General features: G+C 47.4%; 6 protein-coding genes, 1 long non-coding RNA gene and 1 pseudogene across 14 annotated transcripts; 7 read left to right on the top strand and 1 right to left on the bottom strand.

Moving 5' to 3' along the window:
• Positions 1 to 2711: 2711 nt before the first annotated feature.
• On the top strand, positions 2712 to 3377 carry LOC120643070. The gene has a single exon (XM_039919603.1). It carries the CDS (start codon positions 2712 to 2714, stop codon positions 3375 to 3377), a length of 666 nt encoding a protein of 221 aa, XP_039775537.1.
• A 7508-nt stretch (positions 3378 to 10885) lies between these two features.
• On the bottom strand, positions 10886 to 12561 carry LOC120642844. The gene is made up of 2 exons (XR_005662751.1): positions 12073 to 12561; positions 10886 to 11282 (listed from the first exon to the last, which is right to left on the bottom strand). It is a non-coding gene; the product is annotated as an uncharacterized LOC120642844 (long non-coding RNA).
• A 5373-nt stretch (positions 12562 to 17934) lies between these two features.
• On the top strand, positions 17935 to 25727 carry LOC120639560 (zinc finger CCCH domain-containing protein 24-like). Its single transcript, XM_039915414.1, has 14 exons — positions 17935 to 18424; positions 19038 to 19130; positions 19213 to 19491; positions 19589 to 19661; positions 20854 to 20986; positions 21060 to 21213; positions 21326 to 21409; positions 21512 to 21634; positions 22363 to 22524; positions 22601 to 22735; positions 22895 to 22990; positions 23120 to 23623; positions 25085 to 25128; positions 25223 to 25727. The coding sequence occupies exons 1-14, from the start codon at positions 17990 to 17992 to the stop codon at positions 25464 to 25466; spliced, it is 2559 nt and encodes an 852-aa protein (XP_039771348.1). The 5' UTR covers positions 17935 to 17989; the 3' UTR covers positions 25467 to 25727.
• A 5892-nt stretch (positions 25728 to 31619) lies between these two features.
• LOC120643071 lies at positions 31620 to 32472 on the top strand (annotated as a pseudogene).
• Positions 32473 to 33957: 1485 nt separating this feature from the next.
• Positions 33958 to 37607, top strand: LOC120639561. Of its 8 annotated transcripts, none has more exons than XM_039915415.1 (8): positions 33958 to 34579; positions 34704 to 35156; positions 35251 to 35431; positions 35515 to 35839; positions 36388 to 36460; positions 36592 to 36682; positions 36771 to 36850; positions 36980 to 37607. In XM_039915415.1, the coding sequence occupies exons 1-8, from the start codon at positions 34532 to 34534 to the stop codon at positions 37259 to 37261; spliced, it is 1533 nt and encodes a 510-aa protein (XP_039771349.1). In that variant the 5' UTR covers positions 33958 to 34531; the 3' UTR covers positions 37262 to 37607. The 8 variants fall into 8 exon arrangements, with proteins under 8 accessions (XP_039771349.1, XP_039771350.1, XP_039771351.1 ...); XM_039915416.1 differs by having other exon boundaries at positions 33960 to 34579; positions 35518 to 35839; XM_039915417.1 differs by having other exon boundaries at positions 33967 to 34579; positions 35254 to 35431.
• Positions 37608 to 41413: 3806 nt separating this feature from the next.
• LOC120639562 lies at positions 41414 to 42280 on the top strand. The gene has a single exon (XM_039915424.1). The coding sequence runs from the start codon at positions 41535 to 41537 to the stop codon at positions 41949 to 41951; it is 417 nt and encodes a 138-aa protein (XP_039771358.1). The 5' UTR covers positions 41414 to 41534; the 3' UTR covers positions 41952 to 42280.
• A 10910-nt stretch (positions 42281 to 53190) lies between these two features.
• LOC120639563 (uncharacterized protein C594.04c-like) lies at positions 53191 to 54795 on the top strand. The gene is made up of 3 exons (XM_039915425.1): positions 53191 to 53570; positions 53727 to 53990; positions 54107 to 54795. Exons 1-3 carry the CDS (start codon positions 53346 to 53348, stop codon positions 54584 to 54586), a joined length of 969 nt encoding a protein of 322 aa, XP_039771359.1. The 5' UTR covers positions 53191 to 53345; the 3' UTR covers positions 54587 to 54795.
• A 3614-nt stretch (positions 54796 to 58409) lies between these two features.
• LOC120642845 (peroxidase 44-like) lies at positions 58410 to 59243 on the top strand. The gene has a single exon (XM_039919456.1). It carries the CDS (start codon positions 58410 to 58412, stop codon positions 59241 to 59243), a length of 834 nt encoding a protein of 277 aa, XP_039775390.1.
• The last annotated feature ends 11271 nt before the right edge of the window (positions 59244 to 70514 follow it).

The following is a 70514-nucleotide window of genomic DNA, read 5'->3' on the forward strand; positions in this document are numbered from 1 at the left end:
TCGCCGCCACAAGGACCGCCGCGAGCCTGCCGATCATCCTCGCCAAGGGGATGACAACTTGGCTCGCCCAAGTGGGGATCGTCCACCACGTCACGGCAAGAACCGCGACTGCACCGAGTCATCCAAGGCCCGTGATCGCAAGCACGGCCCCGACAATATCGTTGCCGTCGCCGACCGGCCTCGGCAACGTACCTCCCATGACCAGGAGGAGGTCGACAGGCTCCTCGACTCCAAGTTCCCCTGGCACAAAGACGCCAACCACACCGCGCGAGAATGTCGCGCCCTCTCTAACAGCGTTGCTCCAGAGGAACCCAAGCGGCCCAGGCTCGATGACCGTGAAAGGCCGGGTAGCTCCAGAAGCTCCCGCAGTCGTGGCCGCCGGAACCGCTCGCCCTGGAGAGACGAGGAGGACCAGCAGGGCAATAGGTCACCCGGCACCTTCCAGGAGGAGCAACGAGTGGTTAATATTATCTTCGGAGGCTCCAGCGCCCCGTCCTGCAAGCGCAGCATTAAGCTACACAATCGCAACGTCAACTCGGTGTTCAGGCACCCGGTTGAACCTCTTCACTGGTCGGAAATCCCCATTACCTTCGACCAACACGACCACTGGGTTCACCTGCCCAGGCCAGGTGCTTACCCGCTCGTGGTCAACCCGGTGATACGCCAGATCCGTCTGGCCAGGGTGCTCGTCGACGGGGGCAGCGCCCTCAATATCATCTTTGCCAAGACTCTGGAGGACCTGGGCTTCGACATGACCAAGCTGGTTCCTTCAGACTAGGCCTTCTACGGCATCATCCCGGGTGCGGGCTAAATTCCGGTTGGCAAGGTCACCCTCCCCGTCACCTTCAGCACCCGGGACAACTACCTCACGGAGTCTATCATCTTCGAGGTGGCCCTGTTCGAGACTTCCTACCACGCTATACTGGGGAGACCAGCTCTTGCCAAGTTCATGGCGATCCCCAACCACACATATCTTCTCTTGAAGATGCCGGCTCCAAAACGGAGTCCTTTCCATCTACGGCGACATCCAGACGCCTCACTCCTGCGAGACGGAGAACATCAACACCGCCGAGGCCTTGGAGAGAAGCAACAACCAGGCCATGGTCGCTCAGGCGGCAAAGGCCCTCACAATGGACCAGCTCCAGAAGCCGTCCAACAACTCAGCGCCAGAGTCCCAGCTGCACCCCGACAGTCAGAGAAAGGCGATCATCCTCAGCGACAACCACCCCGACAAGACAGCCTTGATCGGGGCCGACCTCGACTACGCATAGGAACTCGCGCTCACTTCTTTCCTCCGTGCCAACTGGGACATCTTCGCATGGAATCCCTCTGACATACCAGGTGTACCGAGGGAGGAGGCTGAGCACTCCTTGGATCTCAACGAGAAGGCGCGACCCATCAAGCAGCGGCTGCGTCGCTTCGCTCAAGATCAAAAGGAGGCCATTAGGGTAGAGGTAACCTGGCTCTTAGCTGCTGGTTTTATCCGAGAAGTCACACATCCAGAATGGCTGGCAAACCCAGTCCTTGTAAAAAAGAAAAATGGCAAATGGAGAATGTGTGTTGATTATACGGATCTCAACAAGCACTGCCCTAAAGACCCTTTTCCTCTCCCGCGCATCGACCAGGTTGTTGACTCGACAGCCGGGTGCGCGCTTCTCTCTTTTCTTGATTGCTACTCCGGCTACCATCAGATTGCCTTGAAGAAGTCGGATCAAGAGAAGACATCATTCATCACGCCCTTTGGGGCGTACTGCTACAACACCATGACATTTGGCCTCAAGAATGCAGGTGCCACCTATCAGAAGGCCATCCAGAAATGCCTCCAGGGGCAGATCGGGCGCAACACCAAGGCTTATGTGGATGACATCGTCATCAAGACTAGGTCCAGTGATCAGTTCATTGCCGACCTACAAGAAACATTTGAAAATCTCAGGAGATTCAAATGGAAGCTCAACCCCACCAAATGCATCTTCGGTGTCCCGGCAGGCAAACTACTCGGCTTCATCGTAAGCAACCGGGGAATCGAAGTCAACCCAACAAAGATCAACGCTATCAGATTCGTGAAGCCACCTAGGTGTAAGAAGGATCTGATGAAGCTTACAGGGTGCATGGCCGCCTTGAGACGATTCATCAGTCGACTCAGCGACAGAGGCCTGCCCTTCTTCAAACTTCTCAGAAGTCGGACAAATTTTGAGTGGAATGAGGAAGTCGCCGCAGCCTTCTAGCAGCTAAAGGATTTCCTCACAACTCCACCAGTCTTAACAGCTCCAGAAGACGGAGAAACGCTACTCCTATATATCACGGCAACTACGCACGTGGTCAGCACTGCCCTGGTCGTCGAATGAAATGAGCCGGGCCATGTCTATAAAGTACAATGATCCGTCTATTTCATCAGTGAAGTACTCGGCGAGTCCAAGCTGCGCTATCCTCAGGTGCAGAAACTCCTCTACGTGATCCTCATCACGTGTAGGAAGCTGCGCCACTACTTCCAGGCGCACAACGTCAAGGTGGTTTCCTCCTTCCACCTCGGCGACATACTTCACAACAGGGATGCCAATGGCCGAGTCGTCAAGTGGTCGGTGGAGCTAGGAGCCCTCTCCATCGAATTCCTCCCCCGTTCCACCATCAAGTCACAAGCCCTGGCAGACTTTATCGCCGAGTGGACTGAGATTTAGGATCCACCACCTGATGAGCCACCCGAGCACTGGGTCATGTACTTCGACGGCACCCTCAACCTCGATGGCGCTGGGGCAGGCATCCTCTTCATCTCTCCGAGAGGTGAGCAACTAAAATACGTCTTGCAGCTACTCTTCAAGGCCACCAACAATGTGGCCGAGTACGAGGCCCTCATCCACAGTCTCAGGATTGCGGCCTCACTCGGCATCAAGAGGCTATTTGCGTATGGCAACTCCAAAGTCGTCATCCAGCAAGTCAACAAGGATTGGGACTGCACCCAGGAGAAAATGGACGCCTACTGCAAAGAGATCCGCAAGCTCGAGGCCCACTTCTACGGCCTGGAATTTCATCACGTCCTCCGAGACTACAACGTGGCAGCCGATGTACTCTCCAAGCTGGGCTCCAAGCGGGCACTCGTCCCGGCTGGCATCTTCGTGCAGGCTCTCAACTCCCCCACTGTCAAGATCGAGGAGGAACCTCCTACCAAACCCGACCTAGAGCCAGCCCTAGGCCAGGAGGTACTGGTCGCCGATCCAGATTGGCGAGCCTCGATACTCGACTTCATCATCAACAATAAGTCCTACCCAAAGGACAAGGAGCACGAGCGACTCGCCCGCCGAGCCGCAAGCTATGTTGTCATCGGAACCGAGTTGTTAAGGCACTCGGCCTCTTCAGGAACCCTCTCCAAGTGCATCTCCTAGTCAGATGGAGTCCAACTCCTCAGCGAGATCCACTCGGGAATTTGCGGAAACCACGCAGGAGCTTCCACCCTGGTGGGCAAAGCTTTCAGGTCAGGCTTCTGTTGGCCGACGGCCCTGGCCGATGCTCAAGCCATCATTAGATGGTGCCCAGGATGTCAGTTTTTCCCAAAGCAACAACACATTCCGGCTCAGGCTCTGCGAACGATCCCTCCATCCTGGCCATTTGCCTGCTGGGGACTCGATTCGGTGGGACCCTGAAAACAGCGCAAGGCGGCTACACCTTCATATTCGTCGCCATCGACAAGTTGACTAAGTGGATCGAGGTGAAGCCAGTCTCCGCCACGACAGCAGCCAAGGCAGTCGAGTTCATCTAGGAGATAACGCACAGGTTCGGAGTTCCCAATCGGATCATCACAGACCTGGGCACCTCCATCACCAGATCCGAATTCTGGGACTTCTGCCAGGAAAGCTGCATCGGCGTATACTACGCCTCTGTGGCCCACCCCAGGTGCAATGGCCAGGTGGAACGCGTAATGGCTTGATCCTTCAGGGGCTCAAAGCCAGGATCTTCGACCCGATCGAAAAATATAGCTCCAAGTGGATCCAAGAACTACCCAGAGTAGTATGGGGGCTGCGCACACAGAGAAGCCGGGCCACCGGCTACTCCCCCTTCTTCATGGTCTACGGTTCTGAGGCTATCCTCCCAACAGATATTGCCTTCGGTGCTCCGCACACCCAGAACTACGACGAAGGCGAGACCGAAACAACTCGGCAAACAGACCTCGACATGGCCGAGGAGCACCGTCTGACGGCAGCCCTCCAGCACGCCTGGTACGAGCAGCAGTTACGCCGTTATCATGGCAAAAATGTCCAGCAGCACGACTTCAACGTTGGCGACCTGGTACTCCGACGGGTCCAGACCCCCGGAGGCAAGCAAACTCCCCCATGGGAAGGGCCCTTCATCGTGAGCAGCGTAGTCCTCCCAGGAACCTACAGACTGCAGCACGAAGACGGAACGGACATGGGCAATCCGTGGAACATCGAACACCTTCGTCGCTTTTATCCGTAAAAAAAGAGAGAGATATGTACCCTACTCATTAGTTATTAATAAAGTCCAAAGTCTTTATTTATTCGTATCTATTCCTCCCCCCCCCCCCCCCCCGCGGACCCGTTCAGTACGCTCAGGGGCTGTGTGTCGGTCAGCCCGACTCGTCTCTTCCACTCGGGGGCTGGGCTCGGCCATTCCGTCTCGTCCAAGTCTGCCCAGCGCAGGCACCCCCAACGTAACCAGTCGTTGTAGGCACAACCTTGTTAGTCATGGAACCACCCTGCGTCACCTTCTACCGCCCGCGCGCTTGATGATCAGCTCTCAGCCCGGCGAGTAAAGGCACATCGTAGGGTCGTCTGTTCCTAACTACTCGACCAACTTAGCAGCAACTCGGTTTACAGAACCCAACACAAACACATGCAAATTTATTTACATAAAAAATATTGTTTCTTTTGGCCACCCGCTGACCATTTTTCTTCAGTTCCTACAATTACAGGTTCAGGTCGGCCGCCACGCGCTCCGCGATTGGCCGGGCGTCGGCGAGGTAGTAGGCCCAGGCGAGGTCCAAGGTCTCTGGCGCCATCCCGTCACCCACCGGCTCAAAGTCGGCCTCCGAGAAGTGGGACTTTTTGAGTCCCAGGGTGAACTGGGCCACATCCTCGGCGACCCCCCCTGGCGAAGACACCGAGCCGCCCGCGCGCCGCCTCCAGCCGAGCGTCTAGCTCCTCTGCCGTGGCCGTGCCCTCCAGCTCAAAGGCGACAAGAATGGCGCTCACCTTGTTGGTAAGCTGCTCCAGGGCGCGACCGCTGCCGCAAGCCGAGCCTCCGCACCTGTCCGAACAGTTCTAATTAACTCCCCGCGAGTTGGATCCGAAAGGAAACAGGGTGATTCCAGAATCATACCTTCGCGCGCCTGGTGCTCCAGGCGGAGCTTGCCCTCTGTGGCATCCTCCCTGGCCTCCGCGACCTCCCGAGCCTTCTGCAGCTCGGTGTTGGCCTTCTCACAAGACGCCAGGTCGCGCTTCCGGGAGCGGACCTCCTTCTCCAGCCCTGAGAGGGTATCGATTAGCTTGAACACAAACGAGTCGGCACAAAGCATGGTACGCCTCTTACCCCACTTCTCGTTCGCGAGGGCCTTCTTTGTCTCCGCCCGCTGCTTCTCCAGCAGGTGGTTTTGCGCCTCCAACTCGGCCAGCCGGGACTCGAGCTGCTCGAGTCGGCCGTCCGTGGCCGGCGCCCACCGCACCCTCTCGGCGGCCCACTGGCTCAGGCCGGCCAGTGCCTAACAAAGACCGGGCAATCAGATCAAAATTCAGTACAACACGAACAACTACATAGGCAAGGGATGTCAGCTTACCTCGGTCGATTCCGCCGCACGGCGCGCGGCGGCCCGGAGCTCCTCCGCCAACCTGGCTGACTTGTCACCCTTGGCCTCCAGCCCCTCCGCCACCAGGATCCCGGGCAGAACAGGGCCCTGACAAGCGGAGAACAACTCCCGGCTCGGAGTCTCCCGCGGCAGAGGCAGCAGCGGCGCAGGATGCACCTCTGCCACCCCTATCGGTGTGGCCTTTCGAGCCTCGGATCGCCCGGTGTCCTCCGCCTCCACCTCACCCAGCGTCACCTCCCGGCGAGTGCTTGACCGCGGCGGGCTCCCCACCAACGGATCGGAGCTACCCGCCTTGGCCTGGCGGGCCTCATCAGCGGACTCCTCCACCTTCCTCTTCCTGTGCAGCCAAAAATCACGCATCATCAAGACAAATCGCGACCCAAAATGACAAGGGATTGTGCGCGCAAAATCCACTTACCCTGCACTCCGGCGAGCGGTGAAAGACAGCCTCAGCAGCGCAGCGGGTGGCTGCGGTCGGGGCACGAGCGGAGGAGATCCGATCCCTCCAAGGTGCGCCAGTCCGGCCACTGCCTCCCCTTCACCACGCCCGGCGTCAGCACCGGCGCCTTCACCTGGCAATTCGGGGGCGTCCTCTGCCCCCAGCTCCTCGCTCCCTGACCTCGAGGTGGCGGCGGAGCCTCCCTTGGGCAGGGCACTCCTCAAGCTAACCTTAGAGGCCGAGATCTTCCTGATGGCACGCTTCCTCACCTCGGCGCGGCCAGAGGGGCGTTGGCACCTACAACTTCAACATCCGACCCGTCCCCAATGGACGAGTCGGACGACACCTCCAGATCTGCTGCCTCCGGCTTCTTCAGATCGGCCGGGGCGGCGGCGTCCTTCTTCGCATCCCCCTCTGGCAGGGGCACGGGAGACTAGAACTCTAGAACTTTTTTCTGCATTCACAAAGGCATTCTGAGTTGGTTACAACCCAACGGGTGCCCTGCATATGAAGAAGCAGGGTAGAAACGACTCCAAGGCAAAAACAGAACAACTTGGAACAAAAAATAGAACAACACGGAAAAGACAAGAAGACTTACGGCTCTGGTTGGCCACTTCAAGCAGTGCGTCTTCGGGCACCCGCGGTTGCGGATCGGCCCTTGCATCATGCGGGCGACCCGGTTTGCGGCTTCTTCCCGGGGAACCTTTCGGTTCTGCCCCCGAGTCGGGTCCTGACGACCCCAGTACTCAAAGCCGGGGTGCATCCTGTCCCGAATCGGCTGCACCAGCCGCTTACTGAAGGACAGGGCCACCACGGCGCCCGTTAGTCCCTGGGCTGACAGGCCAGTGATTTCTTTGAGAAGGAGATCCACCTGGACCATCTCCTCCTTGGTTGGCTGTTCTTCCCAGCACGCGCGAGGCTCTGGTGCTCGGCCAATGCGGGCGGGCAAACATGGGGCCAGGTTCGACACCACAAACCACTCCATGTGCCATCCCTTGTTGTTGTCGCGCAACTCCAAGGCCGGGTACGATCGGCCCTGGCGCAGCGAGAAGGCGGCCCCGCCAACCACGTCTCGGCGAGCGGCAAGCGGGTACCCCCTCAGATGGTACAAAGCCCACCACAGATTGAAGTGCGGAGCAATTCCCAGGAACACCTCGCACAAATGGATAAAAATTGTGATCTGCGCGATGGAGTTCGGCTTGAGATGCATTACCTCAAGGCCGTAGAAGAAAAGGAGCCTACGGAAGAAGGCCCCCGCAGGCAACGCGAAGCCCTTCTCGTAGAAGGACTGGAAGATGACCGTCTCCGTACGGTCCTCCGTCGGGAACTCCTCCCCGAAGCAGCATTTCCACCCCGAGATTTCCTTCTCGGGGAGGAGCCCGTGCTCCACTAGATCTTGGATATCCTCCTCCCGGAGGTTGCTCGGCGCCCACACCTCTGAGGGCGGCGGCACGTCAGCGGCGCCTCCAGACGTGGAGGAGGAAGACTTCGGCGACTCGGCGGCCAATCCGGGTGGCGGCGGGCGGATCGGATCTGTACGAACGTGGGGAGGATGACTGGTGGTGAGAAGGCGAAGAGGTAACAACAAGAAGGCAATAGCGAAGAGGCCACGGAACGGGTGGCCCTCCGTGGGCCGGGCCCTTCCCCTTTTAAAGAGGATCAGTTGCGCTTGCAACGGCAACCCTGAAGATCGCGCTGAATTTGAATGGACTTTCCAGAAGCAGCCTGAGTCGTACTCAGCAAGGAGCGGGCCCCCAATGGTAACTTTCTGCCCATCGCAGTAAAGACCAAACGGTAAAAATACAAACTACCCGGGCGCCGCTACCACTAGGCGTGTCTCCGCGACTCCGCCAGCGACCCTGCTCGGGGGCTAGGCGCCGCTACCACTCGGCGTGTCTCCGCGACTCCGCCAGCGACCCTGCTTAGGGGCTGGGTGCCACGACTTCAGAGTTGGGTGGATTCGGTCAAACAAATGATCAGGGAATGACAAGATAGCATGACATACTCGGTGTTCAGGCTACCTAGGAATTCAAGCGAGTAAGACTTCTCTATGGACCCTCAAAAAGCTTCTTCGAAACCTTCTGAGGCTCGGGGCTACACCCAACGGGTGCGCACAGGGGCGCATTCCGTTGAAGGCAGAAGGGAGTCAGACATCATTATGAGTCCCGAAGAACTTCGCACAAGTCAAACATCAAGATTCAAGATCAAGATCTTCAGCACTCGGGGGCTTGACGGAGGTACATCCGGTACCTCCCAGCCGAGTAGTTATCTCCCGACTGGGTACCTACTCGGCCAGGATCGCTCTGCACGACTACCCGGCGGACAGGCACTTGGCTGGACGTCGGAAGGTTCCTCTGAGGATCAGAATCAAGGCGCGGATATGTATTCCGGATATCTAGGGATCTAAACCGACCTAATTCCATGTAACAACCCGAGTAGATGTCTTTCCTTACTTGTAACCCATGGCACCTGGCCTATAAAGGCGCCGTGAGGGGACCCATAGAACGCATCTAGCATCAATCATCTCATCATCAAGCTCAATACAAACCACACAGGACGTAGGGTATTACGTTTCCGAGCGGCCCGAACCTGTCTAAACCCTAGCGTCAACTCGCAACCATCTAGTTCTTGGCTCCGGAATCCCCTCTTCACCTACAAATCTACCGCCAGACATACCCCTGGTGGACTTGCCGGATAAGCAATCCGACAGAGGCCCTGCACCAGATCGACAGGCACAATCCGACTCCTTCCGGCTTGCGCAACAGCCGCACCCCTGTAAGGCAATAAGGAGATCAAGAAGATAACCAAGCACCACGTCCACCCCACCACCAACGTCCAAGATATCAAGATGAGAGTTACCACGTAGGCCCATCGAGGAACCGAGACCAAGATCGCGGTAACTTCCGTGATGCACGGGAAATCATCAATGCTCGATGCCACGGTCGTCCGGTGGATGAAAAAGATCGCTTCCCTGCCTTCAGCCAAAGTATCAACTACGCCGAGTACCTAATCGGCTTCAACCCTGCCAACATGCAGAACTTGAAAAAATATGACGGTAAGCAAGACCCTCGTCAATGGCTTCATATTTACTCGACTGCTGTTGAAGTTGCAGGAGGAACAAATTCTATGAAAGTAGTCTACTTCCCGATGGCCTTGGAATCTGCACCCCTCACGTGGCTCGAAAGCTCAAAACACGACTCGATCCACTCATGGGAGGACTTGAAGCAGCTCTTCTTCGACAACTTCCAAGGCTCCATCCACCAACCCGCCACTCGCCACGACCTGCACATGTGCAAACAAGAGCGTGGCGAGACCCTGAGGTCGTACATCAAGCGGTTCTTCGACACACGCTCCACCATCGCCAACATCGCCGCCAACGACATCATCGACTGCTTCCACAACGGCCTCGCCACTCAACAACTATATCGCGACTTCGGAAGAAACCGACCCCGCTCGGTCATGGCCCTCCGCGACATGATGTTGGAGTGGGCCGACCAAGAAGAACAAGAATGTGACCGCTTCCCTCATCATGATGTGTTGACACCATTTTTTGACACGTGTCAAGGAAGGTGATGTTGTGAATGAAAAGTTGCCGATTTGAAAAAAACCAAAACATGCACAGTGTCAGGATCAACCGGTGGAGTTGCAGCCGATGGGCCAAGAGAATATTCCAAAAAGATGCTAGTCTGCGCAATTTGGTAATCGGCCGATGGAAGAGTTGCCGACGAGTCAGAAAAGGAGAAAGTCCAGATTTTATGAGAATTATGATGATTCGATTGTAAATTAGAAATAGTTTATTTTAGGAAGCCTTTACTTTTTAGTCAAGTAAGGTGTTTGCCTTAATCGGCTAGGACTTATTAGCGTTAGGCTATATATATATCAGTTGTACAGGACTGGAAAAAGTTGATACATATCCAATACAACAACACTTTACAATTTCTTTGCACTTTACTTTTTCTGTCGGCGACTTTGCTATTTTCTTTTTCCGCGAGTTCTTTCAAGCTAATCAAGGACGTCTCACATTCGAGCGACTTGATTTGCTGGTAAGTTTTCATTTTACCGAATATATCTGAGCTTTAGTTTTCGGGCGCATCACTGTAGCTTCGTTCAGATCAAAACAAAAATTATCGAATTTGTCTAGGCTTTGATCTCTGGTGCATCGCTGTTTTCTCGTCTAGATTTATTCACAATTTATCGATATCGGCTAGATTTATAGGTTTTTTCCTGTGTTTTTGGCAGTTATCAGATCCATCTACCTAGAATACGTGAAACCGGCTACAAATCTTGTGATATTCTTGTAATATTGTGAAAACCGGTTTAGAACTGTTTTAGGTAATATCGATCAACATTATTCAAGCTATACGTTCGTAGCTTTTATAGTGTTTAGCACGTGCAATCAGCTATCGTGAGCCGGTTTTGTCTTTTTCCGCATCGCCTGATCATCCGACACACTTGTTTATCCCGCACCCGTATTAAATATTCTTTTGTTCTTTTCCCTATCGGCAGAGCATGCCAATACACCTGTTCGAGAGATATTCAGAATTCCAGCCGATAAACTCTCAGATTTAACTTTTGTTTATCCCTTGTCAATCGCAGGTCAAATTGACTGGCACACTTAGTTGACTTTTCGAAGCTTGGTGAACACTTGCCCTTAGATTCCAGTGTGTTGATTTTTGCGTCAATATAATGATAACAATGAAAGGCGCAACGACGATTCGCGCACCGACAAGAACCAGTGCAATGGGGACAAGAGGCGCAGGCTAGGTGACACCGTTGCAACGGTTGATCGAGGCCAGTGCAGTAAAAAGGGAAGCCAGCAGGACAACTTCCAGAAGCTCCTCGCAAAACCTTGCCCTTTGCATCCAAAAGCAAGGCACACAATTCTTGAGTGCATAAATCTACGGAAATCCCTCCAAGAGCATCCACTCGAAGAAGACAAGAAGAAGAAGGGCAAGCAGGATGAAGTGAAGTAGCACAGGAGGCCCGGGACCTCGCGGGTCCAAGTGGCGCAGGAGGGGTGGCCCTTGCTAGCTGCAAGCCACATATGAAACATATCACAAAAATCAGCAAAGGAGTTCATAGCAGTAGCTGTTGAAAATATCTATCATACTTGAATGGGAAAGAAAAATTCAGCATTGTGAAGCTGTTGAATACTTGAATGGGAAAGAATGTTTTAAATCTGGATGATACTTTTCAAAACAGTGAATTACAGCCACTTTTCCAAGCTAAAAACAAAATCAAATCATCATGACATTCCTGCAGTTGTCATGCAACAAATCATATTGTCCTATATATTATTCTGAATCAGACAGTCAAGAAATTGAACCACAAACCAATATTAGACTTTAAGCCTATGATGGTACTTTATACACATGTAATTTGAGTAATGGCAACTGAATCAGTCAAAGACAGAGCAGGCAAATGTTAAGGCAATACAACATCACAAGGCAAGATTGATCTTGGATACACAATACATTAATTGAAAATCCATTGACATTAGCGCATTTTTGAATTACTAGCAACAACCTGGTAGTCAGCATAAAGTATTCTAAGAGAGCAACATGCATGACACATTAGCATCAGAATCAATGACCGGCTGCAGTATCAGGAGCATGTAGACCCTACGAACTCTGAATGTTCTGTGATGTTGACAATATGATTCTGAAACCCACAGTTCAGAAGAGAAGGGGTACATGGTCAGGGCTACTAATACACTCGGACGGAACCTACGAACTACTATGCTCTGTCACAAAACATCAATTGACTCTCAAGTGAAGAGCAAGAAGGCAACAAATGAAAAAATATGTCAAAAAAATATTACCTTGTAGGATTTGGCTATTGGCGTTGGTCCTTCTGTAGTGCTATCGATGGTGGCTTGCCTATCTGGCGTCATGCTTGCAAGGACGTACGCGGTGGAGGGGCAATCGCCGGCATCGACGAGGTGGCGCTGTGAGGTCGAAGCTGGGTCGTCGATGCCGGTGGCGCCGGAGGCCTGAATCCTGATGGATCCAAGTGGTGCGGGACAGGCGGCCCTCTTCCTCATTGGCGGCCAGCACGGCGAGGTCGGGTCGCCGGCGCAGCGAGGTTGGGTCAGCGGCATTCGGTGCAAGAGCTAGGGTTTCGACGAGGAAGGACTAGGCGCTGGATGGGAGCTGCGAAAGGAACGGAGGGGAAGTGGAGGGCGAGCGAAGGGGGAGGGCGAGCGGAGGACCGTTGCCGGTGAGGGAGAAGAAGCAGCACTCCCTCTCGCGCTGTCGAGCAGAACGACGGAAGGGAGGAGGGGAAGCGAACGAAAAAAACGGGGAGTAGGGGCCTCTGATGATTATGCATATAACCGAATATGGTGAATGGCGTCCAGACAAAGTCGAGTAAAAGACCCAAAGCTTATTGGGTTCGAGTTCCCAAGGTGGAGGTTCAAAACAACTCAAGTTCGAGTCCACCTCGAAATCCAAGAGCAGCCCACACCAAAAACCAAGAGCAGCCCACACCAAGTCGCATACGGAGTTCGTTTCGGACGTTTTTATATCGATGGAAAGATAATTTCAAGGAGCTTCCAATGGCACTAGTTTCAGGCCCAAATTCATTAGGAGTCAATAGAAATTGTCGAAATAATGTAACGTCTAGAATCTGCCAGGGCGTTGCACCACCGTCTTTTGGGCTATTGTCCAATGTCGCGTGTCGGGCCAAGTGGCCCAAGTGGTGGACGCCCTCTTGGCCACAACCAGCAACCTAGGACATCCCTTAGGGTATAAACTCAGTAAATGCCGCCTAGAATGAGAGGGCTTTGTTTAGTTCAAGTTTTCGGCATCGAAACTTTGATTGATTCATTGTAACTCTGGTGACAAGTCCTTTTACTGTGATCCAAGGCCCTCGTTCTTTATCCCCTCCACTGTGTCAATTAGTCCTTTGGAATTGAGTTCTTGAACCCCTCTTGTGATTCCCTTCATCCATATTTGCAATATCAGATTGCGTGTTTACATCTTCTTGCTTGTGTTCTTCGATTCGCTTGCAGGAAAAGCCTTCTTGGCGAGATCAATCAAGTTGTGCTTGGTTGATAACCAACAGAGCAGTGGTGTAACGGTTGCAGGGTTCGAATCTTGCTGATTTGAAGCTGGATCATCAACGTCGAGTCCTCCACCAATCGAATTTATCCCTACCTCTCGGAAGATCGGGCCTACTCCTCATCAAGTGGTATTAAGATTCCAGGTTGCCCGTGAGGTATTATCATGTTTTCCCCTTTAGATTCATTCGTGTTCATCACCTATAGTCCACAAAGAGCCCTAAAAATTGTTTCCACTGTCCTATAGCCCTTTTGTGCCCCACAACTTTTCTTTTTAGATTGCTTTTCTGAATTTTAGTCCCTCGTTGTGTCGTTGTGTTCGCCGTGTCTAGATTTTGTTCGTGGTCTAGTGTCAACTCTTGCTTTCGATTTGCACACAGCATAAGTTATAAAGTGAGAGAGAAAAGAATTTTTTTCTACCACCAGATTTAGTTGTTACATTTCTTGGAGAGAAGGATAGTCTGAATCGCTTGTATTTGGTTTTCATTGTTTACTCATAGACAAAAGGGAAAAGAAAAAGGCAAAGGTGCAAAAAAAAGAAGAAGAAAAAACCGCACCAAAAGAAAAAAAAAGAGAACAAAGAAAAGAAAGAAAGAAATTCAGAAGTGCTTGCATCCTTTTGTGCCCTTGTGCAGTGCTATATTGTTGCTTGCTTGAACTAGGTCCGAGACGAGTTTAGGCCGGCGACATAGACTAGCTTGGGACTACTTTTCAATCTCGCAATTCTGAATTGAAATAATTGCTATTCCTTGCTACCATATTGTGCTTGCTCAAAGTTTCACATATATACTTCTGTCAGCACAGTTTCACCTTGCAACTGTTACACCCAAGCTTGACAACTGATCGTGCCGCCTATTGGCTTTGGTAAGAACACTTCAAGACGGTGGTAAGCCGCTTGAGATATTGCATTCCACTTTCACCACCACCCAGTAGTTGCTAGTTGATAGAGATAATACTTTTGTGTTGTCTTTTGCTGTCTTCTAACAATGACAAGTTGTTCATATCCACCGACCTATGAAGGTATAGGTGCAGATGAGTACATGGAGTGGGAGATTTCCATAGATAACATATTTACTACTCGCTTTATGTCTCCAAGGAGGAAGGTAAAATATGCATCCAGTGTTTTGAGATATTTTGCTTTATCTTGGTGGGAGTCTTTAGGTCCATTAGATAAACCACAAACTTGGAATGACATGAAAATTGTTATGAGAGAAAATTTTGTTAATCCATCTCTTATTATTAATTCAAATGATTAGGTGCATCAATTAGATAATTCTCTTGTTATTCCTCCTACTATGCTTAACCTTTTGCAGGATCATTTACAAAAAGAGCGAGGATGACGTGACAGAACCTAAGGTGCTCACAATCTCGTGTGCAAATTTAGAACCATCACCTAAAATAGCCGCTACACAAGAGAGCAACGGCGATGCTACACTCATGAAAGGTGAGAGTTCTCTAGATGTGCTGAAATTTTCCACAACTATTAGTGGAACCATCACTTGATTTACATTTGTCACAAGATGATTTGCTTGATATTCCCTATGATAAAGATGACTTACATGATCCTGAACATGAACAGAACCACCCATTTGTGCTAAATTAAAACATGTTAATCATATTGATAGTGGCATGAATGAGCTAAAACTAATATCTTCTTTAAAAACTTTGGGTTACATTGAATTTGATGTTTTGTGTAATCTTAGTGATTTGGAGGAGCAACATTTTGAACATGCTGAGTTACCATGGTGCTCTAGACATACATATCATGCTATTGGCAAATATGACAATAATGAAAAACATTTGATACATCGGGTTTATATTTGTGCAAATCTGAATTTTCATTTTGTTGTGCAAGATTGTAATCAACTAAATGGATCCAATACTATTGATATTCATATGACATCTATTCCTATGATAGCTTTTGTTAGTACTAATCTTTTGCAAGATAGGGTTGAAAAGGATTTTCTTGTCCAAGGTCATGTGCATTCCAATCAAAGAACCTGCAGAATCAGTTTCGAGTACAATTGGCACCGAGGGCGGCTTTTCTTTCAAGACTGGAAGGATGATAAAGACATGACAAGTATGAATATGGCCAAATATGGTGAATGGCGTAAAGATAAAGGAGACCTACAAGGTTTTCCAAGTCGAGTAGAAGTCCCAAAGTTTATCCGGTTTGAGTCCCCAAGGTGGAGGCCCAAAACAACTCAAGTTCGAGTCCACCTCAGAGTCTAGAAGCAGCCCGCAACAAAAAGGGAAAATTCGATTCATGCCACCACAACTCCGTGAAATTGGGTTTCATGTTCAAAATCATGCCACTCAATGGCATGGATTTCAACATGAAATCCAATTTCAAGAAGTTGTAGTGGCATGGATCCAACTGACCCCGACGCCCAGGTCACATACGGAGTCTGTTTCGGACGTTCTTTATATGGATGGAAATATAATTTCAAGGATCTTCCAATGGCACTAGTTTCAGTCCCAAACTAATTAGGAGTCATTGGAAATCATTGAAACAATGTGACATCCAGAATCAGCTAGAGGGCGTTGCGCCGTCGTCTTTTGGGCTGTTGTCCAATGTAGCGTGTCGGGCCAAGTGGCCCAAGTGCTGGACACCCCCTTGGCCACCACCAGCAACCCTAGGACATCCCTTAGGGTATAAACTCAGTAGCCGCCGCCTAGAATGAGAGGGTTTTGTTTAGTTCAAGTTTTCGGCATCGAAACTTTGATTGATTCATTGTAACTATGACGACATGTCCTTTTACTGTGATCCAAGGCCCCCGTTCTTAATCTTCTCCACTGTGTCGATTAGTCCTTTGGAATTGAGTTCTTGAACCCCTCTTGTGATTCCCTTCATCCATATTTGCAACATCAGATTGCATGTTTACGTCTTCTTGCTTGTGTTCTTCGATTCGCTTGTAGGAAAAGCCTTCTTGGCGAGGTCAATCAAACTGTGCTTGGTTGATAACCAATGGATTAGTGGTGTAGCGGTTGCAGGGTTCAAATATTGCTAATTTGAAGCCGGATCGTCAACGTCGAGTTCTCCACCAATCCAATTTATCCCTACCTCTCGGAAGATTGGGCCTACTCCTCATCAGCCTCCCCGGCCGTCCGCGGGAGAAGGGGCTGGGAGGCTGAATTCAGGGGCCTCCTACTGTAGGGGCTCTAGTAGAAATCCTGTTGGAGTGACTTTTTTAACTCTCGGTCCCTATTTTGTAAATAAGGGTTGGAATAGGGACTCTGCTGGAGGCTCGATGGACAGATTCTTTTCTTTCTCTTTCTCTTTCTATTCCATTTTTCTTTTAGACAAACTTTCTTCAAATACTTCCACACACTCTGTTCGGCTAGCTATGGCTGGTGGCTGTTGCTGATTTGTTGTAAGAGAAAAATACTATAGGCTGGCTGGTGCTGGTTTGGTGTGAAAAAACACTGTTGGCTAGTAGATATGTCCTTTCAACAATTTGAATTGGTTAATCAACATTTTTCTAATCTAATTCAACATTTAGTACAAACTAATTCACCATTTTATACGAAAATGTTGAAACAATGTACTAAAATGTTGAACTAGTTGATCCAAAATGTTGACTTTTAAAATATAATAAAAGGTTATATTCATATTGGATCTCAATATGTTGAATTAATTCTTAAGAATACAGAAGTTTAAACGGATTCAAAATTGAGTGCACCGTTTATGAGAAAAATGTATTTGAAGTTCCAAATTCGAAAGCCACCTACGCCTACCAGAATGCAACTAGTGTCTAGCAACTTCCTCAACCGCACCAACTATGGACCCTGCTGCGCTCTCTCTGGCTGGTGTTGAAACATGTGCTTAAAATCGGACGACTGAAAAGATTTGCACCCATCTCAAACATTGAAAGATATGTAATCAATTTTCTTGTGGAAGATGGATAGGATTCTAGTGTCCCTATAGACCTTCCGGAAGATGGATACTCTATATATCTATAAAGCCCATTAGACCCCAATTAGATTCAATATTTTTTGAAAAAATATTCAACATTTTGCCATAATAAATTCAACATCTTCTACAAACTATTTCAACATTTAGACATAATAGATTCAATATTTATCAACTTGATTCAACAAAAATCGCCGCCCGCCCTCTTCCTCTCCAGCGCCGGCGGCGACGCGGGCACGGCAGCGGAGCTGGCGGCGCCAACGGCGGCGCAGGAGACGCGCGGCGGCGGTGGAGCAGGCACAGGGCGCTCGGAGCAGACGGGGGCGGCGCTCGGAGCTGGGGGCGGCGGCACGTAGCCGGCGGTGGCAGCGCTCGGAGCAGGCGGCGCGCAGCAGGCGAGCATGCGCGCGGAGCAGGCCACGGCGGCGGTCGGGGCGAGCAGAGCAGTTGGGAGAGAAGCTAGTGTTAGAATGGATTTAAAGGTTGTGATTGCTTTGCACGAATCTCAAACAATGGAAGGTGGAGAAAAAAAATCTTCCGAAAGATATACAGGTTTCCCGGCCCTAGAGGAACCCAAGAACTGATGGCCCAAGAATATAGCATTTTTTTTTCCAAGAACATAACAAGCAGGCCGTTCTATGCAGACCCAAAATTGAAGAAGCGACGCTGCGACGGCCCACTTGCTTTTCCAACCAAAAGGCCCAAGGCAAGTCCTTGGTTGCATCTCTGCAACCCTCCGCGCCCACATCCGCCGCCATCGCCGCCATGGAGGACGCCACGACACCGCCGTCGCAGCCCGAGCTCGTCGGAGAGAAGCGCAAGAGGGAGGAAGGATCGCCGGATGCGGCTGCCGAAGACGCGCCAGCCGCATCCGGCGAGGACGCGGCCGGCGGCGGCCGCCACCCGATGTGGAAGACGAGCCTGTGCTCCTTTTTCCGCCGCCGCGGCGCCGGCGCCGAAGGGTGCAGCCACGGGGAGTCCTGCCGCTACGCGCACACCGAGGAGGAGCTCCGCCCGAGGCCCGACGGCACCTGGGACCCCACCTCCGACCGCGCCAAGAAGCTCCGCAAGGTCGCCGCGGAGGCCCAGGAGGAGGCCGAGGAGGAGGTAACGGTGGATGAGCAGTCGCTCGACAAGTGCCTTGTTGGCCTTCCCAGGGGCTGGACGGCTGATAGGATCAAGACCTTCCTCCAAGACCAGGTAAGTCGTACTTTTATTCAGTGTTAATTCCTTCTTGGTTTCTCTACTCTGCTTTGCCGGCATTAAGAAATAGCACTATATTGAACTACTGTTGGGACTGGAATGATTGGCTTAATACATTGAAGTGCAAAGCAAAGTTGATTCTGTCTAGCAGTGGCATCTGAGTGTTAATTGTCTATAAGTATTTTAGGAACCTTGGGGGTGATGGAATTCGATCATGTTTGGTTGACACACTATGGAAAAAACCAGGCATGAACTAATGTCTTTTGAACAAAAATTATTTCTAGCTTGTTAATTAAGTTCTAGCAAATTTGATACTTCAGTACCTTGGCAGGTTTTCATTTGCAAATATGCTATGGAAGCTTCAAGTATGTGGCATTTGTTGCGGCGCAATGTTTATCTAAGGGAAAAATAGGATTTGTTACGTCCGCGAGCTAGAGGGCGGTTTTACAGTGTTCCATAGAAATCCCACACATATGGAGTGTCATGTAGCCAATTTCCTTTTTCTTTTTCCTTCCAAGAGATTAGGATATGACTTTGCATTTGTCAAGCCTGCTTTTTATGTGGATGTCACCAATGTAAATGCTACAATTCAAAAACGATGGTGATGCAGGGAATCTTGTATGCGACAGCAAAGAAGAAGAAGGGAATGACAGTTGGTTTTGTGACTTTTGAAAGTGTCGAGCAATTAACACATGCTGTTCAGGTAATTATCTGTCTCTTCGTACTAGCAACCTGTTGAGGTGTCTTTGAAATTAAGATTGACGTTTTCCTCTCAACTTGATTAGGTCCTCAAGGAGAATCCTTCTGGTGGAAAGGAAATAAAGATATCTGATGCTAATCGTAGGTCTCACCAGAAAGTCCGTGCTGAAGGGCATGTTGCTAATGGAACTGCAACAGAAAATGGTAGTAATCCTGCTACTACTGCTGGGGAAACATCTGCACCTGAAGTGGTTGCCTCAAGTAAAAAAAGTGCCCGTGATGCTGTTACTCCCCTTGCCCATATGCCTTACAATGATCAGCTAGAACATAAAAAACATTCAATGGCACAAATACTGAAGAGACTTGTATGAACAATTTCCTATCCTTATACTGTTTTAAACAGTACTTTACTATGTTTCTGCAGAAATTACTAACCAGTTTTGTTATTGTCTTGTATCATAGACTCGCAATGCTAGGAAAGCTTGCCCACCTGCCATTCCCCTTCCTAATTGGATTTTTAAATCAAAGGAAATTGGTAACGTCCTAACCTTATTGTGTTGCATTTTTACATTTTATTCTCAGTAATTATGATAACCTCTATTAATGGAGAGCTATGAGCTGATCTAGTTCCCCTCACGATCAGATAGTTTACGATCCCTTTATGTTTTTTTTTTCAAAGAAATGCCTCAACTAGTACTGTAACATGGTCTCATTAAATATAATTACACTTGTAGCTTGTTTTGGCTGTGGCCATGCATAAGCAATTGCTCTACTTCTGATGATCCCCGTGCAGATTCTTTTAGACAACTATATGGATAAAAATGATTCTATGGCATGTTTTGTGTTGGATTTTTTTGGCAGAATGACATAAATATAATGCTTATCTGGGCATTCCATGTGGGATTATAAGTAAACTGATACAATCTCCATCCTCGGACAAGTTAAATATAATGTTAACAGACATGTATTTTAGTGCTTACTTAATATTACCCATAAGTTATTGCAATTTTCCAGTCAATATAGAAGTACTAATCACCAGATGCAAATAGGTATATGTATGTGCTGAGGGAATATCTATTGTCCACTATGTTGTTTCTATTTATTCGATTTTGCATTATCCTATGATGATTAATCCATCTGAATGTTGAGGACTCTACAACTGAGTCACTGCATCTATATTCCAAATTACAAAATTCCATGATCCAAACTAGCAAAGATTAATTCTCATAGTTCCACCCAAGCAATGCTTCTGTCTTCAATGCTTCCATATTTCATTTCAATAACAGATAAACCGTTACAAACTTACAATCTCTCTCCAGGCGAAGACATATAATATGCAGTGCTTGAGTATAAAACGTGTGGCAGCCATGCCTTTATTTTGGTGAAATGTGGACACTGATAGCATGCAATCCAACTCTTCATGGAAAACAAACAAAATCTAATATACTTCGCTTACTCGGAACATATAATTGGTTTTGCACCAGTATCTGAGATGCTTGGCAATTATAATCTCAAATATTTGGAACATTCTGACTCTGAAACAACGGGTACACAAAACATCCCTTTTCAGCTTAGCAACGACCTGTGCTTAGATTCTTGGAAATGTCTTTCTGTTCTCTATTTTTTTCTCAAACAGGCAGGACAACTGCATGTCATTGCATTAGGAGAAATGTTCTCTACTTTTTTAATTTTTTTAGTATGTAGTAATGATTTGCTCAATTACCCAGGTGGTCTTCCTTGCAAGCTCGAAGGCATTTTGGAGTCCCCCATTGTTGATGGATACCGTAACAAGTGCGAGTTCTCTGTAGGATATTCCTTGGAGGGCAAGAAGACAGTAGGCTTTATGCTTGGGAATTTCAGGTTGGCTTATCTCTTTCTTATTTTCTTCACTGCTCTTAATCCAGTAATAATGACTGGTACAACATGATTCCAGGGAAGGTGTGACTGCTGTTGAGGAGCCTGTGAACTGCCCAAACGTCTCAGAAATTTCCTGTAAATATGCTCAGATGTTCCAAGATTTTCTGCAGTCATCAAGCTTGCCTTTGTGGAGTCGAGTTGATAACTGTGGGTTTTGGCGCCAATTCACAGTATGCTCTCTCTAACTTTTAAACCTGAGTGAGATGCTTCTATTTATGTTTGTATTGGATATATGATTAGGAGTACTCTAGATTTAACACTTCACACTGGGATTGTTATTAGGTTCGTGAGGGAAGGTGTCCAGCGGAAGCTGTTGTTTTACAACATGTGGAATCACAAATATCAGAAGTCATGCTTATTGTGCAGGTTGTTTGGAGCAAAAATGCACTTATAGTAGCACTTCAATGGATATAAAGATTCCTAGTGGCTGACCATTGACACACTATCAAACTTCGCCTATACTTTCAGGTGTGTTCAACAGATGTTGATGAGGCTCTAATGAAAGAAGAGTTTGACAAGCTGTCCACTGCCCTGATACAAGGCGCCTCAACGTGCTCACCTCCATTGCCACTAACAACTATTGTAGTGCAAGTAATGTTTTGCCAGCTTCAGTGCTATGATTTTTGTGCATTTTTTCCCTTTCTGTGTTTTATGCAATCTGGAAGGATTTTTTTTAACTTTTTCTTACATTCACTATTTTTGCCTGTGAAGCATAGTGTATGCTATCCAGTAAAAGGTCGTATATTTTTAATCAGTTACTTTGTCGTGGTAGTCTGAAATCTTGCTTAACATTTTTCTAGGAGTACTTAAGGGTGCTACTAATTTATATGTTCCTTTCTAACACTCAGTCCATTATTCATTTGTTTTTTAGTGGTTGTTTGGATCCTGTTAATCTATTTATAAAAAATAGGATTTAGCAATAAGATTATTAGAAAATAGGTTTCATATGATTTTTAGGGAAAGTGGGTTTTAATTTATTAATTTGTTGGAGAAGTTTGCATTTTGTTTGGATGAGTAGTTCAACAGTAGAGAAAATTTTAGATTGGAAACTGATTTCGTGAAAAACAAGGGTTGGCTTGTCATAAACTCATGATATTGAGTGTTGGCTAAAATTTGATGTTTCTTTTTATTTTGGTTTTATCTTTCCTAACAAACCAGATTTGAGGTTGTTATGCCATGTAATTGAGTTAACGAAACGTTCTTTTGATAAAGATCAAACTATCCCTTGGGGATGTTACTTGCCGCTTATGCTGATAAGTTGTCTGTCTTTGTTGTTCTTGAAATATTTGAAGAATAATGAAATCTAATTATTCATGCAGGATCATAAAGGAATATCAAATGCTGCTCCTGCTGACTGTCCGCTGATCCCACTATTGGTGCCAAAGGGAGATCAGTTGGAAGGCAGAGCAGAAGATAAAACGAGAATCCATGATCACATTAGCAATTTAAAGTTCTCCATATCACCGACTGCTTTTTTCCAGGTCTGTAGCTGAAGTAGCAAGTTAGTTTGCCAATCTATTTCTATGGTTAAATATAGTAATGACATACGATATACAGGTTAATACTCTTGCTGCAGAAAGACTGTATACCCTTGCTGGTGATTGGGCCAATCTCAATTCGGACACATTACTTTTTGACGTATGTTGCGGGACTGGAACTATTGGTCTAACCTTAGCACATCGTGTTGGAATGGTAATTTCTTTTCCACAATTTATGTGTTACAAAGTGATCAGTCTTGTTATCTATTGTAACGCACGACCAGATCTGAGCTCTTATTAACTTATGTGGAGTCTTGTTAGAGGACTCTTTTTTTGGAAGAATCTTTTCGAATCTAGTTACTATTTGCGACAGGTTGTCGGGATTGAAATGAATGAATCGGCGGTTTCAGATGCTCACAGAAATGCTCTTATTAATGGCATAAAAAATTGCCGCTTTGTCTGTGGCAAGGTGAGGCTCATATTCCATATGAAATTTACAGCACTTCTCTAATTGTTAACTACTGTCATATCATTCTGTTCAGTTCCATTGACCTTGCTGAAATAATCTAATTTGAGTTCATATGATGGGATTAAACAGGCTGAAGATGTGATCGGGTCCCTTCTCACAGAATATCTTGGTTCACCACAGCAACACATTGCAGCTTCTGAAAGTAATTCTGTGATCAATGATACAAGCAAAAATGAGGATACGATCAATTGCACAGAGAGTGATGTTGAAAATATGGACAGTTCAGCAGAGAAAAATGACAATGGTGAAAATGAGCAGCCTAGAGATGGATCAGTTGATCTTCACACTTGTGGTGATGAGGATATAAAGGGAGATTCAGTGGATAGGGTTAACAAAGAGGCTGATTCCAGTCCTGATGAGCACATTGAGGCCGTTGTTGAACAAAGTTGTGGGGAAGCATCATTGATCAATGACGAGCCCACTGATGCAATATCAACTGATAGTTTGGAGCATGGCAAGACATGCCAGGATAGTTCTTCGATTCAAAACAACAATGTGCTTGCTGCTAGTGCATGTCAGTTCAAAAATGTTGTTGCCATTGTGGACCCTCCACGTGTTGGCCTTCACCCTACTGTAAGTAAATTTTAATATTTTGCTGAAGGGACTGTGATAGTTAATACTGAAAAATCTGCTTTCTTCCCCCCTGCTACTAGAGTTAAAATGTGCTGTGAATTACCCCTTGTATCTAATCAAAGGCCTGGCTATCTTAGTGTATTCCTCCATATGCCTTAAAGTTATTCCTTGATAATTCAAGGCAAAATAGCCATTTTGGTCCCTCAATTTTATTGGAAGGGTCAAATTCATCCCTCAACTTTCGAATAGGCCAATATAGTCCTTCAACTTTTATTTTAGAGTCATAGTCATCCTTATGCTGATATTATACTCCATAATAACATGAGATTAATGCAAAAAGACTTTTTTACCCTTGGCTTCTCCTTGGCCTTCTTAATTTCCACTCTTCACGCGCCCGCAATACAATGCTATGTATGGATAAATAAAATTTGATGTTCTAAATTTAACAGTTGTTGTTCAGCTGCTAAATGCATTGATACTCATGCTACTATAATGATTTGCTTGCATTGGCCTAAATATTTTTTAGTAATAATAAACTGTTGAGGAATTTAGAAGGGGAAGAAGACAATGGTAAAGAGGACTTTTTGCATAAATCTCATGTTATTATGGAGTATAATATAGCACAAGGATTAGTTGGCCCAAAAACGAAAGTTGAGGGACTATATTGGCCTATATGAAAGTTGAGGGATGAACTTGACCTTCAGATTAAAGTTGAGGGACTAAAATGTCTATTTTGCCATAATTCAAAGAATAGACCTTGTTATTTGTCAAACATTTTTATATTAACATTAACCTAGCACCCATCATCTGACTAAAGTCTGATGAGCAGTTGTACTTATATTATGTTGGAAAAATAGCCATTTTTGTCCTTCAACTTTGCTCCAAGGGTCAAGTTGGTCCCTCAACTTTCAAAAAGACCAATTTGGTCCCTCAACTTTTGTTTTTAGGTCAAATTTGTCCCTATACTGATGATGCTCCACAATACCATGAGATAGATGTGAAAAGTCATTTTTACCCTTAGCTCCTTCTCATACTCAATTTCCATTGTTGTATAGTTGTAATTAATCAATAATAGGTCACAATAGATCTATTATTCTGTCCACTGGTTTGATGTCTCTCGTATTTGTTGAAATGTCCTTTCGTATTTAATTTAGTCTAGATCATATAAGAATATAATGCACATGTTTGATTAACTTGTTGCACTGCTGCTAAACATGCAAATTATTAAGGAGAGAAAATAGCCAAGGGTAAAGATGACCTTTTAGCATTAGTCTCATGGTATTGTGGAGCACTACATCAGTATAGGGACAAATTTGATCTAAAAACAAAAGTTGAGGGACCAAATTGGTCTTTTTGAAAGTTGAGGGACCAACTTGACCCTTGGAGCAAAGTTGAAGGATCAAAGTGTATATTTTGCCTATTATGTTTGTTATATACTCACACCCTAGTATCTCTCTATAGGTGATCAAGGCATTGAGGATGCATCCACTCATTCGACGTCTAGTGTACGTATTCCACATAACTGCATTCTGCTACATTATCTGTCAAATATACAACAGTTCTGAAATTCACTGCTTTCCTTCTTTTCTTCTATTGCAGGTACATTTCCTGCAATCCAGATAGCCTAGTCGCCAATGCGATCGAGCTGTGCACCCCAACATCTGAGAAACAGGAAAAGAACAAAGGCAACCGAGGATGGCGATCAATGAGCGCTGCTGGTCTTGCTAGGCAGCGGACGAAGTCCATGCCGAACTCTGAGCCTTTTATCCCCAAGAGGGCGATGGCGGTGGATCTGTTTCCTCACACCTCGCACTGCGAGATGGTTATGCTTTTCGAGAGGTGAAGGAAGTGTGTGTCTATGCAAGGCATGGTGCCTCATTCTTTTTAAGTCATTTTAACCATTGTGTGTCGAGGACCCTATATCAATTTTCCGCAGTTTGGTCCTCATGTTGTAACATGCTTATTAACATCTATTTGATCGAGAAGCCATGGATTGGATGGTTAGTGTTTGATATTCTGCATAATTTTGATAGGATGTGCTACTTCAGCGTATCAACACATTCCGTTTCCTGATAAATGGACGCCACATGATTGAAGTACCAAATGTACGTGCTCCAGCTTTTATATGGATGGTCCAATCTGGAGTGGCATCCTAGTCAGGGAAAACCGTACATAAGTACTGGAGCAATTGTTGGCTTGATTCCAACTGCGATAGCACTTATCTTTTCGTTCATTGCTTTGCGAGTGGGTCTGTTCTTTTTCATTTTTCATTTGATCTGACAGGATTTGAAAGAGATAACGACATGTTCCTACCTGAGTTGCATCGTCCTAAATCATGCTGTCTCATTTTGAGTATGATGTGTTAACACTAGGGTATTTAAATTTTGACAAGACTAGATCCTTGGCCATTCATTGGTTACTTGCTAGGATTAAAGATGAATGCCACTAAGAAAATGATTAAACTAAAACTCTAAGGTTAATGAGAGAGGAGGTATTTATCAGGACAAATTTATTACTGCATATGGTCATTTGCACCTCTTTTCAGAATTTAAAGAACCGCAAAATATGATTGCTTGAATTTACTGTAAGTCGAATAGGAGAGATGGGGAAAGCACTGACTATTGCAGATGAGATTGCTGTCGGTTGCAATCTTGTCTTTTGTAACTCTGTTTTCTGTGATTGGCCAGATCTGCTTTAAAAGGGCCAACACAAGGCTAAACAAATATCTAACGCATGAAGTGATGCTGATGGAGACGTACATGGGGAGGATTTCTGGTGCCCCAGAAAGTAAAGCAGCTCACAAAGAAAAAAAAAAGCAAAAGGAAATGATTCTCAGGGATTGGGTTGCCGTAGGCCCCGGCATGAGGCATCACATTCATGTGTGCTGCTCAAGTCCAATGCCAAAACCTTCATTGATGGATGCAGTCATGCAGGCAGGCAGGCAGGCATGAGATTTAGGTGGCCAGCATGCAAATGGATGGGCATTCCATCTATTTATTAAGGTGAGAGAGACACACAGACACTCTCTCCCCCCCTTGGCCCTTGGGTGTGAGACCAAGACCAGGTTTGTTGCTACATAAATTCTGAGCTAACAACCGGTTGACTGCCATCTGCCGGTGGGGGTGGGGGTGGTTACTCTTACTCCTCATCATCACTGCTCGGCAGCCATGAAACGAACCATACCGACGGCATGTGCAACCTATAGTACCTGCAAAGTCAAACCATTATTTTACTTTTTTATATTGACAGGGGGAGAGAATTTCCTTTTTAAATAAGTTTTTGAAAGCACCCACATGTATATAAATCGTGAGCACTTGGTAGGCAGCTAGGATTTGTGCAAAGACGAAATGTTCATTGAAATTTTGATCTCTAATATGGTTCTGTTTGTCCACATCTCAAAAATTCCCACATATTCGTTTCAAAAAAAAAATCGATTCAAAAAAAATTTTCCCACATATTTCCAGATGGGCGGCTGCTGGTTGTCAGCTTGCTAATGCTTGGTGTTTGCCAGTAGGTGTTTTTTTTTAATCCCTGTTTTCACGTGTGCAAGAAGATTAGCGCCAGCAGTGATGTCAAACACTGCAAATGCACTTTTTTTTTATTTAAAACCATATATATACATGCGGCTGCTGATTAGCACAATAGCACTTGTTATGATTATTTTATCTGCATTGATGCCAAGTGATCCTCCTCCAATGGTTATGCCGCCGTCTCCAGGTTAACAAATATAATACCCGCTCCTACGTGGCACGCAATCTCTCTAGAGATCATTGCAGCGCGTCACGATCCGACGTGTCATCCCCATGGGCCACAAATGGAAAACGGCCTCTCATGAACCTCCAGCGAAAAAATGCATGCATACCTACTCACTCACACGGATCATCACTCTCAAGAAAACGTTGACACTATACAAAATAGGCTCTCATCATGTACGTAAAACGAGACCATGGACATGAGGCAGTTAGGTCTGCCACCTGTCCCCTTGACATTGTCCCATGCTCAAATCAAAACTAAACATACAGGACAAACACTAACGTTTTACTCTTCTTTGTTTTTTTGGATTACAGATTATATACTAATATTTTGTGCTGATTACGAGAGATTTAATTTGTATATAAACTGTTCTGTACTAGTATCTAGTACTTTCCAATAGAACCAAAGTCATAGTTCTTTTCTCAGCGTGTATTATTATTGCTAACATTTGAATGTAATGAGCATGAATTGGTGTTGTGCATTGCAAAAAGAAAAAAAAATGCAGTTGAATTCATGTAAAGTTAATTTGAGAGTGGGTCCATCTCTTCTTCACCAAAGTATACATCAGAGCGTTTTCCTCCTCATAGAAAGTGTGAATTACAATTTGAATTGCGCATCAAAAGTGAGCAGGACACACTTGGGGAAAAAGTGAAATACAGAATTCCTTTGTTATTATACAAGCTAGTAATAAGCTAGAACTCCCGTGCACCAAGTTAAAGCTAATTAACAGAACTACAACACACCCAACTGCTAACCGTGGGCGCATCGTGGGTGTCCCAATCCATACTCAAATTCTTTTTTTTTGGGTACAGTACTAATAACCACACACCTCCAGCAGTCTGGCCTAGAAGAACATCACTGTCAGCAATCATCCATCCATCTACTAATAAATAACATATGTATGGCGGCCAAACTGACAGGTTCACAAATTCTTGCACGATTTTTGCAAACATTTTGAAACTACATTTTACAAACCCCGAATTTGAGAATATTAGCGTTTACACCCCCCCCCCCCCAAAAAAAAAAACTCTCATGATCAGGGAGCATCACGTAAAAGATAAGAGAGCAGATATCTTTCATCATCCATGATGATCTATCAATTCTGCAATAGTTCACTTGGTGCTGTTACCATCAGAATCCTCCTTTCGTCAAAGCGAAGTTGGCCCTAGCAGGGTTTAGAGATTTGTTATAGTGCACAGTGATCTCCAAAAGCGCGTTACTCACAGCCACCGAACAACATGAATCTTCGCAGAAACCGAGACATATATATATATCCCACTGACATGCGGGTCTGCCGGAATCGATAGAGTTGAGTGGTCCCATCAGTAACACTTGGCACAATAGTCAGCCGCATAACTGATTTTTTTCCTAATCTTTGATAGTGCCCAGTGTCATCATTCATTTTTTCAGGAAAAAAAGTAGAGATACAGACGCTCACATGCACACATGTAACCCACTCATATGAGTATCTCCGAGAGACAGATTCTCGAGATCGACGAAGCCACCATAGGCACCTCGCTGTCAACAAGCATGTCATCTACTATTGAAAAGAAAAACACCGGTTAAATCCTGGAGTAAATCCAGGAAAATACGAACACCCCTGTCACGCCTAGAACTTGAACCTGGACGGGCAAGTTTCACCACAAGTAATCTTATCAGCTGAGCTATGCTCAGTTCACCGGTATATCATTGATTTCCCGTCATGTGCATGCAAAAGCAATGCAACAGTGTGAAATTTGATTCCACACTTACGCTCTAGTAAAAAGGCTGCAATGTTACTTTTCCAAAAAAGATTTGAAGCTATTTGTTGTATATTTATGGAATACTTAGACTGCTGCTACAAAAAAAACTTTTTCTTTTTTTCCTTTTCCTTTCTTAGTCTCAATATGGAGATCTCTAGACATGAATAAAATAGAGATCGATAGAACAATTGTATTTTCGATAACGGTGTACTGTAAAGGATGAAAACTTATAAACATGTCTGTCTGCAAGGACAACTACTTATATTTCGTCTGAAATAAATGTTGGTGCCATACCATTATAAAGAAACAAAAGTAAAGCACCCTACCGGTGGTGCAAATTATAAAGTTATAACAAATAGACATTGTACGATATGTTCGAAACAAAAGATTTAGTCGTGATAAAGGGTCGAGAGACGATACAAAGTAACCAGATCAGAAGAGACCGGGCCTTGTATAATATTAAACGTTTTACCCTTTTTTCAATCCCTCGACATCTTGTTTGGGAATTTAAGATATGTTTTTGAGTTTTTCTTATTTCTATATCATTCCCGTGTCAAAAACTCAGAGGTAAACTTTTTTTCTAATAAGACCATATGTGTATGAACATATATAAAACTAAGTACCCTTATAAGTTATAAGACATGAAAAGAAAAACAAATATTCAGTTGGAAACGAGGAGACATATGCGTAGAGAGCAACTCCAGTAGTAGCCTCTAAATTAGATCCTCCAAATATAAAATGAGGGTTGCCTCTAGTTTTTAGAGGCCTCCAGATTTACTCCAACTCTAGCAATAGCCCTTAATTCTAACTTATAATAGAGGGCTCCCTAGAGACTCCATAGAAATGGAGGGTGGGGAAGTGTATTTGGAGACCTCCCCAAAATAGATGACCAAATACTGATGGAGTGCATTTTCATACTTAGCCCTCTAAACCTGGGATAGGAAGCTATTAAGAGGATCCGCTGAAGTTGTTCTAAGACTAGCAAGACCGAAATGTTTTTTTTTGTGAATTTGGAAACAATTGTTTAGGAAAGTTTTTAGAAAACCAACAACAGCAGCAAAAGATTCGACGAGATAGTAAACTCTAGGAAAAATCAGAGCAGGAATCTTGGCAGAAACCGGGACACATACATCCCACTGACATGTGGGTCCGGCGGAATAGATAGAGTTGAGTGGTCCCACGCTAACCGTGAGTGCATCATGGGTGTACGTCCCCATCCATATTCAAATTCTTTTTTTGGTACAGTACTAACAACTAACCACACCGGGATTGCTAGTTTACGGTCAACTGTACGGGAGGCGTCCGTACGGTCGATTTTCCGACAGAAATTTTTCCCGTTTTTAGAAACTTTTTTGTCGTTTTCTGAGAAAAATAAATTCAGACATTTTTTTATGAGTCAAATAATTTTTCAAGCGAAAATTTGGTGGGTAGAAAAAATTTCTAGAAGCAAATTGGAGATAAAAAAAATTTACGAGAAAAATTTTGACAGAGAGAAATTTATCAAATGGAAGAAACAAAAAATGTACATCCAAATAAAAAAACTCGGCTAATATTTTTTTAAAAAATTTTGTATGCAAAGAACAAAAAAAAAGAAAAAAAATCTCCTCTCTCTTTCTCTGCCTCTGCTCTCCCTGCTCTCCCCGGCGCGCCGCCCGTGGAGCTCCCCCCACCACCCTTGCCGGCGCCGCTCCTCAAACCACCTCGCCGGCGACGCCCCACCACCTCCTCCTCCCTCTCCGGTGCTCACCTCCCGCTCCAGATCCGCGCGGCCCTCCACCCTCCCTAGCGAATCGTGGCGGCCATGGTGGCGGCCAGCCCCCTCCTCGGCGCCTCCCTCCCCAGATCCGCCTCGCCGCCGCCCCCTTGCTCCGCCTCTCCACCTCCTCGTCGCCGACGAGGTGGAGCGTGGGCGAGCATAGCCACGAGAGCATGGACGGCTAGCGCGGCCGCGGCCGCGGGTGCGCGCGGGCTGCGCGTGGCCGCCGGCGCCGGGCACGCGCGCGGGGCGTGGCCGCAGCAGCGGAGCGCGGGGCTGCGGTGGCCGGCGGGAGTTGGGAGGATCTGATGAGCGGCGGCGCGGGACCATGGTGTCTGAGCGGCGGCCGTCCATGGCGCGGCCAGCGAGCGCGGACGGGCAGCCACCCTGGGGGCGCCATGGCTCGAGATCCAGATGGGAGGGAGGGGGAAGACCGTGTGCAGTGGAAAAAAAGAGAGGAGGAGCGCGGAGGATAAGGTCGCGTGGGCCCCGCGCACGTGGATGGAAAAAAATCGACCGCTGGAGGTGGTATGTTACGGTCACCCGCAGATTCAGCATTGCGTAACCACACCCTCCTGCAGTCCGGCCTAGAAGAACATCACTGTCAGCAATCATGGATCCATCTACTAATAACTAAATGAGAAAATTCCTTTTAAGGCCCTAGAGAAAAGAGCACTTCCTTGTGTGGCCCTGAAAAATAAAACTTCCTTATATGGCCTTCACTTTATTTTCTATCCCTTCTATGGCCTTCCGTGGCCTTCCGTCAACTCCCGTTAGGCAATTCTGTCAGCATTAGACGGAGACGTCCCATGGTCTGGAAGGAGACGGCCATGAGGCTGCCGCCGCAGCACGGAGGGCTGGAGGTCAAGATCCCCAGCTTCTTCCGTTGCCCCATCTCGCTCGACGTCATGCGCTCGCCCGTCAGCCTCTGCATCGGCGTCACCTACGATCGCGCCTCCATATCCAGCGCTGGCTCGACTCCGGCAACACCACCTGCCCGGCCACCATACTCCCGCTCCTGTCCACCGACATCATCCCCAACCTCACCCTCCGCAGCCTCATCGCCCACTGGGCCGCCTCGGCCACCACCTGCTCACCCACCACCACTAGAGGAGCCTTCGCGGCGGCTTCCTCGGTGCGGACATCCACCCCACCAGCCTCGTCCGGCAAGTGGCGGCCTCCGGCACCGACCCCTCCCCGGCCCTCCGTGAGCTGGCGGCGTATCTCTCTGACGACGACGTCGACAACTTCGAAAAGAACGCGCTTTTGGGCGCCGGCCGCGACGTCGAGACGGTCGTGTCGGTGCTCCGGAGGAGAGGTGAGGAGGAGGCCAGCGTCGAGGGCGTGGAGGCGGCCACGAGGGTGCTCGACTGCTCGCCGCGATCGTGGCCTCGGACGGCATCGACGACGCGAATAAGAAGCGGGTGGCCGCCGGCCTCGCCGCGGATGCGCCCGCTGCAGCCGCGTCACTGGTGCGCGTGATGCGTGGCGGCGGCGGGAGCGGCCTGGAGGTGAGGGTCGTCGCGGCGAGGCTGGCGGAGTTCTTTCTCGCTAATGCCGCTGAGGCGCGCGCGGAACGGGAGAGCGGGCGCATCCGCGGTGTGTCTACACGCACATGGCGGGGGAGGTGGTCGCGGCCGCGGCGGGGTGGGAGAACCCGTCGACGGCTGCGGTGACAAACCGCAGCGCGGCCGCGTCCTCCCCGACAGAGACGTCTACGTCGGCCACGAACGGGAGCTCCAGCACCTTGGCGAAGATGTGCAGCAGGCGGCCCAACTTCTTCTCGCCGAGCGTGCCCGTGGCGGCTGCGCAGCGCTGCACGGCCATGGTGCGCTTCCGCGAGGTCGGGTGGACCCTCATGGCGTGGCGGGGCCGCTTGCGTCGTTGCCTTCATTGGCGGCGGTGCCGACGCCTCCAGCGGCAGGTCAATAGGGCGCAGGCGCGGCGGACGACGTGGGGGCCTGCAGCGCGAGGGATCCATGGCGTGCGCGGCGGGACGGGTGGAGGGCGTCACTGCCTTCACCGGCAGCGTCGGCGGCGCCTCCAGCAGGTCCACGGGGCGCAGTGCAGCTGACGGTGCCAGTACTTGCATCGCAGGGGGTGGGGGGATGTGGAGCAGATAGCCGGCGGGGCTCCGTGTAATATTAACGGAATTTTCTAACGGGAGGTGACGGGAAGGTCATAGAAGGGATAGAGAATAAAGTGAAGGCCATACAAGGAAGTTTTATTTTTCCAGGGCCACACAAGGAAGTGATCTTTTCTCTAGGGCCTTAGAAGGAATTTTCTCTAACTAAATAGCGTACGTGTGGTGGCCAAAATGACAGGTTCACAAATATCTTGCACGATTTCATCAATTCGCAAACATTTTGCGACTACATTTTACAACCCCGAATAGAGAACATTGGCTTTTACAACTGCATTTTACAAACCGAAATTTCCCCCTCTTTGATGATCAGGCACGGTGGCAGCACGCAAACGATAAAAGAGAGAGCAGATATCTTTCATCATCCATGCCATGATGATGATGTATCGATTTTGCAACAGTAGAGGACGCGTTCTTCTCTTGGTGCTGTTGCCATCAGAATCCTCCTTTCGTCAAAGCGAAGTTGACCCTAAGGTTTAGAGATTTGTACTAACATCACCAAAAGCTAGCGCGTTATTCACAGCCACCAACACAGGTAGCATGAATCCTCAATTGGGGATACCAGCGGAATTTTCGTAGAAACCGGGACGTATATATCCCACTGACATGTGGGTCCGGCGGAATCAATAGAGTAGAGTGGTCCCATGCATGCATCAGTAACACTTGGCACAATAGCCAGCCGCGTAAGGAATATAATTCTTTTTTAAAAAGTAGTAAGCAGGAATGTAATTCTCTGTTCCTGATTTTTTTTCTTTCTTATTGTAATCTTGGATACTAGTAGTGCCCAGTATCATCATTCCTTTCACGTCATGTGCAGGTAAAATCAACGCAACAGTGTGGTGATCACTCTAGTAAAAAGGCTGCGGCGTGAGTAAATTGTCTAGGAAAGGAATTTGGGAAAACAACACCAGCAGCAGCGGAAGGTAATTCGCCAAGAACACGTTTTGGGAAAAATCAGGAGTGTGCTTTCCCTTTCCAATGCAACTAGTAGGTGGTGAATTCTGTGAAAGCTAGCCAGGGACGTCGCTGCTGCGGTTGGCTTTCCCTTTTGATAGCCAGGGATCGGAGGAGGGCAGCGGCAGCAGGCAGCAGACAGCAGCGGCACCTGCACTGCCCACCTCAGCCTGTCGCCTCCACTCGCTTCTCCACCACAGCGCAGCACCGGTCAATTCACTCACTCGCCGCGCTCGCTCACCTATTTATGATGGCTGCTTCTCCATCGCCGCCCACTAGGACGAGTACCAATCCATCCAAATCCTGTATGTGAAAACAAATGCCAACCATTCTTCTTCCTTGCATACCCGCGAGTAGTAGTAGTGTGCTACAAGCTGCAGGCAAAGCGAGATACTATATAGGAAAGCATCGTCGGATCACATCCTCATCTAGTCATCCATCGTATTCATATTCCGGCATCCATCGATCCTTGGTCCGTTTTCTACCACTGTTGGCCATCACTGCCCAACCATCCCAGCCCAAGGTTGCTTGCTTTTGCTCCCTTGCATAGCCGCCCGGCCATGGAGAAGGAGATCAATAATCCGCCGCCGCACACGGCCGAGCCCAAGGTGATCCTCTGAATTTGGTGTCTTTTTCTTTTTCGTGGCAGACTGCCTGCAGAGATCATGTGAGATCAGGAATTCTGCTGGTTTTCATTCGTTTCTGATCCTTGTCACTCCTTTTAATTTGCAGGACACCACAACCGCCACTTCATCACCAACAGCAGAGAACCCTGCATCGTCGTCCGACGACCAGCGACCGCTGCGGCCGCATCTCTCCATCGACATCCCGGCGTCAAGCCTGCCCGGCGACCCCCTCCCGACGCCGACGGAGGCCGCCGACATCACCCTAACCCCGACGGGTTGCTCCTCCACCACCACTAGAAGGAGCGGCATCCCCATCACGCCCGTGTCTTCCTCCGGTAACAGCAGGAGCGGCAAGCCCCTGCGCTCGCCGTCCTTCATGCTCAGGCAGACGGTCAGGAGCCTCCTGCCCGTGGGGAGCTTCAAGTCCTCCGTCAAGGGCTACGAGGTGTCCTTCTCCAAGCTCTTCAACTCCAAGGTCATGGCCAGGACGTCCTCGCTTCCTCTCGACGACCATCAAGCCGTCGTTGACAAATCTTCAACAAGTTCTTGTACCGCCACCGTAAGAATTTCGTCTCGTTTCCTTGCTAGCTGTTGATTTCAGTTTTATCGTCATCTTTATCTGAATAATTAAGCGTGTGATGATTTGCAAGCAACAGGAACCTGTACTCCACATGTGCCGATCGCAGTCCCTCCCCATGAACATGAAGAAATTCAACGCCAAGAGCTTCAAGAGGATGGACTCGCTAGGCGGCATGTACCGTGTAGTTCCATCGACGCCGAGAGCTCCAGCTGCAAGCAATGTCGTTCCTGACATAGTCCCTTCTTCAGAGTCAGGTGGGCAATTAATTTGTTACTGACAGATACTACCTGGCAATTTTGCATTCTTTGCTCTGCATTCTGAATTAATGTGCTAATAGCAGCTTGGTTCGATCGATCAGGGGTCGCCGGCGAAGACGACGGCGAGGACATTCCGGAGGAGGAAGCCGTGTGCCGGATCTGCATGGTCGAGCTGTCCGAAGGCAGTGACACCCTCAAGCTGGAATGCTCCTGCAAGGGTGAGCTTGCTCTGGCACACAAGGACTGTGCCATGAAGTGGTTCACCATCAAGGGCACCAGGACCTGCGAGGTGTGCAAGCAGGATGTGCAGAACCTCCCGGTGACTCTGCTACGTGTTCAGAGCCTGCAGCGCGAGCCGAATCGCGTGGCCAATGGAGGCAACAGATCCAGATACCAACGGTACAGGTTACCTAATTTTGAACAATTGCTTCTATCATCGTCAGCATTTGCTGGAGAGTGACACAGTACTAGTTTATGAATCCCAACTATTTTTTGGTCAGTAATAATGCAGAACATCATGACAGCAGATGTTCATATAGGAAAATATTATTATTACTAAACAAACGATTTAATAATTCTTTCCACCAGTTCCTACGAATTGTAATTATTTTACTTGTGAACAAGTTTTACTTGAACAAGCCATGCTAGCTAGGATGCTACCAAGACTTGATCCTTTGGAAATAAATAAAGATGCTATTGCCTGCATCCTTAGCATCTAATAATTAATCTTCATAGAGATAACACATGTACCTCCAGTTTTGGAGGGGGCGCAGTATAATAATAATTAGGACACAAATGGTTGTTGGTTTCCTACTTTGAACAGATCAGGATCACACGTGCCGTCAATATATTTAGCATCTGATTGATGACATGTGTGTGCTAGTAGTACACTAACTCTCTCACAAGAAACTTGCACAAACCTGACGTATGCTTCTTGCTCATGTAACTCTCAGGGTGTGGCATGGGACACCTATCCTCGTAATCATAAGCATCCTGGCCTACTTCTGCTTCTTGGAACAGTTACTGGTACCTAACTTCCTCTCTGGCTCTGCTTGCCACTTCTGGAGCACAATCAAAAATTAATTAGCAAACATATGGACATGGTTAATTTGCTAATGATTCTCTCCGGTACGGTACTATATTTGTGATACTGACAGGTGGCCCATGACGGCATTGCTGCGCTGGCAATATCCCTGCCCTTCTCATGTATCCTGGGGCTCTTCTCATCATTGACAACGACAAGCATGGGTATGAGTGTCATCCAGAAGTTTGAACACCACATAATTGCAAAGCTTGATTCTGTTGTAATGGATCCATGATTCATACATCATTGCAGTGGCAAGAAGATACGTTTGGATCTACGCGGCAGTACAGTTCCTCTTCGTCGTGTTCTTCACCCATCTGTTTTACAGATATGTAAGCACAAATCAAACCTGTACAAACATTGCCTCATCATATTCACGTCGCTTCAATATCTGAACAAATTAAGTTGCAACTTCATCTAGTACATTGTGCTGAATCGGTGATCCTAAAAAAAAATTGCAGCTCCATCTGCAGGCCGTGATATCCATCATCCTTGCGACCTTCGCTGGGTTCGGCGTGGGGATGACCGGGAACTCCATCATCGTTGAGATACTGCGGTGGAGGGTGCGACGGATGGCGCCTCCTGCTCCTGCCATGCCCCGCCGTGATCGCAGAGCACGCGCAGCTCAGCAGCAGGCTCCGGCGTCTGATCAACCTTCCGGCCAGTCTTCAGTTGCCGGCGGCGGACAGCACGACACCGTTGCTGCTAGCGATGTTGAGAACCCCGCCCTCCCTCAGGCATAGAACATGTATATTGTATAACTGTATAAGCAGTTCTTTTCTAGATAGTATATACAGAGTATATGTGTAGCAGTTGTAGTTTACCTGCTGAGAGGTTGGGGGCCTTATTTCACTGTATAAATGGTAGAACAGACCAAGTCTGAATTTTGTTTTTTAAGGGAGAAGAGATCACAATCTCAATCCAAGTTCCATTTTTTTCTTCTTCTTTTTGTAGCATGTAATGTAATAAGTAGCGTAGCAGCACTGAAAAGAATCTGTGCTGATGTCCTTCTCTATCAGCATGTACAGATGCATGCACACTACCTTGTGAAAGGAATCAGTATGCAGTACTGCAGTTTACGGTGTGTAAGGTCGTTAGACGTTTCAGTGCGTACCATATCCATTTTCTCTGCTAATGTCTTGGGGCATACAAATGTATATAACCTGTTAGAAATTAAATCTGAAGGAAAATAAGTTTCTCCAAGTCGACAACTTCAAACTTGTGCTACTATCCGCCAAGCTTCTCCAAGTTGCCATGACTCGTCAAAATTGGCATCACTAAATTAAGCTTCCAAATTAATCACACCATAATTCTGTATCTGACACCTGCGTTTTCACCTAAAATATCTGTTTTTAGGGAAACGGAACTTAGGAGCAAAGAACACCTCTCACTTCTCAGCGTGGCCGATTGAAAAGAAAAATTGCAGACCGCCCATGGGCTTTAGTTCATTATTGATCCATATGGCCCATGGGGTATTTCACAAGAGGCCGGCTGTTCGAAAGGGGTATTTCACAAGAGGCCGGCTGTTCGAAATGAGTAGAAAAAGTTTATCAGGGGATCGGTCGCGCCTGCCCACAACCGCGCGACGGACAGCGGCCCACCTACGGTCTGCTATACATGCGGCCCATGCGTTCATACCCTCCATCTCTCTCATATCTGTCCATCCCTCCTCTTGCATGTCTTTCTTTTTAATCAAGCTTGTCCTAAAAAATGTTTTATCGTTCTAGTACGACCTCCGTTTTAAATACCGATTGTACCATTGTGTTTTACATGACAAGACGAACAAAACTAGATCTCACTTGTATACATTTTCAAGATGTTTTATGCGAGTAGCAACTTATGTATAAATTTGACCTTCGATATTATTGAAGAAGTTGCAACGATATACATATATGAGTTGCTACGCATATAATAGATTCTGTTTTTTTTACAATCTTTATTTTACATGCTATTCATGTAAGTTGATGTTTACATACTGACAACTTATATGTGTATATTGTAGCAATTAATACTTCAACAATATTAAATCTAAATTTACTCATAAGTTACTACTTGTGTGATAATATACAAATTATCATAAAATAAAAATTTTCACACACGTAAAATAAAAGTTGCCACAAAATAGAACCTATTATACACATGAGTTGTCATATATATAATATATAAGTTACCGCAAACAAAATCGATCATACACTCAAACACATACGTTGATAACAAATAAAAGTTATTACAGTAAGCCAATATACACATAAGTTGCAAGAGCAAATCGTCACATAAGTTGCTACTAGTGCAAGACATCATCAAAATATATGTAAGTGGGATTTAGTTCTGTTCGTCTCGTTGCGTAGAACCCAACGGTGTAATCGATTTGTGAAACAGAGTTAATATGAAAGAGATAAAATATTTTTTATAAACAAGTTTAATGCTAAAAAAGAGCAACATGGAAGACATCAAACTAAATGCAACGTTAGGGGAGGGCGCGAGAGAGGGTGGTGCTTCCCTTTCTGATTTTCATACTACATGCAGCGATAGGGAAGGGCACGAGAGAGGGTGGTGGTCCCCTCCCTGATTTTCGAAAGCGACTTGCTGTTGTCCTTTTGTGATTAGAAAAAGAGAATAGAGGAAGAGTGACAGGGTTGCGCGATCGCCTAATCCGCGACAGGTCAGGGGTTAACTCTGTCCAACTGAGTAGTGAGCAGTGAAAGGGAGAGAGTAAAGGGAAACCAAACCCTGGATGATTTCACTTCTGGATCCTTCCTCTCTGATGTCTACTGCCTTTTTAAACTTGAGCCCCCTAACTTAGTAATCAATAAGGTCTTGTTTAGATCTCAATTTTTTTGGCCCTATAGTAACTTGAAACATTTGACCACTAATTAGGAATATTAAATGTGGATATATAACTGACAAAATCTATTCCGCAACCCCCCAGTATAATTGTGAGACGCCTAATTGGACCATATTTAGACAATGTCGTGGTACATTAAACAGCCTCAAATGATGGATTAATTAGACTTAATAGATTCGTTCGTGATTTCCTGTCCATCCGTGTAATTAGTTTTATAATTATATCATGTTTAGTCCTACTCTGTAGTTGAAAATTGCTACAATAAATTTCGTTCAAATTTTTACAGGATCCGAACACACCCTAAGTACAAACACCACCCGCCAACAATGACTGAGAAAAAAACGTTAAATGCAAATTCATTCAGCACCGGAGTAGTGTTGGCACCGGGCTAGCGACACACGCGCCCACCGGGCCGCGACTCACATGTGCCCGCACATGCCCCAGGCTGTTGGGTCGCCACACACGCACCCGAACGCACAGCAGTGGGTCTTATGTCTGTTGGGCCGACACTTCCCCCAAAAAGCTAGCCTGATAGGGGGTTGCACCCTCACCATATAAACCGTGCTTGCCCACCCACAACTCTCCATGTGGGACTATTCCCAATAATCTCCCCTCACACATTGAGAGACACCGGGCCAAACTGGCTTTGATACCAATTATTGGCACCGGGCTAGCGACACACGCGCCCACCGGGCCGCGACTCACGCGTGCCCGCACATGCCCCAGGCTGTTGGGTCGCCACACACGCACCCGAACGCACAGCAGCGGGTTTTATGTCTGTTGGGCCAACACTTCCCCCAAAAAGCTAGCCTGTAGGGGGTTGCACCCTCACCATATAAACCATGCTTGCCCACCCATAACTCTCAATGTGGGACTATTCCCAACACATGCGTGCGCGCGATCGCGTTCGTGGCTGGCTGTGTGTGTGCGCGCCAGGCTGCGGTGCGCGCGGGTGTCAAGTGCGGCAGCGTGTGCGTGCACGCAGCCATCGCGTTGATCGTGTGTGCGATCGTGGAGCTGTGAACAGAGTCGCGCGGAGGACGGTGGTCGTTGGAATGCCCGCATTGGCCGCGGCATCCTTGGAGTGTGGCGCACACGTTTGTTTGAGCGCGTCGTGCGCGCCGTGGCGGAGCCGGCGGCTAGTGCCGGTGTTCCAGGGCAGTGGGTGGGTCCACCGGGCTATAAAGCCCCATTGTAACCTCGTGGTCATGTCACCGCAAGCAATTGAAGAACGGCGTCCCTCGCCGTGCGTTTGAGCGCGAATTGTCCCGCGGCACTGTTCATCTTCTTCCTCTCGCCTCGCAAAATTCTCTCTGTGTGTAGCCTAATTCGTTAAGTGAGCGGTTCGGTGAGCTTGAGGGTGAAGTGGTGCGTCGATTGCGCACCAAGTTCTGGGTGGAGCATCGCCGGAGAGGTGACTTCACTGCTGACCCCCTCGGCGGAGCTCTGTTTTCGCCGTTCTCGCGGCGATCGGCGTCGGGCGCTGCTCCATCAAGTAGTGGTAGTACTAATAAAGAAGTTAAAATTAGCTGTGATGGCCACACCAAAATATTCTTTTCTTTGCAATGTAGTAGCCATCAATGGTAGGGCCGACCAGCTATGCAATGCGGGCGGACACATACACATGCAGAAGAACTTTCTGACCAATGCTGTTCAGTCCGGTTTGCATCCAGAAACACGATTAGCTAAACTTTTGTTAATCACCCTGGCTCACAAAGTCCCTAGCTATCCCGCTGGTTTTTGACACTGACACATCAGCCATGGGACATGGGTGCACTATATATCTACTGTTTGTTTCTTCAGTGGCATCTATATCTACCTATCTGCGTATGAATCTGAAGAAACCCCCTAGAGCAAGAAAGAGACATGATGCATGCTACTAGTATGCAGGAGCAGGAGCACAACATGCTTTGGGCAGAGGCTCAAGCTAAGCCTGGAATAATCGAATCGCTTGCGCTCAGGTTTCAAGTTTCCCCTTCACGCACGCCAACACTGCACGCATCTCCATCTCCATCATCAATGCTTGCTTGTTGTGCTGCCTATATATACGTGCCTCCAGATCAAATCTATAGCTGCATCGATCAATCCATCCTCACCACTGCACACTGCTAGCAGCTGCCTGCAGCATTGAATCGATCGAATTACCAATCCAGTTGCTCGAGCGCCACCAAATGGCCTCCACCAACGCCGTCGCCGCCGAGGTGAGCACCGCCGTCACCAAGCTGAACGAGCACCTCGCCAAGGCGCTCAACGGCGCCGACGCCACCGCCGGGGCCGCCAACAACACCACCGTCATCACGCTGGCGGGGGAGAACAGCGGCGCCACCATGGAGGCGGAGGACCTCGTCGTCGTCGGCAACGCGGACGCGGAGGAGGAGGAGAATGACGAGGACCATGACCAGCAAGAGGATGAGGAGGAGGACGTGGTCATCAGCGCCTACACCAACAGCAACTACCAGGCCGTCAACAACTCCGTGCTCGTCTCCGGCAGCTGCGCCGTCAACGACCCCGGCGTCCACGTCGTCGTCGTCGAGCACGTCGACGAGATACGCGACTACGACGACGACCTCGACGCCCAAGAGTTCTAAGCTAGCAAGCAGCAGACCTTGCTTATTGCCTATGGTTTGGGCAAACGATGAGTTCCTCATATATATATCAGTACGTAATGTTCTACAAATTAAAGTTGATGAGATGATCCATGGGTGAATGAAGGAGATACATATACATGTATATCGTATCCATGCATGACACATATATATCTGTCCCGGCTTATTAGTTTATTATTAGTAAGACTTTCGATTACTTGCTTGCCTTGGTCCATGTATTAGTAGTGTGTGTATTATCTTTCCTTCTACTATACTACTGTAAGGTGCTTGATGCACACTCTGAATAAAAATTCTGGCTTAACTGCACAAAAGATATGACTGCTACCACCATCATCCACTGGAGCAAAAGCAATTCATCCGGCTGTATCAGAACGGTTTCGGCTTTCTTTTCTTTGGGAAACTCTCAGAACTGTTTTTTTTTCAGAAAAAGAAACCGACAACAATTTAGGATCATCGCCGCCGTACCATTGTTAGTTGATCCGTTCATCATCTGTATCCTCAACAAATTAAATCATGCACAACTAATAATTATTTGTGGATAAAGAGAAAGAGAATCTTAGAGATGGTGATGATGCAATTATGCATGATGAGCAATTCCGCTACTAGGAATGGATCCCACCTGACGGCGCCGTCAAGAGCAATCATCAGGGATCTGTCCTTGGTCACTCCTGCATATGCTCCTGTCTCCAGGATCTGATTTATGTGCGTGTAGCTATAGCATCACCTTTTTTTTACACCTAACAAAGAATTTCTCTTTGTCTGTCATTTTAGTTTTATGATTTTATCATCGATCCATTAAACTTATCTCTAAGTTTGATCAATTGTATCAAAAATATATTTAAAATCTGCAGACCAAATAAATGCACTAACAAAAAACACAACTCATGGTGGATCTAACGAAACTGATTTGATGTTGTAGATATTATTGTATTTTTTATAAAGTTGATAAAAATAAAATAATTTTGACTTGGGATAAAACTGAAATGACTTACACTTTGATTTGGTCACAGTAGAATAGTCTGACTGAATATATTAGAATTTACCAGAAACAACAGTGGGGATGTGTTGACACCCAAAATTGGCACGATTCATGTTTTCTGGACGATCTGGACAGACCGGTCAGACCTCTTGTATAAACCGGTCAGACCGGTCAGGAAAAGTTTGTCAAATTGTCAATTGGACTGCACCACTACGTAGATCTCGTCGAGACGATCAAAATGCATATATGGAACATTCAATTTGACCGGTCAGGAAAAGTTTGTCAAATTGTCAATTGGACTGCACCACTACGTAGATCTCGTCGAGACGATCAAAATGCATATATGGAACATCCAATTTGGAGTCCGGATGATGAAGTTATGCCTCCTGGACGACCTGCACCCCGGTCTGACCGGTCCAGGGGCGGTCAGACCGGTCCGAAACGTCCAATCCGAGTTAGGAGTTGTATTTTGACACGAGATTTGTTAGGGTTTCGACTCCTAATGGGTTCAGACCTCCCCACCCTATATATATGAAGGGCCACGGCTGATTGTGGTTAATCCCAATCGATTCACACAATTACCTTTACCTTTTACCCTCCAAACCCTAACTTTTCCAACCCCATCTTCTGTTCTTCGCTCGTCTCCATGGTGTTTGATAACGTTCTGAGTTGCTTGCTGACCTCAGAGCAACTCTAGCTCCATTAGCTCCGACGGGGTCCCTCCCGAGCTCTTGGTTCTAGGTTTTTGTCGTCTCCCAGGAGCACCGGTCTAACCGGTCCGCATAACTGGTCTGACCGGTCTGCGTAGGGAGGCTGCTGGTGTTGATCATTTTGACGATCTTGCTGCGCGTTCTAGCGCGTTCGAGTGTGTTTGGCGTGATACTGTGTCAACACACTTTTTAGCGACTCCACTGGGGAACGATTAATCTGGTTATTCAAAACCGATCTAATCTACCCTAGAAAAGATGGGCGTCATCACCGACCTTGACAAAGGTAACATCTCCACATCTATCGAGAAACTCAGCGAGGAGGAGCGCCAAGATTACTTGGTGGTCAGGGAGCACTTCAAAGCACAATTCTTGAAGGGATTCAAGAAAGATGAAAAAGGCCAGGTCACAAGGATTCAAGACTTCGTGATACCCTCCTTAACACTTAAGAATAAGCAAGTCGAGGTAATAAGCGATTTAAGCACTTCATCTTCCGACTTGTTTAGCCAGTTATCATCTATTATGGATCAGAAAATTGCCGATATGTATAAACTCATGAATGATTTGTTTGGTAATTTAAAGGGTCAAGTAGAAATTATGAAAAAAGGCAAGTCTGTAGATGATAATTGTGCTTTCCAAACTCCTAGCTTATCGGCTACGCCAGCATATTCTCATCAACCACAATACGGCATGCCGATGACTATTTTGTAGGGCAAACACCACCTCCTCCATCGGTCCACGCAGGACCGGTCAAACCGGTCCATGAGACCGGTCAGACCGGTCAGATGGGTCAGCTGACCGATCCAACCGATGCTTTGGTGGTTAGCCTGCCGATTGCATCAACTCCTTGTTCGGCAGCTCCTAGCCGAATAAATGAGTTGACAAATTCTGTGCCGCCTTCTCTTTCACAAGAATCTGGTTCTCCACACGAACCGATTTTTGATAATGTACATGGAAATTCTTTAGGGCGTGCACCAATGAATTCGGTTCAAACGATGGAACAAGAGGATCCCATAACACATCATCTTAATTCCACAGCACAGGCATCCACGAGTGGTAGATGTGAAGCCGATCTTGCTGAGATAAAAGAAGATCTGGCTGGGCACAATGAAGATAAATTGTCAGATTTAACATCGGTTAGACAAGACCAAGATGAGTCTGTCTTGGATTATTTCTAGAGATTTAAATCTATTAAAAACCAATGTTTTAATTTGACAATTTTTGAAAAAGGCTTCGCGGATTTAGCTTATAATGGTTTGCGTTCTTACTTGAAAGGAAAACTCGATGGCTTTGATTTTATTACTGTTAATCATTTGCAAATGAGAGCCATTGGTTTAGAATTTAAATTTAAGAATGCAAAAGATACTTTCGAGACTCATCAGTCCATACATGTTGAATGTAAATCTGATTCGGACGATGAGAAAAAGAAAGTTGCTGAGTTTATATGGCCATCAGAATCTAAGCCATGCTCTTGTTCATCGCTTAAGCCGATTCCAAAGAATCGGCAAGAACAAGCTTGTTTCACTTTTGATGTTTCTAAGTGTGATCGCATATTTGATGAATTACTTAAGAATGGAAACATCAAGTGTTCTCATGCCATACCGCCGCTTGAGGAGTTGAAGTGGTGTGCATATTGCAAGTGGCATAATTCTTTTTCTCATACAACTAATGACTGCAATATTTTTCATCGACAGATCTAATCGGCTGTCAATGAAGGACGATTGGCAATGCATGAGATGCAAGTTGACAAGTCATCATCCCTGGTTCATTCCATTGATCTAGATAATGCCAAGGTGCTCATTCGGCCAGAACAAGCCGAAGGAGCTAAATAAAAAATATTATCATTGGTGAGCCAAGGCCGAAGAATGTCAATGACAAGATTTTGGCCAGGGAAGTAACATTGGAGAAGACTCCTGATGGTAAGGAGTCATTAAAAATTACTGTCAAAGCTTCAAGACCTAGGGGGCAAGAGAGTTCCTCGCGAAACATGCGTTGGCCTACTGCCTAGGCATGACCGGTCAGGCATAGAGATGACCTAGAACTTTCAAGCCTAAGCACCCGAAAGTGGGTACTTGGAAAGTCAATGAGTCAAAAGTGCAAGGGAAATTAGCAAAGAAAAACTCACCTTTGTTCAATTACTGAACAAGTACATGAAGGCCGTTCCAAGAGTTTGGCCACTAAAAAAAGGGCCAAGTTCATCTCCGCGTCAAGGCAAGCATTCTTCTCCTAGGAGACAATCTAGCAAGCATAGGAGTGATAGCACTACAGTGTTCCCTCCTTAGAAAGTGTATGCTACTACGCCGTGGGCACCACTGGCATCGGGTTTTTCTTATCCAGCATGGGAGCATGAAGGATTTTGGATGTATTGTTATCCGATGCTACACCCACCATCTCACCGAAGGGAGGAGGATCACAGAAGACCTGTGTTAGACAAGGTGACACAAGTGCACGACCGATTGGGACCCCACCAATCAGGTCTGAGACGGCAGCCTACACCGGTCAGATCGGTCATAGCTGACCGGTCAGACCGGTCTCATCAGAGGCCGGGCAAAGCTCCTTTCCCAAGACAAGAGTACCGTGTCAAGGGAAAGAAAGTAGAAGTGCAGCCTACTATTGATCCAGAGAAAATTAAAACCGATGCTGTTGTTCAGATCGGTGATACTAAAGTAGCTGTTGATAATGTGGGCAAAAAACCGATGGTGTTTGGTAAATATGTTAATTCTCCTGTTCAGAGGCCGATCAGGGCTAATGATCATCAGGCCAGCAGCGGTAGTCCAGCTTCGAAGTACTTTCAACCAAGGTGGTGTCCTCCAGGGTTCACTCATACTCAAAAGAGGAAGCTGCATCGCCTACGCGTTCAAGAGAACAAGGAGCAGGAGATCAAGAAGCCGAGGGACAAACTATTCAATCAGTGCAGGCACATGGTCCCTCAGGGCAAGGTATGGAGGGTCAAAGCAGCTGACCAACTAGCACGACCGGTCGAGCCACCTCAAGCGACCGGTCTGACCGGTACATTCGACCGGTCTGACCGCCTCGAACAACCGGTCAGACCGGTTGACCCATCAATTCAGCAGAAAGCCGAATCAGCAATACCTGTTTCGGTACCTTGCAATGGAGAAACACCACTATCATTCTTGGTACAGGGTGATGAGGAGGTAGTGGATCATGAGGTCACACCAAAAACGCAGCAATATGGAGATCAACGACATTTAAGTGTTCGGGGGGCAAAATATTGTCAGATGATAATTTACCTCATGAAGTTTTTATTCAGTAGATTAGTTTGCAAGGGGCATTCAAGATTTTGACTATGCTCTGTTTCAAAATCTTGAGCTTTTGAAAGATTTAACATCAGTAAATAAAGCCGGATTAGAAGTCTTTTCAATTCGAGCTAGAAAATTGGCAAACTGTTAGTAATAAGGCATATTGATGCTCTTACTCTTATTCTTCGGTTAAAGAATGAAGCCGAATTCACTTGGGGGGCAAAACAGCAAGGAGTATTTGAGAGGATTGAGCAATACTTGTCTTCACCACCGGTACTCAAAGCGTCTAGGAGGGGTGTTCTTTCAGGCTTTATGTGGAGGTAGAGGACAAAGTTATGGGGCTGTTTTGACTCAAAAAACCGAAGGCAAGGAGTGTGTTATCATTTATATAAGCCGACGACTTATTGATGTAGAGACAATGTATATTTTTATTAAGAAATTATGTTTGTCTCTCTATTATATGCTTGTACCAAATTGAGGCATTATCTACTATCTAGTACTTGCATAGTAGTGTGTCAAACCGATGTGATCAAACGTATGTCGCAAAAGCCGATTTTGAGTGGTAGAATTGGTGAATGGGCATATGCTTTAGTTGAGTACAATTTGGCTTGAGAATCTTTGAAATCTATGAGAGGCCAAATTGTAGTGAGTTTTATTGTTAAGCATCGGATTAATGATCAGCATAATTTGGAAGTTGGCTATATTACTTGCACACCATGGAAGTTATATTTCGATGGATCGGTTTGTGATAATGGTCAAGGATTTGGTGTTGTCTTGATTTCTTCAAGTGGTGCTATCTTTGGGTTCTCAAACCGATTGAAAGAGGATTGCACAAATAATCAAAGTTGAGTATGAAGCTCTTTTATTTGGCTTAGAATTTCTACAATCTACAGGTGTGAAACATGTTGAAGCCTTTGGTGATTTACTTCTGGTGGTGCAGAAAGTATCCAATATATGCTAATGTTACAATGGATCTTTAAATGCATATCTTGACAAGTGCCTCGATATTATTTCTTCCTTTGATGAATATATTATAAGACACATGCCCGGGGAAGAAAATGGACAGGCTAATGCTCTGGCTCATCAAGCATTTGGCTACGCAATTGTGAAGAAATATCACATTCGACGTCGAAGCAAGCAAAAGCCCAGTTGAAGGTTATGGACGAACTGGTCCGACCGGTCGACGCAACCGGTCCGACCGCCCAGGCCGGTCTGACCGCCCAGGCTGTTGGAGACACCAATTCGGCTATGAAAAATGATGCAATCACTAAAAGCCGAAGATTAGATTTGGAGAGTTCCTATATTTTCTTATCTGAAGATTTTGGTCATGGTGTAGAGAGGAATATTCGGCGTATGGAACTCAAATATGTTTTGATCGATAGTGAGCTCTATCTTTGAACTGCCGAATATTTGTTTCTCAAATGTTTAGACTCGGATTAGGCCAAAGTTGCCATGAGGAAAGATCATGAAGGCATTAGTGGTATACGACAATCGGCTCCCAAGATGAAGTAATTGTTTAGAAGAGCCGAGTTTTTACCCTACCATGATGTCTGACTGTTTCAAATAATATAAGGGGTGTAAAGAATGTCGGCGGTTTGGTGATTTATAGTTGGTGCCCGCTACGTTGATACATCCTATTATCAAACTATGGCCTTTCTGAGGTTGAGGATTGGAGTTCATTGGTCAGATTAATCCTCCATCCTCAAAGGTGTATTGCTTCGTGTTAATTGCTACAGATTATTTTACTAAATAAACCGAAGCAGTTCCTTTGAAGGACATGATTTAGAGCTGAGGTAATATATACTCAGGCTTGTCTCATTTATACAAGATGACATGGTCGATATACAATATCGCCCTTGCAAAAGATATGATTGGTGCATAGGTGCTTTGCATTGTTTCAGTGCAAATTAGTTCTTGACAATAATCTAATCTTGGCCATTTGCATCGTGTTTGTGGCATATTAATTTATGAGGCCGATTGGAATATTTTGCACTAACAATCAAGCTGAATATGGTTCTTTTATTTCGGCTAGAGGTTTATGATTCATGGATAAGGCTGGTGGATGCTATATATATTCATTATACGCTCTCAGTTGTGATTATAGAAGACAAAAGACCGATTGCTATTCATTGTAATTGGGTCGGTTTGTGCGTCCATTGTCATTTGAAGTGTGAGATTGACTTTGGACCGTATTCCAAACAATCATAGCCGAAGTGATGTGTATTCAGGTTCGTATCTCACAGGAGATGCATGAGTATGAGCAGCAAGGTGAAACCATCGTCTTGAGCCATATCAAGATATGAGGTTAATCGGATTCCTTCATCATTAGAGACAAGATGTGATTGGTGCACAAGTACTTCACATTGTTTCAGTGCAGTTTTGGCTTAGAGAAATGTTACTTGATACGCAATCTTTATCAAGAAACAGAGGGACATATGTTGACACTCAAAATTGGCACGATTCAGGTTTTCTGGACGATCTGGACAGACCGGTCAGATCTCTTGTACAAACTGGTCAGATCGGTCAGGAAAAGTTTGTCAAATCATCAATTGGACTGCACCATTGCGTAGATCTCGTCGAGACGATCGAAATGTATATATGGAATGTCCAATTTGGAGTCCGGATGAGGAAGTTATGCCTCTCGGACTACCTGCACCCCGGTCTGACCGGTCAGACCGGTCCAGGGGCGGTCAGACCGGTTCGGAGACCAGTCAGACCGGTCTGAAATGCCCAATCCAAGTTAGGAGTTGTATTTTGACACGAGATTTATTAGGGTTTCGACTCCTAATGGGTACAGACCTCCCCACCCTATATATATGAAGGGCAACGGCCGATTGTGGTTAATCCCAATCGATTCACACAATTACCTTTACCTTTTACCCTCCAAACCCTAACTTTTCCAACCCTATCTTCTGTTCTTCGCTCGTCTCTACGGCGTTCGATGATGTTTTGAGTGGCCTGCCGACCTCAGAGCAACCCTAGCTCCATTAGCTCTAACGGGGTCCCTCCCGAGCTCTTGGTTCTAGGTTTTTGCCGTCTCCCAGGAGCACCGGTCTAACCGGTCCGCATAACTGGTCTGACCGGTCTGCGTAGGGAGGCTGCTGGTGTTGATCGTTTTGACGATCTTGCTGCGCGTTCTAGCGCGTTCGAGTATGTTTGGCGTGATTCTGTGTCAACAGGATGCTTAATAATGAATCAATGAAGGAAATTCTTGCAGGCATTTGTATAAGCTGTATAACTTCATTTGGAAAGGCCAAACATGTAAGTTTTTCCAATAATTAAGCAAATTCTCAAATGATTTTGTAAGGATAGCTTATTAAACAGTGTTGTACTTCAAAGTCCTTCATGGTGCAAATTTAGTAGCAACTGACATATATATTGTAAGAGAAACTGAATGTCCAATCAAATCGTAAGAGAAGATGAATAAATGATGTGGCGCACACACACATAAACACAAGCCATGCGGGAAATGGTCCCGGTGAGGGAAAAGGCCGTGCAACTAGAAGATTTCCATGCGAATGCTGCAGGTCTTGAAGCCATGTAGCACCTTTATTTGGCTGCACCAAGCCTGCGCGGCGTGGCCCGGCGCTAATCTTTTTTTTTTTCACATGGCCGCACTGCACCTGCGACGCATTTTTAGCTGGTCTTATTTGTTTAAGATCGAAAAAGTGTCTGAGCGATCATTTGGAGGATTAAGATGAACAAAGTCACAGTCTGAAATAACACGCGTATATAGGGACCGCACATCAGAATGAGGGCGAGCACTACTGTTACATTAGTAGCTAGGTGGATGCATGGCATGCTTGTAAAAGTACATAACAAGCTGATGATCAACCTGAAGATCACACACACCACACCAGTGGCAGTGATCTATCTCTCTGTCCATCAGTCAGTGTGGTCCTGAATTAGGACTTCGCAAAACCCCATCAGACCCGCATTAACTGCCCTTAATTATTTCGTCTGCCCCATCACTACCGGACTCTTTTGTGTTTAGCAATTTAAGACCCTGTTTGTCGGGGGCTAAAGTTTAGCCCCTATCACATCAAAGAAAATCATGCTATTTGAGAGTATTAAATAAAATATGTTTATAAATTTATTTTTGACAGATGAGTGCTAATTCGCGAGACAAATCTAATGAGTCTAATTAATTCATGATTTGCTACAGTGATGATACAGTAATCATCATCTAATTATGAATTAATATACCTCATTAGATTCGTCTCGTAGTTTAGCCCCAGGATTCTGTAATTTTTTTATAATTAGGCTTTATTTAATACTTTAAAATAGTAAGATTTTTTTGATGTGACAGGAACTAAAGTTTAGCCCCTGAATTCAAACAACCCCTAAGTCGCATTGCTGGTTTGTAGGAGTACTTCTCTACTGCAAAAAAAATCTAAGTAATTTCTATCGGACTGATATGCAAATCTGATCAATTAATTCAGAAGTCACAATTAATTTTATAGTAAAATTCGCACAGTTCATATGCAAATATGGAGATGATAATAAAATAAAGAAAGAATTAAGTCGGAACTCAGAATTTTATACTAAAACAATACACATTAATTAGTGTCGAATTTCTAATGGGAGTTCATTGATTTTTGAGGTTGCGAATGCGGATGAGGATTATTTTGTACTTTCTTACCATGAAAAAGCTAACTCATACAAGTATACACCAAAGAACCATGATTTCAGCAGAGCAATATTCTACTACACACGAGGGAAACAAGATAGATGCCACACCCTGCATACACCTATGACCACATAAGTTCAAGGAAGGTCCGTGGTAGAGACAATGACATGTTGTCCGGAGAGCAAACACATAGAGGAAGGGGTGCAACCATGGTCTGTGGAGGGGAAGAGGCTCTTTGGCACGGCTCCACGAGGAGCTCCACCACCGGCTCCTTGAGAAGCTCTAGCGCAATTTAGGCCCTCTTTGGCAGGGCTCCGGCTCTAGCTCCAAAACCGGCTCCAGCTGGAGCCCTGCTAAATGGTCCAAAATCCAGTGGCTCCAGGAAGCCGCACCTGGAGCGCTTCCGGCTTCCACTGGGGATGTGGAGCTAGAAAACGTGGCTCCACGCGGCTCCTCCCATCCGCAGACACCCTTGTCCCCGCGAGGGAAGCAGATGGAGGTATCGAGGCACAGCCAGCGCAGGCGATCACCGCGTCGCCCCGCACCACTGCGTGGCAGACCGCGGCGGAGGGAGCTTGCGGCGGAAGGACCTCGCTGCAGTAGGGGTCCCCAAGGCGACCGGTGGTGGTGGGGGGCCTCGAGGCGGCCGACGGTGTGGAGAAGGGCGGCGGCGAAGGGAGCTCGCGGCCGAGGCGGGGCCCGAGATGGCTGGCAGCGTGGAGAAGGGTGCCGCGGTTGAGAGGGCTAGCAGAGGGAGCTCGCGGTGGAGAGGGCCGAATGGATAAGGAGGGGAGGAGGAAAAAAAAGAAAATGTGAGAGAAAAAGAAAAAGAGAGGAAAAAAATAAGAAGGGAAAAAGAAGAAAAAAAGAAAATACAAGGAATGATAATTTAGATATTTTACTACCTTAATCTAATAGGTGAAATCGTTTTGCCTAACTTTTTTAAAATAGTTCCAGCTCCACCAGAGAAACCATTCCACAAGAAGAATTAGAGCGGAGCCGTTTTTGTATTTGATGCAGTGGGAGCTGGTGGAGCTGCAAAACGGGGATCCTCCGACTCCTCTTGCTACAGTGCAAAGCCGGAAGGAGCTGCGCCAAACTGGGCCGAAAAATGTGTGGCCAGCTCTGTTCAAAATACAAGCCGCATTTAGCTGGATAAGTTAAATTTTATATACTCTAACCAAGATTTAGTTAAACTACAGCTATATTTAGTGCATAAAGTTTGTACCATTACACTTACAGTTCATTTTTTTTGCGATAACATTACATCTGTTATTCAAAACACTTTTCACAGTATATCAGTCTTTTAAACTGTAAGTAACACACTAGATATTGTGTGGAAACAATGATCAAATTCTAAGTTTAGAGCCGGGTTAAAATAAAATACGTCGTGTATTCTTAAACAAAGTGCACTTACTAGACAACAAGTAGTATTCTAGTACTAACACGATTAATAAACACAATACGCATGAGCATAGTTTTTGTTTTCGAAAAAAAAAATCAACACTGAGATTTATTGAATTGTCTAAACATGTTCCCATCACATAATTGGTTCATTAGTTATTTGTAGACATAGGGTGGGGGATCATAACTCAATGCGATACTAGTTGCAAGTTACAAAGACAGATGAGGTAGGTAGCAAGATAGAAGATACTATCAAACATAAATATTTCGCCACCAATCATTTACTTGACAACAGTGAGCTGCTATAAATTCCAGCGCACCCCCTGTGTTCCAGCGGCAGAGGCAGAGCACCTCCATCCATCCATTGCCGCTCGCCACGCACGAGTACCGATCGCCATGGCCGGCGGCAACCTCAAGAACTTGGTCGTCGCCCTCCTCGTCCCGCTCCCGTCCATCTTCTTCTACTTCTCCTTCGTCCGCCCCGGGGGCGATGCCGATGCCGATGCCGGCCCGCTCACCTCGTGGTGCGCCGAGCACCCGCTCCTCCTGGCGAACATCCTCTTCTTCCTCAACGTCAACGTGCTCTTCTGGCTCGTCGGACTCCTACTCTCCAACCACTGGGTAAGACCTAATCATTCCCTTCAGCCCGGCCGCTTTCTTGACTTAATGTCCCCTCTGTATTTTGTTTCGTTTCCCTGCAAAGCACTTATGCCTGCGTTATGTTCGACGAAATGCCCACTGAGTTCTTGTTGTGTGTCCACTCCATTTGCGTTGCAGCTCATCGACCTGTACTGGACCGTCATCCCGGTGATGCTGCTGCACTACTACCGGGGCCACCCGGCGTCCGTGGCGGACGCGGCGAGGTCCGCGGTGGCCGTGGCGCTCACCTGGGTGTGGAGCGCCAGGCTCACGCACAACTACCTGCGCCGCGAGGGCTGGGAGTTTGGCAAGAGGGACGACTGGAGGTTCAACGAGATGCGGGGGCAGTATGGCAAGACCTGGTGGTGGATGTCATTCTTCACCGTCTACCTCTCCCAGCAGGTAGTGATTCCATTTCACACAATTGCTCACTGTAGAAAATGACAACCTGGTTATGAGCATTCTAGGTGGACAGTATCTTGCTCTGAATTCCGATTCACACGCTTGTTTGCTGGCAGGTGTTCCTGATCGGCATCTGCCTGCCGATGTACGCCATCTACTCAAGCAACCAGCCGTGGGGTATCTGGGATGTCATGGCGACCGCCACCTGCATTGCTGGAATTGTTATCGCTCACTTCGCCGACACCCAGCTGCACAAGTTCGTGACCATGAATGACAAACTGAAGCAGCTGGGCGAGCCAACTGTACCAACCCTTGAGGACGGCCTGTGGCGGTACTCGCGCCACCCTAACTACTTCGGCGAGCAGCTCTGGTGGTGGGGGTTGTACCTCTTCGCCTGGAACCTGGGCCAGCAATGGATGTTCGTGGGGCCCCTTGTCAACAGCATGTGCCTTGGCTATGTCACGGTGCTTGTGGAGCGGCGCATGCTGAAGCAGGAGCACCGAGCTGAGGCCTACAAGCTGTACCAGAGGAGGACCTCTGTGTGGATCCCCTGGTTCAGGAAGTCTGTCCCAGAACTGAAGCAGAAGGAGACCTAATCTCATGGTATAGCTTGCTATTTGGGCATTGCCCCTTTGTCGTCCAGGTTGTTCACCATGTTGTTGTTGTTCCATCCTGTCATGTCGAGAACTTGTCATTTCGTCCGCTCTGTACAATTAACTGTCGATAAATTGTACTACTAGATTGTATCGTGATCACCTGTTTAAGGTGTTAATTAATAATAATGTATCTAAATTGATCTCCTCAAGTTGCTTTCTGTTCATCTCATTCATCAGAAGGAACAGATATGATGATTCAAACTGAGATCAGACTATTCATGGCAACTGAAATTTTATCTAGATCACGCATACTGGTTGGCACTGCAATTTGTGTTATGGATCAAGTTAGTTGTTACATTCTGGTCACATCCTCCATTTCCCCCAATTTTGACAGGACGACAAATGTGCATATAAAAAATAGCTAAAAATGCAGTCAATTCTGTTTTCCTGCTGCTATCATCTAAGATGTTGGTTGATTGTATACTTCACACTCTCAGTCCTCGACAGTCAGAATGCTGCAGCTCACTAATACCATGATCAAGATCTTCCACCACCTTCTGAATGCCAGTGCTGCCTTGTGTGCCTTCCCACCTTCTGAACATTTGAAATGCAGTTATTGATCTACCGGCACCGACTGTTACTTGCCTCCGTTTGTTCTGATTCCCACCTTGTGTTACAATTGAGGCCATGACAGCAGCGGAGGCATGGAAGATATGATACAATTTGTTGGCACAATTAATTTGTAGCTAAAATGTAATCACGGTCACCGGTCAGTATCTAGTAGAAGGATTATGTTCTTTTGGTTAGGATAAAGTAATAAAGTTTTAGTTCAGATATTTCACTATATTAGCCCTGTCTAGACAGAGCATTAAATGAGTACTCTCACTTCATAGTAGATTAAATTTAGCTGATGGGTACTAATACAAGAAGTTGGCAGATGAATATGATGATGCTACCCACCCATAAAAAGTTAGGAACATTCGATTCCTCTCTTATGAACACCAACTTTTGAAGACTATAATAAAAAATATTCACTTTTGCAGTTACTTTCAAGCAGGAGCGGCGCCTTTGAACTTGTGTTATAGTAGAATGATTACACGGTTACTTTGCAGTGTTGTTTATCCCCAGCCAGCTGCTGCATATTCTAGCATGGCCCAAAAGAAGAGCAGCGTGCAGCACAGCGCAGCGCGGCTTGAATATACAAGTTGGTGAAAGAGGCCGGCCGCATGAGGCACTTTTAGTTGGGTTCATGATCTCTGCATCATCATCCGAGCTGTTTCTTCATCCATGGGCCCCCAGCTCTCACCAAGCTATTACATCTAATCTCTCCCGTTATCTATTCAACACACAGTTGTTAAACAGCTGAGCTGGGTAAACTTTTGTATGCTGCTCAATCCAACTTGATCTGCTTTTGGCACGCAATGATGTTTTATCAACTTTTGGCCAAAGAGAAAGCGGCCGCCGTTCGGCATTCTGAAACTCTGGTCGATGCTTGATGCTTCTGTTCCTGGTCCGGTAATAGACTGATGATACTAACCATAAAAAGCTTCCTTTTGTTCCTGGGTACCAACTTAATTGTTTTCACCTCTGAGTTATCTTATATGAAAACTACTGTATGCACTAATGCAATGATTTCAGTTTTGCCCTGGCCGTTCTGTATCTCTGTCTGTCGGTTTCTGCATTTTGCTGCTTTAGCAGTATAGCACGTCCCCTTTTTTTTTACAATAACCAAAAATAATGCATGGTCCTTTGGAAGGAGATGTACGCAGTTAAGCATCGACCTCAAACACGAGTGCGTGCAGCCAGCACGAAGGTGATGCCTGAATTTGGACCACATGTTGCAGAAGCTTCCATCCATTGGTCATCTCTGTTTCCAGTTGAGCAATTGCTTCAACTGCAAGGTTTCAGTTCGTATTTGATAGATATATATCCAGATCCAAATGAGATCAAATCTTGGGCTCATACATCTAGGTCCATTACAGCGACAATGTAAAGTTGTTGACAGCGAGATCAGGAGCTATATAGTTTGAACGCATTTACCATTCTGATTTCTAATTTTCATATTTTCAGCCAGATTTTTCATAAACAGCCAGTGCATTGTTAACTGGGGTGCAAGTGGGAAGACCCTGAATTCCAAATTAAGAGTTCGGCTCGGTACTAGTAAAGACCTTGGAATATTGACAGCCAAGAAGGTCAACTGACAAGTCTATGTCTATCTGAATTTGTGCAAGCACCTGACAGAGTCAAAGTTTTCCCAAATTATAGTAAAAACATCAAGTGAATATTTCTTCTTGACAAGGAGAGTTTGTAAGTAGTGCAAGCCATAAACATTAATATTTCAACAAACAAAACAAGACACACTGTCACTGATTTCTTTCTGAGAAACCCGCCCCTAATTTCATTGCACATTAACATGGATTTTGAACCATGCCACCGCCGCATTGGCTGTTAGAGCAATATTAGCAAGTTGGTACGTATGCAAATGAACATCTTGACGCCAGGAGCATGCTGGGCTAATGTTGGCTTTCTGGGCCTTTTTTCCCTTTAGCTGAGCCTGAGATAATCTCTCCTGGTTGACACGGAATAAACAGTCTGGCATTGGTGGGTTAGTTACCTTTACCAGTAGGGTATGTTCCCAAATGAACACTCGCAGCGAAACATCGTTTGTTTGACCAATCACTTGTATACAAGAACAAAAAAGAATGCATGGTCCTTGGGAAGTGAAGGTGAGCATCGATCTCAAAACTTTGGAGAAGGCAGAGTGCATGAAGGAGATGCTTGAATTTTTCCCACATGTGTAGTATGTATGTACTTGCTACCTGCTACCGACTTGCTAAGTCCAATATATAGTACGTGTCAGTCATCCTTGTTTTCCCCATTCAGCAGAACCATTGCTTGAATACAGATCGATATGTCATATGAGCTAGCTAGTAATAAAAAATATACTACTATTATGAATTTATGATAGGACAATAGGCCATTCTACCATCACCCATTCTGGCCCAAGGTGTGTGATTTGTTATTGTAATTGGCCAATTTCCTCTTCTTAATACAAAGATACGCAGCTCTCATGCGTGTTGGAGAAAAAAAATTATGATAGGACAATGTTTGAACACAGTTCCGACTAAACTTTTCAGACAGGCCTGGTTAAATCAACAAGAATGTATATGAAATACTACTTTAGTAATTTACAGCTAAGAAGGACCAGGTCGACCGACAAGTTCATCAAAACTAGTGCGGGAAAAAAGTCAACTAAATTCTTTACCTCTGTAGTGTAGCTCTGGGAGTTGAAATGGTAAACTCTGTATATATGAAGACGATTGAAACATCAAGGAGCACCATTGTCTACAGCTACAGTGCTACCTGCATATTCAGAAGGAGCATCATTAGGAGCAAGTAAGGTCTGTACGCGTGAGGTGTTTCATCACAGAACCCAACACCACTGTGGCCGGCCGGCCAGTGTGTTGCAGTTTACCAGTAATAATTAAATCAATTTGCGCGTAAGCCAGCCATCAGCCAAACTGTCATTTATTAATTCCTGTATCACTTGCATGTATATAGTTCCATCCCAGTGCTTGGTAGTGATCATCATATAGTTCATCTGCATGCGTATGGTTGCTACACACACAACAGTACAGTGCAGCAAGCTAGCTAGTTACCACTGTTATTACCATCCATGGTGACGATGGTGGGCAGTGTCGTCGTCATCCGCCTGCTGCTGATGGTGCAGCTGCTGTTGGCAATGGCGGCCACCGGTGAAGCTCTGGACACGGCGTACTACGCGGCGACGTGCCCGGACGCGGAGGCCATCGTGCACAACACCATGGAGCGCCTCCACTACACGGACCCGACCCTGGCGCCCGCCCTCATCCGGCTGCTCTTCCACGACTGCTTCGTCCGCGGCTGCGACGCCTCCGTCCTGATCGCGCCCACGCCGCGCTACTCCTCCGAGCGCGCCGCCATTCCCAACTACGCCCTGCGCGGCTTCGGCGCCGTCGACGCCGCCAAGCGCGCGCTCGAGGCCGCCTGCCCGGGTGCCGTCTCCTGCGCCGACGCGCTCGCGCTCGCGGCCCGGGACGCCGTCGAGCTCCTCGGCGGCTGCCGCTACGACGTCGCGCTGGGGCGCCGCGACGGCACGCGGTCCGATCCCTGGGAGGTCGACCTGCCCGCGCCCTTCGCCAGGCTCGACGACGTGCTCGCCTACTTCGCCGCGAGGGGCTTTTCCGCCGAGGAGACCGTCGTGCTCTTCGGCGCCCACACCGTCGGCGGCGCGCACTGCTCCTCCTTCCGCTACCGCCTCACCGGGCCCGACAGCGGCGGCGCCATGGACGAGACCCTCCGCCGCGACATGCTCGACACCTGCGGCGCCGCCGACCTGCCGCTGGACACCGACCCGGCCGCTTTCTTCGACCCCGACACGCCGTTCACCGTCGACAACAACTACTACGCGCAGCTCATGAGCAACAGGACGCTGCTGCAGGTCGACCAGGAGGCCGCTACGCACCCCGACACCGCGCCGCACGTCGCCTACTACGCGGCCAGCCCCGGCGCCTTCCTGCAGAGGTTCTCCGAGGCCATGGCCAAGCTCAGCAACGCCGGCGTGCTCGAGGGCGACGCGGGCGAGGTCAGGAAGGTCTGCTCGAGGTACAACACTTGACTTGATTGTTCAAGTAAGTACCTGAGATCGAGCGAGCGAGCGAGCTCGCTCATCTACTACTTACTGATCAGTGATCAAGTGTTGCGTCGTTGACGCCATGGACCACTGAGAGTTTGAAAAAAAAATAGTATTATTACTTAGCTAGTTTTAGTAACTATATATTAAGGATTCTTTTACAAAGTGTGTGTGAGGGTTGACCTTGGTTAGCCTAAAGAAACTGGTTATCAGGTCAACAACGCTGTAATTTTGTCAGGTGTGTACTAGCTTGGAGTGAATCTTGGGGGAGGGTAAATGATGCTTCTTGTCTCCTATGCATACAGTGTTAGTAATCCTTGAGAGCATGGTCCATGTTGTCCACAAACCAGTTAATAATCTCTCCAAAATACGTTCTCTAGCTCTCCAGTTAATAATGACTCATGAAGATTCTGCAATCCAGTGACAGAAAATCAACAATAATATCATAAAGAAGATGAAAGTCCTTCCGAGTAAATGAGTATGTTGAGGGCACATAATGCTATATATGAAAACTGAATTTGGAGTTATATAACCCCATATTATGATATATGACACATATTTTATGGTGTGAGGCAAGGCCTATTTCTGCCAATCATGTTCACAATGGCAAATGGCATAGTTTTTTCAGTACCACATGGGATGAGAAATATTGTCCTATAACCATTTAATAATATATGGTTAATGTTTAGATTTAATTTTCTACATAACAACAGGAGAGGAAACATCCTCTGTTCTGATACTGAACTAAACAGAAAGCAGTAAAACGCCCATGGTCATCAGCAATAAGCCCCACTATTTGGTAGAAACGCATACTTATCTCTTTCGGGGAGCCAGCAGATCACAATTGTAAAGATGGGCGTGGTTCATCCATGGAGCGAACCGGATGCGACCCATCGATCCATTAGTCGTGAATAGGGGCACCGCTTAAACCATTTGATACTAATTGCTTGACCCATTTGAACCGGTGGATATGGTGGGTCGATCCAAATCCTTGCGGCAAGTTGCTTCCACGAGCAGGGACCATAGGCTTGCTTCCTACCCACTGCTTAAGCTCCTGTAATCCAACGTTGGGCTTCAAGTAGTATACAGCCGCAAGACCCCGACGGCCAGTATGGAAGATCGCAAGACTTGAAGTAGCTGCTTTGATACTACCTGCATGAAGATGCAGTCCATGGCTTAACAATACTGCTGCTAGTAAAGTCGCCAACAATGGCCAGACGGCAAGAATGATGAGCCAAGCAGCTGCAGATGGGGCCCATGAGCCTGACACTGGCATGGTGGCGGACATGCTCCCGCCAGACGCGACCTCGAAGAAGATCATCGTGGACGCCATGTGCCGCATGGTTGTGCCGCACAGGCGCATCGACACATTGGTGAGCAGGTCGAGATCAGGTGCGGGCTTGCTAGTGTAGCTGTGCTGTGTGCCGCCAAGGACGTGAGCTTCCCTGATCAGGATCAAACCACTCGAACCAGTGGTTCTTCCGGTTTTGATCCGCTGACCCCACGCCGCTTCGTGGGTCGGAGTAGGAGCCCATTTGGATCGTTTTTATGGATCGATTCGATGATCCGCTGGAGCGAACCGCACCACACCCATCTTTACACAATTGTTAGTGCCGATCAACAATATAAAGGCAAGTCACTTGACTAAGCCAAAATTTAGAAGAATCATCAACAGTTGAAACACCAGAAGGTGTTGTGGCAAGTGACTGTGGTCGCATGTTTGTGTAACCACATGAGTATCTGTAAATACTGTGTGATTCAGTTGGAAAATGGAACAACATAAATCAAAATTTACTGGGCCAAAGTCATCTATGTAGTATATATCATTGTGTAATTTTCCAGAACATGTCTCATTTTGAAGTAATGACTAAATATGCAAACAACTTAAAAAACGGTATATCACTCTACTCCTACAGAATGTTGTCAGTTTTGAAAACAATGTCAAGGAAGCTGAAACAATACGATTGCCACTGAAACAAATTTCGTGTCTAATCATGAAAGGTTGGCTATTTTTTTTCCTCAAACACGCAGGAGATCTGCGTGTCAATATATTAAGAACAAAGAGGGTGAGACACCCAGGTATAGCCTCAAAACAGGCAGGACCTGACCTAAATGAAAAACACCGAACCTCCTAATCATTAGGTAGCAGGGCGAGGAGATAACTAATTCCTCGAGCCCCCAGCTGAACCCCACAAGTGCAGCTCCTCTCTAATTATGAAAAGTTGGCTGTTTTCTTCAGCTAGGTAAATTGGCCTAGAAAGAACGACCAGAATATGTTCATAGACAAGTTCATCTCGCAGTTTATATCAAACATGCACGAAACAGACTTAGCACAGATAAATACAACTTTATAGCTCGAACAGTCCCCCAGAGTGAATAAGAAGCAAAGCCTCGTAACCACTTAACTACTGTCTTATATTACCATTATATTGGAAAGGACACCGAACAGACCCAGTGGATAAAAATTGATATTACAGAGAGAATTTTCTGGTAAATTAATCTTCATTATCAGAAGAAATGAATGCTTAGTAAGAAACATAAAGAACAATCGTGAATGACTGTCCTATAAGGGCAAATGAAATATGGCATCGGTCACATGGAGATTTGAAATTGCGCTGGAAAGTTGCCAAACATGCTGTCTGCATTCATGGATCCAATATTTCCAACACCTAGAATGGCAACACTCTAAAGTCTAAATCATGTTTATCTGGGACCAAAACATGCCAATCCATATTTAGAGTAAGGATCCTAATTATGATGCAAAAGGTTATAGTTGTGACTTCGGAGCAACACTTCACCATCATCAGGTTGGCAACTGCATGCCACTAAGAAAGTGAAACTAAAGATCAGAGTTGCTATGGAGGCTAGGCCTGACATTCCATCCAGCAAAGAGTGCACAAATTAAAAAGAATCTGTCAAGAGATTGTTGGCAGCAATTTATTTCCTTGTAACCACAGCCACTATACCTTCTAACAAAATCTGTATGTACTGCTTTGTGGCAAAAGCTACAGTTATCCCACCATTGCAGTCTGAATTGAATATGGTCAGTCTCATATTTCCTTCATAATCTGCAAAAGGCAAAATCGCAAATGTCATAATTGCTGCCTGAATTGAATATGTTATAATTAATTGCCAAATCCATAAAATTTAAAATTAAATCAAATTGATGAAGAACCTGTTAGACAAATAGATTGTCTGTCTTGCGTGTACTGGGCCCGGGCTGTGTCACGCCTAGGCCCATGGGCGGCTCATCCGAGCCTGCTAGATGACAGGGAGGGCAATCTCGTGGGATCATGTTTCTATAAACCCTAACCGAGATTGTCCTATATATGTACACCCTTGTATACCCTAATCATCAATCAATATACGCAATTATCATTGCCTTCATGGTATCAAGAGACCGGGCTCTTCCCGATCTCGCTTCCACTCCCTAGCACTCTACGCCGCCGGCGCCGCGACTCGCACGCGATTTCCTCGCGTTGCGTCCACCCGCCCCCATCTCGCACCGGCTCCTTGCCGTCGCTGCCCGATGGTCGGCACCCTCCCTGCCGCGGAGGCCAGGCGCGCGCCGCCCGCCGTGTGGCCCGCCAGGCCGCGCTCGCCCGTGCCCTAGAGGCCGAGCAGGAGGCCGCCGCCGCTGCACAGGAACAGGAGGCCGCAGCCGCCCGCGCGCGCGATGCCCTAGCCCGCGCGGCTGCGGAGCGCAAGGCGGATGCTCCCTCGGACAACGAAGACGGCGACGACTCTTCCGCTGTCGACTCCGAGCCTCCTCCTACTCCCGATCCACTACTTCTTTACGAAGCTGCGACGCTCCTGAACCTCCACGCTCAGGCGGTCGCCGTCCAGAGCATCAGGAGCCTCGTCCCCGTCGTCCTCGACGTCAACTACTCCCATTGGCATGAGCAGTTCCTCACCCTCGGCAAGTACACCCTCCAGACGCACGTCTTCGACGACCGTCCCGCCACTCCATCTGCTGACTGGATCCACATGGATTGCGTGGTTCGGTGACCTCGTCGACATTGTCATGGTTCGGAGCGACGGCGGCGCCACCGCTCACTCCGCTTGGCTCGCCATCGAGGCCCAGTTCTTGGGGTAACCGCGAGGCTCGCGCCCTCATCCTCGACGCCAAGTTCCGAACTTTTGTGCAGGGTGATCTCTCCATCACCGATTACTGCAAGCAGTTCAAGCGCATGGCCGACGACCTCGCCGACCTTGGTGAAACCGTTCAAGACCGCACCCTCGTCCTCAACGTCATCCGCGGCCTCAACGAACGGTTCGCATATATTGGACGTCACCTTCGGCGTGGCCGTCCGTTTCCAACCTTCATCGAGGTCTGCGACGAGCTAATCCTTGAGGAGCTCACCATGGCGTCCCCGACATCCGCTTCTTCCACCGTGCTCCTGGCCGGCTCCACCTCCGGCGCCCCCTCTAGGCGCGCCTCCGGCCAGCCCCCCAGCGCTCTTCTGGGCGCAACTCCGGCTCTGGGGGCGGCAAGGGCGCTGGTGGCGGGGGCTCCAACTGCGGGAAGGGCGGCCGCGGCAAGCGCCGCGCCAACAACAACAAGGGCAGCTCCAGCAACACCGACTCCGCAGGCGGCGGCAAGAACTCGAGCTCCACAGGCACCACCTCATCCTCTGCTCCTCGCCAGGGCTCCGGCGTGCCCTGGCCCTCATTCTTCAACCCGTGGACCGAGACGATCGCCATGTATCCCAGTCCGCGGGCGTCCGTCGCCCCTACTCCGGCCGCCAGCCCTGCTGGTGCCGCTGCACCCCACCAGCAGGCGCTGGTCGCCCAGCAGCTCGCCATGCAGGCTCAGCAGCAGGCCATGCAGGCGCCCTTCCCCCTAGTCGCGCAGAACTCCTACTACGGCGTCGTCCCGCAGCAGTTCTACTATGGGTCGGCCCCTCCACCGCAGACCCCAGCACCTGGATCGGCCAACCCCACCACCGGCCTTCCATCGTCCTGGGATCAGCAGTCTCTCACGTCGACCTTCAGCACCATGACGCTGCAGCAGCAACCTCAGACTGATTGGTTCTTCGACTCAGGTGCTACCTCGCATATGACCTCTCACCCCTCCACTCTCTCATATTTCATCCATGCGGTACCCTTTTCCTTCATCAATTGTCGTCGACGACGGTTCCTTACTACCCGTCACTGCTACTGGCTCCACGTCTCTTTCTGGACCTTTGACTCTTAATAATGTTCTTGTTTCTCCTAGACTTATTAAGAATCTTATCTTTGTGCGCCAGTTTACCACCGATAATAATTGTTCTGTTGAATTTGACCCCGCTGGTTGTTCTGTGAAGGACCTGGAGTCTCAGAGGGTGATCATCAGGTGCAATAGCTCCGGTCCGCTCTACCCCTTGCGCCTTCTTGCTGCGCAAGCGTTTGCTGCTTCGTCGTCGTCTCGGTCATCCTGGTCGTGAGGTCTTAGCCAAAGTAGCGCCGGTCATTCCTTTTTGTAATAAAGAACCCAGCACCATATGTCATGCTTGTCAGCTTGGGCGCCACACTCGTTTACCGTTTCAGTCATCGTCTTCTCGTGCTACTAGTATTTTTGATATAGTTCATTGTGACCTATGGACCTCGCCTGTTCCTAGTGTTTCTAGATACAAATACTATTTACTTGTCCTCGATGACTGCTCTCATTATTTGTGGACTTTTCCTTTGCGCTAGAAGTCTAACACTTTCGCCACTTTGGAGAACTTCGCTCATGTCCGTACTCAGTTCGGCGTCGTCATCAAGGCCGTCCAATGCGACACCGGCCGCGAGTTCGACAACCTCAGCATGCGCACGTTTCTCCTCACTCATGGCGTCCATCTCCGCATGTCGTGCCCCTACACTTCGCCCCAGAACGGTAAAGCCGAGCGTATCATTCGCACCATTAATAATGCTGCCCGCTCATTGCTGTTCCAGGCTAGCATGCCTCCCTCCTACTGGGTCGAAGCTCTTCACGTCGCAACGCATTTGCTGAATATTCTCCCCACCAAGACTCTGAAGTCCTCCATGACGCACCTCAGTCTGTTTGGCGTGCAGCCCTCTTACGAGCATCTTCGAGTCTTTGGTTGTGCCTACTACCCTAATATTTCAGCAACTGCATCCCATAAACTCGCTCCTCGCTCCACTCTGTGCGTTTTCCTTGGCTATTCCCCTAATCACAAAGGGTACCGCTGTCTTGGCCTCCATTCTAATCGTGTCATCATCTCTCAACATGTTGTCTTTGATGAAGACTGCTTTCCTATGTCTCGACATTCCTCCACGCCTCGTGCCGAGGAGTTTGAGTTCTTTGATCACACTAACTTTGTACCGGCCCTATTGGTCCCGTACAAGTGCCTACTGCTGCAGGTCATGGCGCTCCCGCACAGCCACATGCGGCCCCCGGCGTTCCCGCATAGCCACGTGCGGCTCCGTCCTCAGCAGCTACCCCGGCGCTGCCCGTTGCCTCTCCGGTGCGCCCAGGGACCACGCCCATGCGTCCCGGGCCTGCGCCTGCTGCAGCTCGGCCGACTCCCAGTCCGGCCGCTGGCTCTCCGGCTGCCGGCCACTCGCCCGCAGGCCACACTGCTGGTGCGCCCAGCCCTGCTGGTGCTCGGCCTGCGCCCCTGCAGGTCTACTCGTGCCGTCCCCGACCTACGCGAGTCCTTCCTCCTGGAGCTGTCCCGGTGCCGCCCGTGTCTAACCAACACACCATGGTGACACGCGGGATGGCTGGCTTTCGACTGCCGGCTATCTACCACGCGGCTCCTCTGTCGCCCGTGCCTCGCACCTATCATGGGGGTCTTGCTGATCCCAATTGGCGCCAGGGGATGCAGGAGGAGTTCGACGCCCTGTTGGCCAATCACACGTGGGACTTGGTTCCACGTCCGTCTCAGACCAACATTGTCACCGGCAAGTGGGTATTCAAGCACAAATATCAGGCAGATGGTTCTTTGGAGAGATACAAGGCTCGTTGGGTGCTCCGTGGCTTTACTCAGCGTCCAGAGATTGATTATGATGAGACTTTCAGCCCTGTTGTGAAGCCGGCTACCGTGCGCACAGTTCTTTCCTTGGAGCTCTCTCGTTCTTGGCCGGTTCATCAGTTGGATGTGAAGAACGCATTTCTTCACGGCACTCTGTCTGAGGCTGTTTACTGCTCCCAGCCCACAGGTTTTGAGGATCCAGCTCACCCTGATTATGTTTGTCAGCTTAATCGCTCCCTTTATGGTCTTAAGCAGGCTCCATGTGCTTGGTACTGTCGCTTCGCCTCCTACCTCGTTCAGCTTGGGTTCGTTGAGGCTAAGACGGGCACTTCTCTGTTCGTGTACCACCAGGGCGCAGACACTGCTTACCTTCTGCTTTATGTCGACGACATTGTCTTGACTGCCTCCTCGACTACTCTTCTACGCCGCACCATCGCAGCACTGCAGCGTGAGTTCTCTATGAAGGACCTAGGCGCCCTTCATCACTTTCTGGGTATGCATGTGCAGCGTTCTGGTAGTGGTTTTCTTCTGTCCCAGAGGCAGTATATGATGGAGATTCTGGCTCGTGCTGGTATGGCTGATTGCAAGTCTTGTTATACACCGGTTGACACCAACAGGAAGATGTCTGCTGATGATGGTCCCCCCGTGGCTGATCCTACAGATTATCGCAGTCTTGCTGGTGCCCTGCAGTACTTGACCTTCACTCGGCTTGACATTGCATATGCTGTTCAGCAGGTGTGTCTTTATATGCATGATCCTCGGGAGTCTCATCTTGCCGCTCTGAAGCGCATCCTGCGCTACATATACGGTACACTGCACTTGGGGCTTCTCATTCGGCCTTCTATTTAGTCTGATCTTGTTGTCTATTCATATGCTGATTGGGCTGGCTGTCCTGACACTCGGCGCTCTACTTCTGGCTATGCAGTCTTCTTGGGAGATATTCTGGTTTCCTGGTCTTCCAAACGTCAGAACACTGTGTCTCGATCCAGTGCACAAGCTGAATACCGGGCTGTTGCCAATGCGGTGGCTGAGGTGTCCTGGTTGCGCCAACTCCTAGCAGAGTTGCATGCGCCTGTCAGTCGCGCCGCTCTGGTTTATTGTGATAATATCAGCACAGTTTATATGTCTTCCAACCCTGTCCAGCATCAACGCACCAAGCATGTGGAAATTGATCTTCACTTCGTTCGGGAGCATGTTGCCACTGGAGCTGTGTCACACCCGGTTTATGAAGGCAAACCGAATGCATCTCATATGTGCGCCAGGATCAGTTTACACACATATGATTAAACATAAAGTGAATATCACAACTAGTGCAAACGTAAAGAGAGTATTAAAGACTTTATTACAAAACCGAATGTCTTAAACGAATAATTAAACATCTATAGAGTAGCAGCGGAAACTTCTTCAGCACAGGCAGATGACTGGGAGACATACGCCTAGAAATCCTCGAAGTCTTCTGGAAACTCCGGGCAGTTGTTATTACGATCTGAGCAGCAAGTATGCAAGGGTGAGTACACTTATGGTTGGTACTCAACAAGTGGTAGGGAAACAACTATAATATATGCAAGGCTAATTCAAGGAATAGCTGACACGGTTTAACTGCACTCAGCGATTTTAGTTGATCAGATTTTATTAGCAAGCATTAACTAGATATAAGTATATACCATTAAACTCATAAGATAAGCATGTATGAAGATATACAACATAACCATAAGTAAAGCATCGATTTAGATCAACTTCAAGTTCAATTATCATGTGAGGGTCCAAGCCGCTCTTGACCGTGAGCACGGCTAACCGGTTAGTTTTAACTCTGCAGAGGTTGTACACTTTCACCACAATCCGCGTAAGAGCTCCGAAGAACTTTAAACCCAACCATGCAAGTGCGGGCCAAGCACCATATCACACTTCCTTAGGTATGACTGCATAGGGACGCTACGAGGCCTTTACAAAGATCCCCTAACCGATGACAACCCGCTAAGGTTTCAAGCCAAAGTGGTCATAACACTGTCCTAATGAGGTGATACCTTACCAAAGGATCATAAAACAATACCAATTGCCCCAAGAGGACTGAGCTATATCCCATCAATGCATCCCCTCTTGCCCTTTCGGTAAGATTGTCACAAGCTAGAGTTTCTAATTAATCAGCCAAGACCAGAGCCATATAGTAATTGTGGTTGTACTGTTTTCTTGGGTGGTTCTCCATGTTCCAATTAACACATATGATCTTGATTAACAATATTAAACCATCATGAACATGAAGTAACAAGTATAGCATTTGTAATATTATCCACCCATATCCAAGGTAAAGCAACTAGCATAGCTACCCAACATGAAATTAAACCCAAGTTGATCAAGGAATATGGTAAACAATACTAGGTATGTCCTTAACTCGGTTCCCATCATATTATAGACACATGCATGAACATAAAAGTAAATGTGATAGATTTGGTGATTTAATGGGTCAAAACATGATCAAGGGTCCACTTGCCTTCCTCAAACTGCTGCTGATCCGGTCCTCCGAAGCCTTGATCTTGCTGCTGCTCCTCGAACTGCGGATCGTCTATCGCACCACACACGCACATGCAAGCAAACAAGTACAAACAATAAGAAACAGTACACCAAACAACAAAAACAGTACAAAAAGAGGTTACTAAAATATTCTACTCGTTGCAACGATCGCGTGAGCGCAAAGATCATCGAAAACGGATCTAAAACGAGAAAGTTATGGCTAAAACAAGATCTAAGGGCTAAAACATAAATAAACCTTATACGCAGGGGCTAGATCATAAAAACAGAGGCTGATTTGTAAATATTTTTCAACAGAAAAGGACGGCGGGTTAATTTTGGAAAAACAGAGGGGCTTTAGTGCAAAACCGACACGGTTGACCGTTTTCCTGGCTAGGTTGACTTCGATCCGATCTAATCCGAGCCGTGCGTTTTAGATCTGACGGCTAGGGTTCTTTGGGGCGGGCTGGCGGCGGCGGAAGCGGCCGGCGGTGAGTTAAGACGGCGGCGCGCGGCGGCGGGACGGCCGGAGTAAGCCAAAACGGCCATCTGGGCTCCTACTGGCTCGGTTGTTGGACTGGGAGCACGCGCGCGAGCACGCGAACTCGATTAGGGGGTTTGGGAGGGCGCTAAGACAACGGAGCGGGCTAGCGGCGGCGCATGGCGGAGCGAAAACTCCAGCGAGCGAACGCGGCCGAAACAGAGCGAGAGGGAGGGAGATAAAAGGTCGGCGAGGTTCCTCTCACCACGGCGGAGCTCCGGAGCAGTGATGTCGTCGAGAAGGCGAAACGGAACGGCGGCGCGGCGAAGCTCCGAGAAGCTTCAACAATGGCGGCGGCGAGGGCTAGGTTTTTGCGAAGGCGGCGGCTTCGGTTCGATGGGGTTCAAGGGGGGGTCTAGGGGTGCTTATATAGGGGCGGAGCACGGCCTTGGCGTGCGGGCCCAAGGAACAAGGCGGAGCGGAGATCCCGGTCGGATTCGACCGTGAGTCCTGCTCGGACGGGGGAGGGAGACGCTCCCGACAGGCGGGACCCCCTTGGCAGCGAGACAGGGAGGGGGGAGGGGGCGCTGGGCCGGAACGGGCCGGGAGCGGGGAAACGGGCTGGCGAGAAGTTTTCTGGGCCGCGGAGAGAGATAAAGAAAGGGAGAATGGGCTGGGCTGAAAGAGAGGGGGAAAAGAAAGCCTTTTCATTTTTCTGAAATGAAAACAAACTCTTTAAATTTAAATTCAAGCCCAAGGATTTGAATTTAAACTGAACAACAAGAAAATAAAGATGCAATCCAGCATGAAATGCACACACCTATTTTCCTTATATTTATTTTATGGCTAAATATTTTATTTGATTCCCGACATATGCTCTAAATTCAAGATAAATTAGATGAAACCTTATCGAGCCTACAATAAACCTAATCAAATTTACTTAGGTTCCTAATTTGAAAATACGGGTGTTACAAACCTACCCCCTTAAAAGGAATCTCGTCCTCGAGATTCGGCTGGGCTAGCAAAGAGCTGGGGGAATTCTGCCTGTAACTCATCTTCTCTTTCCCAAGTAGCCTCATCCTCTGCATGATGACTCCACTGAACTTTACACATCCGTATCCTCTTACTCCGAGTAATCCTCTCTAATGTGTCTAGAATTTTGACCGGATACTCAGTATAAGTCAGATCATCCTGCACATTCAGTTCCTCCAGTGGCAATTTCTCCTCTGGCACCCTCAAACACTTTCTCAACTGAGATATATGGAACACATTGTGCACATCGGACAATCGGGCCGGTAGTTCTAGCTCATA

This window comes from Panicum virgatum, chromosome 7K (genome assembly GCF_016808335.1).
Source record: "Panicum virgatum strain AP13 chromosome 7K, P.virgatum_v5, whole genome shotgun sequence".
NCBI classification, from domain to species: Eukaryota; Viridiplantae; Streptophyta; class Magnoliopsida; order Poales; family Poaceae; genus Panicum; species Panicum virgatum.

Coding starts and splice junctions, on each gene's coding strand:
- LOC120642845 (XM_039919456.1), top strand. CDS start 58,410: ATGGAGCGCCTCCACTACACGGACCCGACCCTGGCGCCCGCCCTCATC.
- LOC120639560 (XM_039915414.1), top strand. CDS start 17,990: ATGGAGGACGCCACGACACCGCCGTCGCAGCCCGAGCTCGTCGGAGAG. Junction 19,492..19,588: donor CACAAATACTGAAGAGACTT/GTATGAACAATT, acceptor CTTGTATCATAG/ACTCGCAATGCTAGGAAAGC. Junction 22,736..22,894: donor TAGCACATCGTGTTGGAATG/GTAATTTCTTTT, acceptor TATTTGCGACAG/GTTGTCGGGATTGAAATGAA.
- LOC120639562 (XM_039915424.1), top strand. CDS start 41,535: ATGGCCTCCACCAACGCCGTCGCCGCCGAGGTGAGCACCGCCGTCACC.
- LOC120639563 (XM_039915425.1), top strand. CDS start 53,346: ATGGCCGGCGGCAACCTCAAGAACTTGGTCGTCGCCCTCCTCGTCCCG. Junction 53,571..53,726: donor TCCTACTCTCCAACCACTGG/GTAAGACCTAAT, acceptor TTTGCGTTGCAG/CTCATCGACCTGTACTGGAC. Junction 53,991..54,106: donor CCGTCTACCTCTCCCAGCAG/GTAGTGATTCCA, acceptor GTTTGCTGGCAG/GTGTTCCTGATCGGCATCTG.
- LOC120639561 (XM_039915415.1), top strand. CDS start 34,532: ATGGAGAAGGAGATCAATAATCCGCCGCCGCACACGGCCGAGCCCAAG. Junction 35,840..36,387: donor TCCAGATACCAACGGTACAG/GTTACCTAATTT, acceptor TGTAACTCTCAG/GGTGTGGCATGGGACACCTA. Junction 36,683..36,770: donor ATTGACAACGACAAGCATGG/GTATGAGTGTCA, acceptor ACATCATTGCAG/TGGCAAGAAGATACGTTTGG.
- LOC120643070 (XM_039919603.1), top strand. CDS start 2,712: ATGTACTTCGACGGCACCCTCAACCTCGATGGCGCTGGGGCAGGCATC.